General features: G+C 46.3%; 5 protein-coding genes and 1 long non-coding RNA gene across 13 annotated transcripts in view; 4 read left to right on the top strand and 2 right to left on the bottom strand.

Annotated features, from left to right (window-relative positions):
• zbtb25 (zinc finger and BTB domain containing 25) overlaps positions 1-1354 on the bottom strand; it is a 4005-nt gene extending 2651 nt beyond the window's left edge. For 2 of the 5 annotated variants that reach the window (XR_011516478.1, XM_070544526.1), the window contains exon 1: positions 372-1354. Coding sequence is in view for 2 of the 5 variants with exons in the window: in XM_070544526.1 (XP_070400627.1) it covers positions 372-454 (83 nt within the window). In the remaining 3 variants the exon portion in view is untranslated. Of the gene's footprint in view, positions 1-131 lie in introns of all 5 variants that reach the window. The other 3 variants (XM_070544528.1, XM_070544527.1, XM_070544529.1) reach the window with 3 other exon arrangements.
• Positions 1355-1665: 311 nt separating this feature from the next.
• zbtb1 (zinc finger and BTB domain containing 1) lies at positions 1666-8268 on the top strand. 3 transcript variants are annotated; one of them, XM_070544524.1, is made up of 2 exons: positions 1666-1815; positions 4321-8268. In XM_070544524.1, exon 2 carries the CDS (start codon positions 4325-4327, stop codon positions 6365-6367), a length of 2043 nt encoding a protein of 680 aa, XP_070400625.1. In that variant the 5' UTR covers positions 1666-1815; positions 4321-4324; the 3' UTR covers positions 6368-8268. The 3 variants fall into 3 exon arrangements, with proteins under 3 accessions (XP_070400625.1, XP_070400626.1, XP_070400624.1); XM_070544525.1 differs by lacking the exon at positions 1666-1815 and adding an exon at positions 1959-2992; XM_070544523.1 differs by lacking the exon at positions 1666-1815 and adding an exon at positions 3015-3297.
• Positions 8269-18497: 10229 nt separating this feature from the next.
• On the bottom strand, positions 18498-19087 carry LOC129165460 (SRY-related protein AES4-like). Its single transcript, XM_070544530.1, has one exon. It carries the CDS (start codon positions 19085-19087, stop codon positions 18728-18730), a length of 360 nt encoding a protein of 119 aa, XP_070400631.1. The 3' UTR covers positions 18498-18727.
• Positions 19088-21331: 2244 nt separating this feature from the next.
• LOC129165318 (uncharacterized) lies at positions 21332-27518 on the top strand. 2 transcript variants are annotated; one of them, XR_008564693.2, is made up of 3 exons: positions 21332-22434; positions 22527-22725; positions 24194-27518. It is a non-coding gene; the product is annotated as an uncharacterized lncRNA (long non-coding RNA). The 2 variants fall into 2 exon arrangements; XR_011519245.1 differs by having other exon boundaries at positions 21332-22725.
• A 6077-nt stretch (positions 27519-33595) lies between these two features.
• On the top strand, positions 33596-37980 carry LOC139062859 (lysophospholipid acyltransferase 2-like). Its single transcript, XM_070544521.1, has 12 exons — positions 33596-33876; positions 33955-34032; positions 34196-34291; positions 34373-34428; positions 34504-34558; positions 34908-35091; positions 35462-35648; positions 35725-35828; positions 35914-35978; positions 36081-36213; positions 36762-36913; positions 37223-37980. Exons 1-12 carry the CDS (start codon positions 33701-33703, stop codon positions 37392-37394), a joined length of 1458 nt encoding a protein of 485 aa, XP_070400622.1. The 5' UTR covers positions 33596-33700; the 3' UTR covers positions 37395-37980.
• A 2174-nt stretch (positions 37981-40154) lies between these two features.
• On the top strand, positions 40155-62563 carry LOC129165456 (kinase D-interacting substrate of 220 kDa B). The gene is given in 32 exon segments (XM_070544522.1): positions 40155-40346; positions 43886-44044; positions 44344-44442; positions 44626-44724; positions 44801-44899; positions 44988-45086; positions 45533-45631; positions 45717-45914; positions 45994-46026; positions 46029-46094; positions 46276-46374; positions 46469-46567; positions 46655-46832; positions 46899-47063; positions 47188-47367; positions 47448-47613; positions 47675-47826; positions 48003-48292; positions 48372-48512; positions 48619-48653; positions 51865-52070; positions 54486-54574; positions 54713-54854; positions 54937-55102; positions 55176-55354; positions 55539-55774; positions 56083-56202; positions 56583-56612; positions 59499-59636; positions 59714-59812; positions 59883-60113; positions 60189-62563. Coding segments are annotated over 31 exon segments (5223 nt in total). The 5' UTR covers positions 40155-40346; positions 43886-43912; the 3' UTR covers positions 61347-62563.
• The last annotated feature ends 7380 nt before the right edge of the window (positions 62564-69943 follow it).

The following is a 69943-nucleotide window of genomic DNA, read 5'->3' as shown; positions in this document are numbered from 1 at the left end:
CCCTTTCATCCTGACCCTAACCCTAACTCAACAACTCGTTCACTTTTGCTGCTTTTCCTAAACTCCCTGTTTTCACTATTATTTGTTTATTTAGATTGAGCTAACAGGTGAGCGCCACTCCTTCTCCTCACCTGCTGGACGCAACAAAACTGGTTTCTGCAGCATCACTGAGCAGCTGGAGCTCACCTGGACATCTCACACCTGTCCTCAACACTTCACGCGCAGGCTCCGCCCACTTCCAACCTGAGCTCAGGTGGACCAAAACGATCTCTGACCTCTGTGAAGGTCACCTGCATGACCCGGAACTGGGAGGATGGGGGAGGGGGAGATAGGTACTTTCATCACAACAAACCACCGGAACCAGAACGTACCCCCTCCGGAACGCCCGGCGCGAGCCACCGCAGCTTCGCGCGTGCACGTCACGTCGCGCCCGCTGAGCTGCAGCATCCTCCATCCTCCTCTCATCCACAATTACCACACACGTACGTCTTCATCACCAACACCGAACACACCCCGGCACGTATGCACGCGCCTTGCGCCCCGTACACGCCCTCTGTCGGCGCGTGTCGCGCACACGCCCCGTTAATCAGACTCTTACCGCAGAAACGAGCAGACTGTCTTCAGGAGCCGATTTGTTGCTGCAGACACGATCTCGCGTAGAGCCGAGCCACGTCTCGCGAGAGGACAGGTCAAAGGGCTGGTCACGTGATCCGGCGGTGTAAATCTTTTTTCCAGTCATTGGTAATCCCAGAAAATGTTTAATAACGGATCAGAGTCAATACAAAAACTAAATTGCAATTACCCCTTCGGGGGTAAATATGAACCCTGAAACCAGTTTGGATGATTTCAGCCTTTTCTCAAAGGTTATTTTTACTTTTGCTGCAGAATAATCCAGAATAATAAACCCTAACCCCGCTCAAAGTACAATTGAAGATAATGAAATGAGTCAACACCAAACACACGTTACCGTCTTTGTCAGAACGTGATGGAATTTAAACTCTTCTGAGTAAAAAAGATCTGATTAGAATGAATTAGACTTTCTGAGAATCACTGTTACTGTATTCAAAGGAAATAAAAATAGAGTCTATTCTAGAATGTGGTCTGGGATCATCTGTCTCGCCTGCAGAGTCACGCTGAAATTCACCAGAATGACAATCTCGTTAAACTTCTGGAGATTTTTTTTCGTTCCTGAATCCTGCTCAGAGTGAGACCTCCGTTTTCTTTTTTCTCTTTTCTCAGCTTGACATCACTCGACTGTACATACGGCCCCAAATGACCCCGAGTAAAGCTAGACAAACGCATTTGTTTCCGGTTTGGATTTTCAAAGTGAAATACATATATTTGATAGGGACTTATTTAGAAAATATTGGAGCCAACGCTAATTCTATCTATTGTGAACACAACAGATTTGTGCACCACACACAACAGGTCAGGGTATAACTTCCAGTAAAAGACTGGAGCCAATATAATGATCAGAAAATCGTGTGTTTTCAGTGCTACTGGAAGTAAACTAACCAAAAGTAAACTTTTTTTTTCATTAATTTCTACAATGAACTATCAGGAAAGTATTACTAATATTGTAGTTTGACCGCCAAAGTTGTGACCGGACGTCTTTTATTTTGAACTTCCAGGTTTGACGGAGCGGCAGACAGTGCGGAAGTTATTTCATCCTGCAGGAGAGGAGGAAGAAGAGGCAGTTCTTCGTCTCCAACTTTCCGCCTTAACGCAACAACCAGTCCGGGGAAGAAACACCGGCGCCCCGGGAACTACCGCCCTCCGTTAGCAGCAGCTCCTCGCGGCCCACCGGCACCCACGGTGAGTCCGCGCTTCTCTGTCCGACGCTCCGAGCCGCCAGGCCGGGTACGAGGGGAAATCCCCGCGGCCTGCTGGGCTCTGTACAGGCGGAGTGCGGTGGCTGTGCGGGGGTGGCGGGTTGTTTGCGGGAAAGGTTCGTCTCAGTAGAGCTGTTGACACTGGCGTGTTTGTTATCCGGTGTAGATTTTCAAAATAAAACCTGGTTAATGAATTAGTTAATTTCACGTAAATAATTGCTTGTAAACAACTTCATCAAGTTTGGTTGTACACCCTGATATCAATTAAAACTACATTTAGATTTCTAACAACATGAGAAGATAATGAAATTAAAGAGCGGGTCAAGTGTGCCTCAGAGTCCTCCACCCACATACCTTCGTGAAGACTTACCCGTCTTAAAACACTATTAGACACTTATTTATACAGTTCATCAGCAAAAAAAGTTAATTTAGACGTTACTTGCTCTTTAAATGAAAATATTCTATTTGTGGTCTTAGTGCCCTTTAAGCTGAGAGCTACCAACCAAATTTTGTTATGTGTATGCATAATGACAATAAAGAATTCAATTCAGTTCAAATCGTTACTTGGCACACATTTTGTCTGGTTGTTTAGTGTAGAAATAATTGGTGCACTTTGCAAGTGTGTGAAACTTATTCATGGTATGAATTTGAATTTATTGTAATATAAGGATATGAATGGTCCTTTTAAATATGTACCCATACCTGGATAATGTTTTCATTGAAAATAAAATTTGTTTATTTTTGTTTACAAATAATGTTTTCAAGTCCCCTTATTAATTCTGAACCTTATTTGTTAAACCAGTTTATTATAACATAAAAACAAATTATCGCCACTTTTTTGTAATATCACCTTTGCATGTACTTATCTTTTACCAGTAAAATTTAAATGTCTATTTTCTTGCTAACTTTTGCGGTTCTTGGCTTAATCTGAAATTTAAACTCCCTCTAAACCACGTGCCTTATTCGGCTTTTATTTAGGAAGCTCAGCTTTAACTTCCGGTGAGGTCGATGCCAACAGCACCTAGAATTAGCTTAGCTTAGCTAGCCGTGGCTGAGCTGAAATCTCCATTTTAGCTCCGTAGCTCGGCTGGCCTCGCCCCCCCGCTAGCCACCCTGTCACGGCCTGCTCCGTCCTTCCTGCGACCTGTAGCTGACGGCCGGTGAGTGCGTGACCGACACCGCGGTGGTCTTTAGCGGGGTTTGCGGGGAGTAACGGTAATTATAGTTCACGGCTTTTCATTACGGAGTCTGGCTGCACGTAAAAGCCAGACTTCAGCAGATCAGGTGACTGACACATTGCTAGAGTCACAACACCTGAGAGGTTTGACCCCTGCTGACCCCATCACACCTGTGATGATGTCCTAAAGGATCGCAGCTCCTTGTGTCAGAGGAAGTTCCCTGGAGGAGGAGCTGGGTCAGATCAGATGAATCTGCTGCTTTTGCTGCACGAGGCTGAGTTCAGAAGGTAGACTTATTGTTTTGGCCACAGATGGTTCCTTCGTAGCTTCTAAAGCCAGAGTCGCACTTTAGACTCAGGTGGTGATTTCCGGGTTCAGGTTTAAAGTCGAGCTTTTTCCTCGGACTATCTCAACTACAGCAGAAATGAACACAAAGCTGCTAAAGTTTGTTCTGTGCTTCATCACGGAGTTCTGAATCTTGAAAACACGAATCATAACCAAGACTTCTGTGTTTTTATAGATATTATTGTAGATAAGTGGCTATTAGGGCTTTGTAAGTAATCACATTTGTCATCTAAAGTTTAATTATTGGCTCCAAATTATGATAGAAACTATATAATAAACACAAAATGTGATAAGTGTTTTTTCACTTTTAGTTCTGCTTCTGCCCGACAAACACTCAGATCCCTTCTGAAGGTGAAATTCATGCTTTTATGTTCAGTAATCTATTTTTATAACTTAATACATTTCGTTCATTTTTTGAAGCACAAAGAAACACAAACACTGAGATGTTGCTTATTTGACTTGTTTTGCTCGAATAATCGTCACTAAAATGTTTAGTTGTAGCAGAAAAAGTCTCAAAGATTATAAATGAATAAAATCAGAGGGAATGTGAGTTCTGCTGAGTTGAGGTGCTGCAGGAAGACCAGGACTCGCCTCCTGGTCCAGGTCCGTGGCTGTTCTCTGCTGATCAGCGCTAAATGAGTGCATGAAGGCGCTGCACAGCGAGTGCGTGAGCTCCGAGTCGTCGCCACTCTGCGGTTTGTTTCTGCAGCTCGGTTTCATGAGGTGAGACGTGATGGTGGCTCTGGTTGCTCGGAGTGTCGGGTATTTGTATGGAGATAAAATCGTGATAAGTGTTGAGGGCCTCGGCCGGCAGGACCTGACAGGAACGTTTTACCCACCTGTCAGGACCAAGGTGTGATTTCGATGAGTCATTTCAGGACCGAGAGCCACTTCTGCCTGCAGCTGCTGCATTTTCAGGTGACTGCAGCAGCGATGGTTGACCTATGTTCCTCTGTGTTCTGCAGGGCGATGGCGAGGCCGAGCCACAGCGATCATGTCCTCCAGCAGCTCAACAACCAGCGGGAGTGGGGCTTCCTGTGCGACTGTCTCATCGCCATCGGCGACATCTACTTCAGGGCTCACAAGGCCGTCCTGGCAGCCTGCAGCTCCTACTTCAGGATGATGTTTATCCGGGACCAGCAGGGGGCGGGGCACCTGGACCTCAGCAACATGCAGATTAGCGCTGAGTGCTTTGACCTCATCCTGCAGCTGATGTATCTCGGCCGCATCGTTGTGGGGAGCTACGAGTTTGAGGAGCTGAAGGCCTCCATGGCATACCTGCAGATGTACTACATCCCCGACTCGCTCGAGGACCTCAGGGACATTAGGAGCTCCAACCTCACCCCTTCCTCCTCAGCCTCTTCCTCCTCATCCAGTTCCTCCACTGGACTCTCCGGCGGGAAAATGATGTTTGGCGTCCGTATGTACGAGCAGCAGAGGCCTGCGGCGTCAGAGGCAGAGATCCTTACGAAGGCTGTGAACAGCAGCAGCGGCGGTGGTCGTCCGGCTGGTCCAGCTGTTCCAGCTGCTGTCAGCAGGCCAGTGGTGACGGAGGAGGTTGCTGCTGCTTCTCTGATTGTAGTGCCACCCGCTTCAGACAGCGCCACCGAGCAGCCATGTGATCTGAGGAAAAGGTCCGGCGGGAGAGGCTCTGCTCTCAAAGATCGTCCCAGGTTCGGACGCACCTACACCTGCGATGACTGCGGTTTCGTCTTCAGCTGCGAGAAGCTTCTGATCGAACACATCCTGACCTGCACAAACCGGAAGGCGTTCAATCCACCCAGAGGAAACGCAGAGGCCGACAGTAAGGGAGAGAGCTCCGCCTCCGAGAGCACCGAGGAGCACCGAGTCGTCTGTAAAGGAGAAGACGACTGGACCGACGCCAGAGCTGACTTGGACCTTCCCATCAGGTTGGTGGCTGCTGGGGCCGACTGCGAGCTCAGGTCCACTAGGAGCATCAAAACAGAACCGGAGGTAAGCGTGTTCCCTGAGATCGAGATGGTTCGGATCGGCGATCACGTGACCAGAGACTGTGGCACCGGTCATAAAGATGTACTGAGAGAACAGATGGGAGTGAGTCGCGATTCGGAACCCGGAGTGTCGGGTTTGGAGAGCAGCAGCGAGCCAGTTGAAGGCCACCTGTCGAGCAGCAGCGATTCAGGAATCCCGGCGAAGCTCCGTAAGGTCAAAGACGAGAAGCAGGATGCTGACTGCACCCCCTGTGAACTCTGTGGAGCTCTTTTATCTGAGCAGGACAAGTCCACCCACTACCTGTCCAACCACATGGGACACATATGTGCTTGTGGGAGGTGTGGCCAGGTTCTGATCAAAGGCAGGCAGCTGCAGGAGCACGCGGAACGCTGCGGCGAGTCCCACGGCGGTGAGTCGGACTCCCATGGCGAGGACGAGGCCTCGCTGCTGGGGGAGGCTCAGGGGATGGAGGAGGGGCTGCTGGAGGCGTCAGACCTCTCCTGCCCCCACTGTGGTCTGCTGTTCCAGAATGAGAGCCTGGCTCTGGAGCACGCCTTGTCCTGCCACGACCAGGAACTGTTCCGGCCCGTGATGCTGACCGAGGGCGGTGAACCGGATCACAGAAGAAAACACTTCTGCAGCATCTGTGGGAAAGGCTTCTACCAGCGCTGCCACCTGCGGGAGCACTACACCGTCCACACCAAGGAGAAGCAGTTCACCTGTCAGACCTGCGGGAAGCAGTTCCTACGGGAACGCCAGCTCCGGCTGCACACCGACATGCACAAAGGCATGGCGCGCTACGTGTGTCCGGTCTGCGACCAAGGAACTTTCCTAAAGCATGACCACGTCCGACACATGATCTCCCACCTGTCGGCCGGGGAAACCATCTGCCAGGTGTGCTTCCAGATTTTCCCTGGTGGGGAACAGCTGGAGAAGCACATGGATGTCCACCTGTACATCTGTGGCGTCTGTGGCGAGAAGTTCCGGCTCCGCAAAGACATGAGGAGCCACTACAACTCCAAGCACACCAAGAGACTATAGAGCAGCCGGAATTCCTCGGCGTTCCGAGTTTGTTACTTAAAAGCCATAAATGTGAGAACAAATCGTGCACTTGAACACCAAAAAGACGACTTCTCTGCACTTTTAAACATATGCATAAGCAGGCGCTCGCTGGTGGCTGTGGTAATGGTGGGCGGAGCCTCAGGGCAAAGCGCTTCGTTGGCGGTTAAAGGGACTTCCCATGGTGCTGAAACTCGGGTTGTAGGGAGTTTGCATGCATTTACGGCAAATGGCAAAATTTATGTTTCAAGTTATCCTCAATAAAAACAATCTAGGAAAAGTCGTTCCCGTTAAACCAGCAGAAAGAATCCGTGAATGCGTCCCATCGACCAGTAAACCACAGTTGGGCTGTGTTGGGGATCTCAAGAGTTAACTATATTTATTTATGTATAAGCTCCGATGCCGGGATCTCGCTGGGCCGAACGGATTTCCAAAGGGAGTTTCTAGAATTTACAAGTGTTCCCAGTTTCCTCCTGTAAGTCTCAGGGCCTCGTGGGAATTCTGTTTCCCTCCTGGATCTTCTCTCAGGGAGCGAATGATAAGCGTGGGGAGACCTTTGGAGGGATCGACAACTTAACTGGGAATCTGTGAAATCGCCAACACATCAGGAACGTTTAAGACGCGTAACTCAACTCTGATGAATACGTTTGTTTGCAGAACCAATCAGACAGGAAACGTGTCCCAAACGAGTTCCATGTGATTCCTGCGGAACATTAGCACATTTCCTCCGTTTGGCGTGTCCAGCAGCTGCAGCCCGATGAGGTTTGGGGATTGGGAACATAAACTTCCTGTTGCATTGGTGACTTCAACTCCGATGTGACTTGTTCAGAATACTAAAGACCCGGAGGATCGAACGCATCGCCGGTTTCTCCTCCTGTGTAATCGGTGCCTTTACTGTAGCTGTCCTCCGGTTTTCTACTGATGCGTGGTGGGAGGACGGACCGCCCCCCCCCACCCTGAAAACAAAACACTAGAACAGCGGTTTGGTTTATTCTGCCCATCAGACTCGCCGCCGAGGGGCACGCCTCCTCTGAAGCAACTTCCTGTTTTCGCTTTGGCCTGGTGATCGTTTAACCGATCCCTGGAGTCCCTCGCCACCAGGATCAGATTAGCTGATGTTATTAATGGGTCGGTGACCAGAGGGTTGCCGGTTTGATCCCAGCTCATTCTGCCTTTGTGTCCTTGGGCCTTGCTGCATCTCCTCTGTAAGTGGCAGCGTGTTCAGGAGTGACCCGGTTCCAACTGTTCTGGTTCTACTTTGGAGGTTCTGTATGAGTCAAATAGAATCACAATTTGGGCTTTTTCTTAAATGTTAACTTCCTGCAGTCCTTCAAAGTAAGAGACTCAAATATTCCCATCAGAACATTTTTAGCTCCTAAAAGCGTTTGAGTAAAACTCGTCCTGCCGCCCAAACGTTCAGTCGGGTTCTGATCCAAACCCACTTCTGTGTTTCTGCCTTATCAGAACCAGGAACTGGTCGCGGGTCCGACTCTGAGAGGGCGGTACAGGAAGTTCCACTTCCAAATTCAGAACACCAGAAGTTCTGACCCAACCCGAACCGGGTTAACGGGTTCATTCTATTTCCATCTAAATCATTTCAGTTTTTCTTCCTGTCACTTTCACAGTAAAGCTTCTCTGACCTTCAAAGTAAAACTCAAACTTCAAGTAAAATGAAAGGAAGTTCCTTTTATCGGCTGCTGGAAGCTTCACCGCTGATGTAGCGGTGGTGTCGGCCCCAGCCAAACCTCCCAGGTAGGTTCACACCTGTGACTGGATCAGAACCAGCAGGAGGAGGTTTTAGTTTGTTTTCATGCTGTTGGACATTCAGTTTGTCACACGAGCCTCGATAAACTCAATAAACCAAGTGATCTTCTTTTTGTGGACACGCTCGTCTCCAGTGTTTGTTGTTGTGACCCTGTCCAGAGCTGCAAGACCAGGACTCGCCTCATCAAGTGCCTCCGGGATCCTCTCATCAGAACATTTAAAAGCTAAATAGTCTGGTTTTAAAAAGCCAAAGAATCTGAATGAAGTTTAGTCTGTCTGAGCTTTTCTAGTCCATGAATGTCTCAGGTCGTAGTGTTCAGGCATCAAATCTGCACTTCCTTCTCTGTCCACAAGGGGGAGCTGTAATCTTTAGGAGGCTAAGTCTGGCCCAGAACCTTTCATTCACACCTGTAGCTTTATAATCGAGACTTTAACATGCTTTGATCATTAATTCGATATTTATTTAGAAATATGTGATTTATGATTACATCCTCTCATCGGGAGTGGAATTTTATCTGGACAGTTTATTTCCCCTGAAGGTACAGGGTAGTGATCCTTCCCAGCATCCTATGGAACACTGTAGTCATGGTAACCAAGTGGGCCTGAATTGTAAAGGCGGCAGTAGCTCCGGGGGTAGAGCAGGATGACCAGTAATCGGAAGGTTGCAGGTTTGATCCCGGCTTTGGACAGGGAATTCTGCTGTAGTGTCCTTGGGCAAGACACTTAGTCCACGTTGCTGGTGGTCGGAGGGACCGAGCTCTGTGCTCGGCAGCTCACCTCTGTCAGTGCGCCCCAAGGCAGCTGTAGCTACATCGTAGCTCATCACCAGTGTTTATCTGTTTTGTTCATTTGGGGTTTCCTTCTGACCTGCTCTACAGCACTTTGGTCCGCTGTGCTGTTTTTAAACAGGCTTCATAAATAAAGCTGGCATGGTGTGAATGGATGAATGACACTCTAGTGTCTGGGGGTTTGTGTTGAATCTCCTCACAAGTTACTGAAATTTAGACTTAATTTTCTTCTTAAACATCGACCACTTCAGCCTGATTCCTTTTAGGGTTTTTCCAGATGTGACAGATGTGTTACTGCCACGTGTATGTGAGGACTCTGACCCAGTCTCCCTGCCAGGAAGCAGAGTATTCAACGTTGTGGCTCTTGCTTTGTTCCCTCCTGAGTTCTCTGCAGTCGCTGACATTTGATCTCTAATCATGCATCCATCCTTGTTCTCCTGCTGATGCCAGGCTGGGTCCTGAGGGCGGTCCCAGGTCCTGGACGACAAGCTGTGAGGAGCATCCTCCTCACCCAAACTTTTCAGAGAAGATTTTGCATCTCTTTCTTCTGGCTTTGTAAATCTGTTCGCTAGAGCCCACAACAATCTATCTTTTTTTTATCTAACCGATATAAACCTATGACTTCCTCTTCCAGGTCTGGCCAGTTTATGTCAGCTTCACTGGGCATGACAAACGAGTGATTGTCTAGAAGAAGAAGAAAGTATCATTTCTGTAGCGCCTCTCAAGATAAAAATCATGAGACGATTCACAAAAACAAAAATTGTAAAAATATTAAAAAGCATTTAGAAAATGTTTAAAATATATTTTAAATGAGCAACAATAGGCAATTGTTATTTAAAAAATGTAAAGAAAGAGAGTGAACAGGAAAGAGGGAAATCAGTGGATCCTGAGGAAGGGGAAATAGGTGGGGAGAGCAGAATAAAGAGTGGTGAAGAAGGTCATACAAAAGCCAGCTTGAACAAGTGAGTCTTCAGCTGCTTTTTAAAGGAGACTGTTTCATCTTGTTCTCTCTATAAATTCCACAAGATACTCAGTTGACTTTTTCTTGTCTGGGGCAAACCTTTATTGAACTCTCAATAATCAGCCATGTGTCTCTACCTCTCACCTTCCGGTGTTACACTCTAGACTCTGGGCGGAACACACGGTTAAGAGCAATTCCCATTGCTACAGAGACCACTGATCTCAGGCTCAGGGGGAGAGAGTTCCAGAGTCTGGGGGCCACAGCAGCAAATGGTCTGTCACCTTTGACCTTTAGCCTGGTGCTGCACAACCAGTAGGCTTTGGTCACTGGACCTCAGGGACCTGCTGGGGGTGTAGGGACTAAGAAGATCACCAATGTAAGATGGTGCTTGTCCATGTAAGGCCCTATAGACCAGAGCCAGGATCTTGAAATGAACCCTGAAGTTGACTGGCAGCCAGTGAAGCTGGAGGAGAACTGGGGTGATGTGGGTGTGTTTGGAGGACTTGGTCAGAAGCCGAGCACAGGCATTCTGAACCACCTGTAGACGGTTCAGGGAGGTTCTGCTCAGACACGTGAAAAGAGTTACAGTAGTCTAAACGTGAGGAGATGAAGGTGTGAATAACTCAAGTTCAACGCGGGACAGAATGGGACTCAGCTTAGCAACGTTCCTGAGCTGGAAGAAGGAAGAGCGAACAAGAGAACTGACATGAGAATCCAAGGTGAGAGCTGGGTCAAAGGTCACACCAAGATTCCTGACAAGGTTTGGTGTGAGAAGCAAGCTGACCAAGAAAGTCTCTGACTTTGGGAACCAGCTTGTCTGGGGCACAGATGAGGATCTCAGTCGTATCTTCATTCAGCTGAAGAAAGCTCCCAGCCATCCAGGTTTTGATAGAGTCTAAGCAGGTGTGTAACAGCTGCAGCTTAGACATCTCATGAGGCTTAAAGGAGATGTAGTTGGATGTCATCTGCATAAAGATGGTAGGAGATTCCTTTGAAGGAGCTCAGGATGTGCTGAAGAGGAAGCAGATAGAGGAGGAAGAGCAGAGACCCCAGCACAGAACCTTGTGGGACACCATGGGTAAGGGAGGTGGTGGAGGACCTAAACTTGGAGACAGCCACAGAGAAGGAGCGCTCAGAGAGATAAGAGAACCACTCCAGAGCAGTTCCTGATAGGCCTACCCAGTCTCTCAGCCTCTCCAGTAGCAGGTGATGGTCAACGGTGTCAAAAGCTGCAGTCAGGTCCAGCAGGACCAGAACAGAACAGGCCCCTGCATCACTGAGTCAGAAGGTCATTAGAGACCCTGAGAAGAGCTGTTTCAGTAGAATGAGCTCTACGAAAACCTGACTGTAAGCTATCATCGATGTTATGTTCATCAAGAGCAGCTGTGAGTTGTTTAGCTACAACCTTCTCCAAGATCTTGGAGATGAACGGAAGTTTAGAGATGGGTCTGAAGCTGCTATGGAGAGAGGGGTCAAGACTCGGTTCTTTATGAAGCGGGTGGATTACAGCGTTCTTAACCCTTACCCAACGTTTAAATTTTCTAACGTTAAAGTCATTAGAGCACAAAAAAAATGCACTTAGAAAGCTTCCTTTAGAAATATTATATAATATTTCATAATTCCCAATTTTTTTTACATGAATTTCATCCTTGGCTTCAGTCATAACAAAATATAATAAAATATGTGTGTGTTTCTCAGATTTAACCCCTTTATTGCCAGGTTTATTAGCAAAACACGAAGTTTGAAAACTGTACAAAAAATGAAAAAATCAAATCATTTTTTGTGTGTTATGTCCAGATGACCTTTTTTGTGGGTAAGTTGTCACAGCCTTGGAGTGTCACAAATAGGCATAAAAATATTTTTTGCTCACTTTGTAGTTTTTGTGTAATGTCATATTTTCTAAAATACTCACGTTAAAGTCATTAGAGCACAAAAAAATGCACTTACAAAGATAACCAGTTGAACACTTTATTAAAGCACACGAACAAAGAAAAAGTGTGTGTGTGTGTGTGTGTGTGTGTGTGTGTGTGTGAGAGAGAGAGAGAGAGACAGAGAGAGAGAGAGAGAGAAAGAGAGAGAAACACAGAGGGGAGTGAGCTAACAGCTGCAGGCTGAGCACACAACTGTTGAGTGCTCCTTGCACACAGCCTGACCACATGCTTGTCAAAAGCGTGCATGCACGCTCCTCTTCCCTCTGCAAAGGTGGCATTTTTCTTTGTCTGCTCCTGGGCTGGTGCTGCACCTGCAACAAAGCTGCAGCGCTGCTGGACCGCGGCAAGTGAGTGCACCTCGCCTGGGCTGGTCTCACCATGGAGCTCCAGATGCTCCTCTTCTGCTGGTTCCAGGCCAGTTCCAGACAGCCACAGGACCAGGGCATTGTAGGCGCTCACATCTAACATGTTGCAGAAGAGCGACATGGGCCAACGTCTGGTCTTGCGGCGGCAGCTGAGCTGGAATAAAAATAAATGAATAAATAAATTACATATGCAATTAGGTTGGTGAATTATAATAAAACAAAATAAAATAAATAAATTACCTTGTCCAAGTTGTCAACTGCTCCTTTGCAGCGGTTGTAATCGATGATTACGGTCGGCTTCTGCTGCGGTCCCTCCTGGATCTGAACCTGATGGTGTTTGGTGCCGAGGAGCATAACTGTAATATCCTCAAGCAGACACAGTGACATCCAGAGAGTAGGGTCTTGGTTGAACCTCGTTTATTCTCATCACACCGAAGCACCACAGCTTACGTTACACACACATGAATGAAGTGCCCCGGACCTAGCTAAACAGTACTACCAGAATGGAGCACTGGCTCCCCCTAGAGGCGTCATGAAGTAGTTTCCTACCTCAACTACTACACCCCCCCCCCCCCCCCATCCAGACAAAAACAAAGATGAAAAATAACACCATTTCCCATAAGCTAAAACCCACACCCCGAAAAACCACCACAAACCGTAACAACCCTGTAACCATGCGAGTATTATTATGGGTAGCAAATTTTTTTTTTTAAATATATAGTAGACCTTATATAACATACAGCAAGAACAAACAACAGTTTCACATGACACTCCCACTTAACTAACTAGGGAATTCGGGTAGACCACCTCATCCCGGCGAGCTTCCAGGGCGCATTCTTGCCCTTGCCGTGGAGCTCACCACTAACTAAGAATAGTCACTCAAATACGCAGGAGGCCTCCTGCTTCTCTGCGATCTCCTCACTTCCGGTTGTCCCCCTGCCGGCACCGCCTCTACCCTCTCCGGCCACGATGCTGTTGTCAATGGATCGTCCGAGTCCACTTGGCCGGTTGATTCCGTTGCGGCTGTGCTGTTGTCATTCAGGACAGGAGACAACACCGGAACATGTTCTGTTATTTCCGATAGGGGCGACCTGTGACGCACCTGATCGATATGTCTTCTCGCCACATTCCCATTTCCTAGTGTGACTTTGCATGAGACAGGACCCGTCATCGCAGCAACAGCCCCCGGAACCCAGCGTGGACCCGAACCAAAGTTCCGAGTGTAGACCAAATCTCCTTCATCCAGCATCCTGTCCCTGGCATGCATGTCATGATAATACTTTTGCTTCCCTTGTTTACCAATCAGTCTGCCTTTGAAATCGGGGTGTATGAGATCCAAAGTTGATCTTAGTTTCCTTCCGCATAGAAGTTCAGCTGGTGACTTGCCTGTTGTTGACTGAGGAGTAATGCGATAACAAAACAGAGCTCGGGCCATTTTAGTCTCCACTGACCCCCCTGTGCTTTTTTTCATCAATGACTTAAAAGTCTGAACGGCGCGCTCTGCCAACCCATTCGAAGAAGCATGGTATGGGGCTGTGGTGATGTGGCGAATCCCATTTTTTAATGTGAATTCCTGTAACTCCTCACTGGTAAAACAGCGGCCATTGTCGGACACGATTATTTCAGGAATGCCATGGTGACTAAAACTCTGTCTGAGGCATTCAATGGTCACAGCTGATGTAGACCTGTTTACCGCGTGCGCTTCAATCCACTTCGAATACGCATCCACCACAATTAAGAACCACTTGCCCATGAATGGCCCAGCATAATCCACGTGGACCCTCCTCCAGGGGTTTTCAGGCACCTCCCAGGGGTGTAAAGGTGCCACTGCGGGATTATTTCGGTTTTCCTGACACACGGCACACCCCTTCACCATCAACTCCACCTCTTCATCCAAGTTTGGCCACCACATGTAGCTGCGTGCCAACCCTTTCATCCTGGTCATTCCTGGATGGGCGCGATGAAGCTGTTTCAGCAGACGTGCTCGACCCTGTGGAGGAATAACCACAAGCCCTCCCCACAATATGCAGCCTTCCTGTGTGCTGAGCTCCTCCTGACGCCTGACGTAAGGTAAAAATGCCGCGTCCTCTACCTTTCGAGGCCACCCTCTTAATATGTACTCTCACACCCGAGCCAGCACAGGGTCTTTGTCTGTCCAAAGTTTCACCTGCTGTGCAGTCACCAGGGATGTGTCACTGTCCTCAAACAGCAGGACTCTTTCCCCCTCCTCTGAGCCTGCGTCAGCCCCCTCGCTCATTTCAGTCAACGGCAACCTGCTCAGGGCGTCTGCATTGGTATGATTCTTCCCTTCCTTATACACAACGGTGTAATCGTATGCCCCAAGCGTAACTGCCCATCTCTGGATGCGAGGTGACGCCAACTGTGGTACCGCCTTGAGCTCGCTGAAAAGTGAAATTAACGGCTTGTGGTCTGTTGTAATGGTGAAACGTTTCCCATACAAGTACTTGTGGAACTTTTTCACCCCAAACAGTACCGCCAACCCCTCCTTATCTAACTGTGAATAATTTTTTTCCGCCGCATTGAGCGTTCGAGACACAAATCCTATGGGTCTTTCCGAGCCATCGGCCAACTGGTGAGAGAGTACCGCCCCCACTCCATAAGGTGATGCGTCACATGCTAGGAGGAGGGGTTTTTCTGCATCATAGTGTACCAATACCTTGCAAGATTGCAACAGAGACTTGGACTCTTCAAAGGCTTCCTGTTGTTTTGGGCCCCATGACCATTTCACCTCCTTCCTCAGCAGTAGGTGAAGAGGAGCTAGCAGAGTGGATAGGTTTGGAAGGAACCTGTGGTAATAATTTAAGAGTCCCAAGTACGCCTTTAACTCTGTGATATTTTGTGGTGCTGGAGCTTTTGCGATGGCCTCCACCTTTTCTCTCAGAGGATGTAATCCTGCCGCATTTATTCTGTGCCCCAAGAACACCACTTCCCTGGCCATGAACTCACACTTGCTTCTTTTTAATCTTAACCCACTATTTCCCAACCTTAGGAGGACCTCGTCAAGGTTTTTTAAATGTTCTTGTTCACTTGGCCCTGAGATGAGTATGTCATCCAGATACACTGTGACATTCGGAATTCCTCCTAATATGCTCTCCATCGTTCGCTGGAAGATGGCAGGACTGGAGGCCACCCCAAACGGCAGCCTGGTGTATGTGTAAAGGCCCTTGTGTGTGTTAATGGTGACATATTTCCTGGACCCCTCGTCCAACACAATCTGTTGGTAGGCATGACTCATGTCCAGTTTTGTAAAGTACTGTCCCCCTGATAACTGTGCAAAAAGATCCTCCACCCTTGGAATAGGATATTGTTCCAACTTGGAAGCCTGGTTTATTGTGAGTTTGTAATCCCCACAAATTCTAATGGATCCATCTGGTTTCCGGACGGGGACAATAGGAGCAGCCCATTCGGCAAACTGCACAGGCTCAATGATCTTCTCCTCCTCTAGCCGTTGTATTTCTTTCTCCAACAATGGTTTTACTGCAAAGGGTACTGGCCTTGGTTTATAAAAGCGTGGTCGAGCCTCGCTGTCCACATAAATCTGGGCTTGCATGCCCTTCAGAGTTCCCAAGCCTTCTTTAAAAACCCCTGAGTGTTTCTTTAGCACACACTCCAGTTTTTCTGTGGGCGCCAGCCCTACGTTGTTTACCAGCTGCTCTGCCATCGACAGCTCCTGCAACCAGCTGCGCCCCAGCAGGTTTGGTCCAGCCCCATCCACTACAACCACAGGTAGTGTTTTAAGAGCATTCCGGTCCTCTACCTCTACTTGCGCCATTCCCAGGACTCCCAGCTTTTCCCCTGTATACGTTTTCAAGATTAGTGAGCATGGGCTTAGACCCGATTTGGCAGTTTTGTTACAAAGCAGAGAATATTGTTGTTTGCTCAAAATGGTCACCCCACATCCTGTGTCTATCTCAAACTGTACGGCCAAGCCATTTATGTTGACCATGCGTGTGATGGGAGCGACCTTTGGTAGGCCACCCGACACATTGTAAATGGTATTAATGCCATCAGATTCTTCAGAGTCACTCCCCCCCTCTGTTCTCAACAAATGTGTCTGACTGCCTCTATTTGGGTCTCTCTGTCCCTCCTTTTTGCTCAGGGGCCCCTTTTTTTGTTCCTCCTGCGGACCCCACTTGGACCTGCAGGCTCTTCTAATGTGACCCCTCTTGCCACAACCGTGACATCGTTCAGCTGCAAACCTGCACTCAGTGGCCAAGTGTCGTCCGTTGCAACGAAAACAGCTCGGACTTTTCAGCTGAGCCTTGTCCATTGAAATCTTGTGGACTGTCCCCTGACTCCTTGACACACGAGAAGCTGGAGTCACCTCGTCCCCCAACATCTCCTGCAAGTCCCGAACATCCTTAGAGGCAGACTCCATGGCCTGGCACAACGTAAGAGCTTTGTCAAACGTCAGGTCCACTTCAGATAACAGCCGGCGCTGCATCCTGTCATCATTCACTCCACACACCAACCTGTCCCTCAGCATTTGTGGCAAAGCCGCTCCATAGTCACAGTGCTGGGCCAGTTTCCTCAACTCAGCCACATAATCTGCCACCGACTCCTCATGCCGCCGCACCCGTGAATTACACTTAAACTTCTTTACGATCTCACTTGGTTTAGGACTGAAATGCAACCGCAGTGTCTGCGTCAACTGTACATACGTCTTGTCTTTCGGTGCCTCCGGGCTCAACAGGTTTCTTAACAAGCTGTAGGTAGCCGGACCTACACCGCTCAGCAACACTGCTTTCTTCTTATCAGCATCCGTTATCTCATTAGCCTCGAAGAAAAAGTCAAGCATTTCGCTATATTCTTCCCATGATTGTAAGTCGCCGTCAAACGGACTCACCGACCCAATCACCGCCGCCATTTTCCCCCTTTGTGTTGTCCAAAGGCGAGTAGATGTCCCGCTCCAGACACGTCCTCCGGACCAACTGGCCGTCTATTCCCGCCGCAGAGAACCACACCAGACTTTATCCTCGTCGCCAATTGTGTAATATCCTCAAGCAGACACAGTGACATCCAGAGAGTAGGGTCTTGGTTGAACCTCGTTGATTCTCATCACACCGAAGCACCACAGCTTACGTTACACACACATGAATGAAGTGCCCCAGACCTAGCTAAACAGTACTACCAGAATGGAGCACTGGCTCCCCCTAGAGGCGTCATGAAGTAGTTTCCTACCTCAACTACTACAATAACGTTCCGCCGGTGTTCCGGGAATTTCTCCTACCCCGTAAACCGTCCTACCCGTCGTTCCTGCGCATGCGCACAACACAAAAAGGAAAGCAAAACGCATCCGGCTGTGATTTCATGCTACTCCGTTGTCAGATTTGCAGGAAAATAGGTAAGTAGTTAAGTATTAGTACTTTTTATTGATTTATTTAAGCCTTTGTGATTGTTTGTCAATATTAAAGTAAAGTCGCTATCTGCTTTCTGCACAAAACTGTCGAATTTGCAGCTTTGGTTAAGTCTGCTGTGGTTACTGGACATGTGGTATTTGGACAACACTTCTGAATCCGCAGCTTCAGTGTTTTAAGGCTGTTTCGGTAATGTCGCTATTTAATAAGTTAAATTATTTGCATTGTTAACTGCACATATTGAAGCTCAGAAGAAAATGTCTACTTACATTCATAGATATGGAGAAGTGGGAAGAGATGTACACATTCATTTCTGCGGGCTCCTACCCTTCAGGATATGACAAGGCTCAGAGGCAAAACCTCAGAAGATATGCCTCAAAATTCAAACAAAAGGGTCAGTAATTTATTGTTAATCCTAACAATTCATATATGTGGTTACATTAAATTCTAAATATATATTGTTTTACTGCAGATGGAGAACTCTTTGTTGGAACCAGAAGAGTAGTAAAAACCATGGATGATGCCAGGAAGATTTTTCATGAGTTTCATTCATCTCCAATCGGAGGACACACTGACACACACAAAACGCTAAATGCAGTGTGTTCCAGATTTTACTGGTTTGGTATGACAGTTGACATTAAATTTCTTTTTCAGTTCTTTGTCCCTGTGTTCTGTTGGATCTATAAATGTCAAATATATGTATCTGTAAATATATTCAGTAAATATATACTGTAACTATAATGGAGTGAGTTCATTGTCAAAGTTTATATAGTCAGGTGTTCCAATCACTTCAATGGTGACAGCTGTATAACTTAAGCACCTTGGCATGCAGACTGCTTCTACAAACAAGTGCCAAAGCATGCTACCTTTGTTATTATAAACTAGAAGCATAAGAATTATGTGCCAAAACATGCTACCTTTGTGAATATGACCTACAAGCACACTTTAATGGGTAAAAAGAAGTGTCAAACCGTACTGGCTTCATGAAAATCAGCTACAAACATACTCTGATGGGCAAAGTTAAGTGGTAAACTGTCATACCTACTTAAATTTGTGCTGGAATTATTGTTTGGCAGCAGAAATGTGCATAAATTACGTACAGTAGGACGTTTTGTCAAAGTAGGATGTTTTATCAGAGGACACCGTAAAATTATCCTACGGGTAGGACGTTTTGTCAAAGTAGGACGTTTTATCAGAACACCGGAGCCGCTCCGCCTCCCGTATGAACGGGACCTTCTCGGTGTCTTTCAGCATCTTCCAGCGCTTCCCGAGCCGCTTGGAGATCTCCGCGTTGTGCATGTCCGGCGACTGCTCCATGATCTTCCTCCTCTCGATCTTGGACCAGACCATGAAGGCGTTCATGGGCCGTTTGATGTGACCCGAAGCCGTTTTACACCAGTTCGGCTTCAGCGGCACATGGGCGCGCGCCGACACCGCCAGCGGCTCGCGCTCCTTGGGGTCAGCAGCCCCGCGAGACTCGGCGATGACCCCTACGTGCTCCGTTTGCTGAACCATTGCGAGAACCCTCTTTATATCACGGACGACTTGAAAAGACCCTCCGCTGATGCTCCGGTTCCGTCCGCTTCTTCTAACTCGGTTCGAGCAGAGCTGCTCCTCTCAGGCCGTCCGCATCTCGACTCTGCTGCCGAAACTCTCCAACCGGTATCTAATTAACAGGATGACCGTGCGCGCGACGCTTGTCATTTTAGCCAATCACTGCCCACTTTGATTCAAACATCCTTCCCCCTTCACCTGTCTCAGCCAATCAGAGCTCCGAACTCTTCCTGCATACTGTCCGTAATTTACAAAAATGAAATAATTACAGGCTCCGAGCTGATTTTATTGGAGTCTAGTGAACATAATCAAAACAGTTCTTGCATCTTAATCGAACTGAAGTTGTGAGCAGGGATGTTTCAGCACCCTGGATGTTTAAGAGGTCATGAATTAAAAAAATTAGACTCATACTTTTGATGTTAAACAATATTCAACACTAATTAATCTGAATTTGACTCCTTGAGTAAAACACAAACAGAATAAATAGAAAGATAATAAAACAGTTTGTAATGTGACACGTTTACATTAAAGCAGCAATGACCTTCTGGGAAATTTCTGATTGAGGCTGGGGTTTTCCTGGAGGACGAGCACGAGACCTCCAGGGAGTTTAAGGGCTAAGGTGGATTTCAGGGTTCCAGATAAGCCTACATACGTGTTTATTATAGGCCCTGTGGTGTTTCCTGTCTGGAGCCTCCTGAGTCCTGTCGGCCAACAGAGGGCGTCCAGCCAGACCAGAATGTAGAGATAAATTCAGAGATGAGTTCAGTGCTGCTGCATCACAAAACAGCAGTTTTACATCTGAAAAGGGGACTCCACAGCTCTGACCTTCAGCTCTTGCTGGGTAGGTTCGCGGCCGAGTGTGAAGCGGCTGGGATGAGGATCAGCACCTCCAAATCTGAGACCATGGTTCTCGACCAGAAAAAGGTTGGCTTGACAACTCCGGGTCGGGGGAGAGGTCCTACCTCAAGTGGAGGAGTTTAAGTATCTCGGGGTCTTGTTCACGAGTGAGGGTAGGAGGGATCGGGAGATTGACAGGCGGATTGGTTCGGCGTCTGCAGTGATGCGGACGCTGAGCCGATCTGTCGTGGTGAAGGGGGAGCTGAGCCAGAAAGCCAGGCTCTCGATTTACCGGTCGATCTACGTCCCAGTCCTCACCTATGGTCATGAGCTTTGGGTAATGACCGAAAGAACGAGATCGCGGATACAAGCGGCCGAAATGAGTTTCCTCCGTAGGGTGGCCGGGCTCAGCCTTAGAGATAGGGTGAGGAGCTCGGACATTCGGGAGGGACTCGGAGTAGAACCGCTGCTCCTCCGGATCGAAAGGAGCCAGTTGAGGTGGTTTGGGCATCTGGTCAGGATTCCTCCTGGACGCCTCCCCGGGGAGGTGTTTCGGGCATGTCCTGCCGGCAGGAGGCCCCCGGGTCGACCCAGGACACGTTGGAGAGGTTACATCTCAAATCTGGTCAGGGAACGCCTTGGGGTCCTGCCGGAGGAGCTGGTGGAGGTGGTCGAGGAGAGGATGGTCTGGAGCTCCCTAGTTGGGATGCTGCCCCCGCGAACCGGACCTGGATAAGCGGAGGAAGACGACGACAACGACTCCACAGCATCAGACATTGTTTCAACTTCACCCATCAGACATGAAGGGGCAGAATGGGTCAAAGACAAAGCTGTAAGAACTTCTGCAAGAGTCCTGCTGCCACAGAGTCAAGTCTCCAGACGATCAGCTGGAGGTCGGTGCATCTCAGGTCCGGTTTCAGGCCTTAAGCATGATTCATGCTTAAGCAAAGGCACATTTGTGCCCCCGCTGCTGCAGCGTCGTATCTCCTCTGTATTCATACTGGCCCGACACTGTTGCAAAGAACTTCTCCGCCAAAACAACAGAGGGCACTTTCCTATGCAGGTGTGCATTTTCTTGTAGTGACGTGTCTGCCCTACTACTATTTACCATTTACGACGCACATACACTCGCGAAAAGATGGACGACACAGACACAGAGCAAATTATTTTATTGAGCAGGAGCTGCTTGAGCTAGCAGCGGTTCCCAAACTTATTTAGCCACGCACCCCCTTCTATGTCCCGACCATGTTGACGCACCCCCCAGCCCCCACATCAGGGCATGGCTATATATATATATATATATATATATATATATATATATATATATATATATATATATATATATATATATATATATATATATATCTTGCTACTGACAGCGTGCGCAGGCCAGAGTGCTGAAGCTCGGCGCATTATTATTATGAAGCTAGGGCACATGCGGAGGACACACACACACACACACATGCAAAATATACTTGTTTTCAAGTAAATTTATTGGGCCCACTTACTTTTTCTTTGGCCCACCCACAAATGAGTTTCTGGCTACGCTAATGGTGACATATGACAGACTTCTCTGAGCTCCGCAGCCATTACACTTTTCATCTCGCGCACCCCCTAGCGGCAGCTCTCGCACCCCCAGGGGTGCGCGCACCACACTTAGGCAATCCCTGAGCTAGAGGAACAACAACTGTTATTAGAGCACAGCGAGAATGATGAAGGAAGAGGTGTCGGTGGAGTGTCCGTCCATTGCATTGTCAACCATCGCACTGTTTGCATTTTTTAAGGGAAGCTATGTCGTGCCGAAAACGACGTTGGGTTGTTTGGCTGACCAATAACAGACGTCCAGCATACAACGCGGCCATCGGATGTTTAGAAAATATAGCTCGACTTCAACCGACAGTCCAACAGTGTTGGATTGCCCATACGATGTCGCATCATGGCGATCCAACAGATCCGGCATGCTGGAGCAGTGTCAGTATGAATCAGTCTTGATGCCGACGTTAATTCATAGGAATTTGTCCTGCAGAAACTTTTTGTTAGTGAAAACCAGCCAAATTCAGTTGGAAGCTTTTAGCTATCTGCTGCTAAAATATACAAATAAAAACAAACTGCTGCTGCTGAGACAATCACTGCTGCCACAGCAACCATAGGGAGTGTGTGAGTGTGTGTGTCCATTCACATATGTGAACTGAGCCGTTACTCAGGAATGCAGCTGTTGTTGTGAGAGGTCAAAGGTCAGACCGCTGAGGTGAAAACTCTTCAGGTGGAAACAGGAAGCTGCCGGCCAATGGTTACCATGGCAACCGAAGTTTATGAGTGCTGGCTGATAAAACTTCAACCAAACAAAGTAGAAATATTCACGTGAAACTTCACAATAAAAGCATCACGCTGACGAGGGGGTTGAATTCCATATCTGCAGCTACACATTCTTGTTCCTGCTGAGGATTCTTCTCACTGGAATGCTGCATCAGGTAAAGCATATGAGTTTGTGAAAATCACCATGATGACCTTCACATGTTTTGTGTTTAGGCTCCATATTCTGACTTTCCGACTTCCTCATCAGTCTGATTCCAGGATCTGCATCTGGAGCCCTCAGCAGACCTCCAGGTGTGCTCTGATGTTCCCTCAGACGCAGTATTAGAATCCACCCAGCTCCTAAGGAAACTCTGATTCCTCCCAGCTGGAGGGGAAACATCCACCAACGTTTCTCCTCCTGAGTTTACAAAACTCAGCTTGTGGTCGATGCCTTCAGCTGTATTCAGGTGAGTTTGCTACTGATCACCGGTAAACATCTGCAGGTCACAGCTGGAACAAGTCAGGAAGGGTTAAAGCGTTTCTTCTGTACAGATGAAAATCAGAGCTCCAGTGTTTGTCTGAGATCCTCATCTGTGCCCCAGACTGTTCCCAAAGTCAGAGACTCTCTTGGTCAGCTTTGTAGCGTGATGGATTAGCTACAGTTTTGTTAAATGACCAATAAGATGTGATATTCCACATAAACAAGAATTATCAATCTTATTGGTCTTTGAATATTTGATTTAATATTACCTCAGGTTCTTTGGACTATTTAGGGAACACCCACTTCATATTAATTCAGACCGAGTCAGGATATAGTTTATAAAGATGGATTTAACACTGTTTTCTAAACTAATGATCACACATGACAAATTATGATGAGTGGTGGTTGGACAAGATAACAGACAGTGGATGAAATGATGGGATGTAAGCTTAGCTGTTTTGTAGCAAAACCTTATTAAGCATCTGAGAGGTCCAGCAGGACCATGTCCTCTCCTCAGCCACCTCCACCCTCCACTCTGATGGGACGCAGACCAGCGTGTCCCGGGTTGACCCAGAGGTCAAAAACAAATACAAAAATCTGACAGAAGTGGAATGCAGAGCTGCTCAGTGTGATGAGGGCAAAGGTCAAACTCACATGATGGAAAATGTAAATAAAATGTAATAAATGCTAAATTGAACAACAAACTCTTCTAATATTAAACGTATTAATAATTAAAACAACAAAACAAATCAGTGTTTTCATCTCAAAGGTGAAAAGAGACTCGATTCGCCTCCTCCAGCATCACACTGGGAGCTGTGGAGCTGATTAGTGGTAGGGGTCACAGTGCGTGTGTGTGTGTGTGTGTGTGTGTGTGTGTGTGTGTGTGTGTGTGTGTGTGTGTGTGTGTGTGTGTGTGTGTGTGTGTGTGATGGATGTGCCTCCCCCATAAGGAGAATCCAGAGGAAGTCGGTTTCCGTGACAACCAATTATGTCTCAGCACCAGCTGGGGGTTGGGCTGGGTTTTGGTGTAACATTGGATTTATGTTGCCACGGAAACGGGCCCCATCATGCATTATGGATGTTCATTGAAATTCAGTACCAGCTACAAGATGGTGGGGGTGGGGGTGGGGGGCCCATATGTGAATGTTTACTGTTTGTGTACACGTGTGTTACATGTGTGTGTGTGTGTGTGTGTGTGTGTGTGTGTGTGTGTGTGTGTGTGTGTGTGTGTGTGTGTGTGTGTGTGTGTGTGTGTGTGTGTGTGTGTGTGCACTAACACACACACACTAGGAGGAGCCTTGGTGCATTATATCATGTGGAAAGTTCTTATCCTCCACTTTGGTTGATGATGAGTTGTCATGTGACCTCATCAGTCGTTAGGGACGGCTGCTCTGGAACTTGCAGGAATCTCCTTCCTAAAATGTGTTTTTGTTTTTTTATTTAACTCACGGTAGATGGCTTCCTGAACAGCCTCTGTTTGAAGAAGTGGAGTCTACATCCTTCAGATGAGCTAACGACTAGTCTGAGTGCAGCCAAAGTGTGTTACAGCCATGTCCCCGGGGTTCAAGTGACATCATGGCACAGATCTTCACACCTGGATTAGGAGTTACCTCAGCAGCTGCTGGAGACACTGACAGAAGTCCATGTGGATGTGGACTTATGATGGGACTGATGCAGGAAAAAATGTGTGTGTGTGTGTGTGTGTGTGTTTGTTTGTGTGTTTGTGTGTGTGTGTGTGTGTGTGTGTGTGTGTTTGTTTGTGTGTGTGTGTGTGTGTGTGTGTGTGTTTATTTGTGTGTGTGTGTGTGTGTGTTTGTTTGTGTGTGTGTGTGTGTGTGTTTATTTGTGTGTGTGTGTGTGTGTTTGCAGTATGCATTTACACAGGTTGTTAAACACCTATTTTACTTACAGTAGGAAAACCTAAACTCAGCAACTGTTTATTCGCCACAAACCTCCAGCTGATTAATGCAGAAAATATTGAAACACTAAAAATGGAAAATTCCAATAAAAATGTTTATTTATTCTTGTTGATAATGAGAACACCAGCAGGTGGTGATGGACTGACTCCTTTGATCTGATGGTTTAGAATTATGAGTAAGACCAGCCTCAATGAAACTAAGATTGGAGCTGATTTAGGATGACAGAAACATATTTAGCCATTAGTGTATCTGTCCTGAAGAAGCTATTTCTCAGAACAGAGGCTGTTCAGGAAGCTTCCCTAACAGATTTTGTTGCTTTTGTGGGGGTGAGTGATAGGGTTAACCTTCTTCTGCCTTAAAATGGGATTAAACATGTTAGTGTGTTTTTAACCATTCTAATCTAATCTAATCTAATCTAATCTAATCTAATCTAATCTAATCTAATCTAATCTAATCTAATCTAATCTAATCTAATCTAATCTAACACTAATTCCCCCTATGAACCTGAGTTACATTTGTAAGAATAAAGAAACAGATCAAACATCCTTGATGTTTCAATTCAATTCAATAATACTTTATTAATCTCAGAGGGAAATTAGAGTGCTGGGATTCAGCCATGTTGCCTCCTTCCCGTCAGTGGGGGGGAGGGGCATGTCATTCCTGATCCCTGCTGAGTCTGGACCTGAAACTTCCAGCCTCACATGAAGGTCCGATCAGCTCCAGACCCGGTTACTCTAGTTTACTGGTTTAGTTTCACCAGTATGAAACATTGATCTAATCCTAACTAATCCCCTCTGGAGCAAAGAGGATTCCACCAAATCTGAAACACAACTTTTCAGCTTCTGGTTTATTCACTGAACTGCTTCTGTTGTTTTTGTTCAATTTATTTTGTTTAATTTGTTTCTACATCTTTTTTATTGTCAATAATTGACTAAAAACACAAACAACAGGTTCGTTCTTAACCGACTCACAGATTTGCAGTTTAGCATCAAATCAGCTGATGCAGAGATTTCTGGTGATGAGTTAAAAACATCATCAGAACCAAAGACACACACACACACACACACACACACACACACACACACACACACACACACACACACACACACACACACACACACACACACACACACACACACACACACACAGATATTAGCTTAGATGCACACAAACACGCTTTTATATAGTTTCTTATTGCTGATGTTTGACGAAACCCAGAAAATGCGATTAATACGACACAATCAAATACCAGATATCGTATCGTATCGCCCTGACAGCGATACAATATGATTAATACGAAACCTGAGCTGCCTGAGATGCAGGACATCTTTATCCACTTAAAATAGGGGTTCCCAATCCTGGTCCTGGAGCACGTTTTAGTGGTTTCTCTGCTCCAACACACTAGATTCAGTGGTTGAATCACCTGTGCAGCAGCTCATCAGGCTCTGCAGAGCCTTCAGATTGAAGAGAGGTGTGTTGAAGCGGGGTTAAAACTAAAACCTGCTGGATACCGGCCCTCCAGGACCAGGATTGGACCTTCTGACCTAAAACTAAAACAGGTCTAAAGAACTTCTGCTTAAAAAATCCTAACAGAACTTTTTCATCTTTTTGTTTCGGTTTGAGTCTTTAAAAAAATTTGATGCCTCCATCACTTTTCTGAGACGTCTCAGATGGCAGTAATCAGGACAGTGTCCCTTAGAGTGAAGACAAGGACATCAAGCCGGTGTGACTCAGGCCGGGACAATCGGCTGAGACGACGTCCAAACAGGACGCGTCAGAGCTGGGACGGCATCACCGCTTGAGCCTCTGATGAATCGGCCCGTCTCCTTTTGATTCTGCCAACTGGACCGAGGTCCGGTTGAGATTAGGAGCGGCAGCAGCTCCGAGGAGCGAGTGACCGAATCCCAATGAGCAGCCGAGGCGTCAGATTAGACCGTATAGGAATGAAGACAGGAAGATTTCTGAGGAGGATTTACTCAAAGCTGCTCTAAATGAAAACAACAAATCTGGCCTCAGGGAGGAAAATAAGGAATAGATTTGGTGTTTAGTCCAGTTTCACCTGGAAAATCTGAATTTGGGTTTAACATTTTCAGTTCTTAATTCACCAGGATTAAAATCATCAGAACTAACGTTCAGCGATTAAATCAGCATTTTAAACTAAAGATTAATCTGGAACAGACTGAGATTAGCACTCAAAGCAGCAATTGACCCAAAACACAGGATTAAAATCAGAATATTCTGGATCATCTTTCAACCGGTTTTCAGGGTGAAGATCATTTCTGGATTAGCGAAGGCACAGAAACGGGTTTTTAAATAAATTTATTCATTTTGGACACAAAAGTAAACAAAACAAACTCTATTGGTGTGTAGAGTTAATAATTAATGAAAGAGTGTCAAAGAAATCCTGTTTATTTTTATGTATGTATTTATTTATTTATTTATTTATTTATTTATTCAATTAAATTCAATTCAAGTTTATTTATATAGCGCCAAATCACGACAAGAGTCGTCTCAAGGCACTTCACATAATAAACATTCCAATTCAGGTCAGTTCATTAAGCCAATCAGAAATTATGTTTCCTATATAAGGAACCCAGCAAATTGCATCGAGTCACTGACTAGTGACAGTGACTTTACAGCAATCCTCATACTAAGCAAGCATAAAGCGACAGTGGAGAGGAAAACTCCCTTTTAACAGGAAGAAACCTCCAGAGAATCCCGGCTCAGTATAAGCAGCCATCCTCCATGACTCACTGGGGATCGAGAAGACAGAGCACGCGCACGCACACACACACACACACACACACACACACACACACACACACACACACACACACACACACACACACACACACACACACACACACACACACCGCCCGTTAGAATGAATCAATGCAGCCTTTCTGACTTGGAACAGCAAAGTATCCCATAATGCATTGTTTCACAAACCACTATACTCCCAACACCAGAGCAGAACGCTAATAACTTGTTTTGTATCAGAAATACAGATAAAGAAATATAAAGTTGGCTGTTATTGTAAATAATTGTGTGTGTGTATGTGTTTTTTTCAGACTTTTCACCTCCCTCAAAATGCTAATAAGCTAGCCAACTATCAAAATAAGAGCATAGCTCTGTTTTGATGAAAAATAAGTTTTTTTCTTCGTTTAACAGCAGGAAAGGCTGGTACTTCATCAGTTTAGATAAGAAGTGGACAAAATATGTAAATATAGTGTTCATTGTTATGTTGTTATTTAAGGGACAAACTAGACTTTTATTTTTTTATGGTTATTTTTGTAACCATAGCAACAAGCTGCACTTTTTGCCATGACGCCGGTTCTGCTCCTCCCGTATTCGGTGGAACAGGTTTTCTGCTGTACTTGCCAAGAACATTGTAGTGCGTCCTTGGGTACTGAGAAGTGGCCCAAGTCTTTGAACTCACCATCACAGCAACAGGTCATCCATATGGGGTTTTTTACTTCCTGAATAAGAATTCTCAACTTAAAATAAATGTAGTCCTATGAAACTGGTGTTGTTCTAAACCAGAATAATTTAAAAAGTAATGTGAATCCGATTTTCATAACTGACCAGGTCAATCAGGTGGGCGGAGTCAAACAATTACATCATCACTTCTGCCCGTCTGATAAGCCACACCTTTTCTCATTTGACTTTTTTTAAATTATTGTTTTGGATCACTTTTTCGTTAACACAGTATTCAGCATGTTTCAAAACAGTCGTGAAAACCAGTTTGAACCTTGACCTTTGCTCACATGAGCTGAAGGTGTTTAGTCCAACAGGAAGTTGGCCTAAATGGATGATGGATGGATGGCATCTGATGCTACAGTTAGCTTAGCTTAGCTATTTAAAGCCTTTTGCTGCTGTGATTTTAGTTTCTTGTTTTAATGTTTCGACAGTTTGAATAATCGGGTTATTAGTTCAATCAGTTTAATTAAAGGGACACTATGCTGTGCTCTGATTGGCTGGGAGCCAGACTTGTGGCCGTTCAGGTGGATCACGTGGTAGTTTGGCCTGGCAACGTCTGACGACACGTTGCTTTTCCAACCCGCTCATGGAACAGCCAGGGTCCAGAACCAGGACCCGAGACCCTTTAGCAGGTTGTGTTTGTGCTGGTCCCAGACAGCCTGATGCCTGCACACAACTCTGGCTCACCCCTTGAGTTATGCAGCCCATTTCTGCACCAAAACTCTGAGAAAAATCAGCTAAAATCCAAAGAGAAAGTCCTTGAGGAAGTCTGTGGAAGTCCTGATCCAAACGGATTAGAGAAAATCAGAGTCAGATTAAAACTTTTACTCAGGGTTTAGTTCAGTTAAATGCTTCGTTTAATTAGTTTTATTCTGTTTTGTTTTGATGAACATATAAAAACAATAATGTTAAATCAAAATTCTTTAAATGTGTTTGTTATTCCTGTTGTCTGGTGCAGTATAACCAAAGGAGCTTATGGGAAAGAAAATTCTCTCCTCAGAAGATACAGTCCAGCGTTTGTTAAACAGCTCCGTTAAGAAGTCATAAAATGGATTTCTTTAGGAATTAACGAGCTGCTCTCACAGCTCAGATCCTTCTGGGTCCATCAGAAACCTCCTCAGAACCATCAAACCTCGTTAATCCCAGCTCTGTCTGGGTCCGACGTTCTTGCCGAGTGTCAGCTGAGTAATCACTCACTCACACACACACACACACACATGCACACGCACACGCACACGCACACACACACACACACACACACACACACACACACACACACACACACACACACACACACACACACATCGCTTCAGATTACGGACAGATCAGATGCTCCTGAACGCAACATAAGGTTCTTCATCATCATCATCATCATCATCATCATCATCATCATCATCATCATCATCATCATCACCAACAGCAGACATGAATGTTTAATAAAAACAAGCCTTCTGCTAACTCGCTGTCACTAATGTATGGAAACACAATGATGTTAAAATCACAACGCAGGCTGTGGCCTGTGTCACTATGAGGTTAAAAAGCAAGTAGATTCCTAGCCTGAGCTGATCAGAGGCAAGATATTTTTATATCCTGACTATTATTATCGTCTCTCCTGCCTCTCCTACAGCCTCCATCCACTCTGTTGCAGCCTGTGAGAACTTTCTGTCTTTCTTTGTGGACAAAGTCAGTAAGGTTAGATCTAGCATCTCTCCTTTAGCCTTAGCGCTGCCTCTCCCGACTCCAACCAGGCCCATCATCCTAGATAGCTTTGCTCCTGTTTCTTTACTAGAGTTAACCAAACTAGTTAACTCTATGAAGACCTCTGCATGCCCCCTCCACATCTTACCCTCATCTTTGTTTAAAAGTGCTTTTCAGTCCATCGGTCCCAGCGTGCTCTCTATAATTAATGCTTCTCTGGTCTCTGGTCAGGTCCCTGCTTACTTTAAGAACGCTGTAATCCACCCGCTTCTTAAAAAACCGAGTCTTGACCCCTCTCTCCATAGCAGCTTCAGACCCATCTCTAAACTTCCGTTCATCTCGAAGATCTTGGAGAAGGTTGTGGCTAAACAACTCACAGCTGCTCTTGATGAACATAACATCTATGATTGCTTCCAGTCAGGTTTTCGTAGAGCTCATTCTACTGAAACAGCTCTTCTTAGGGTCTCTAATGACCTTCTGACTCACAGTGATGCAGGGGACTGTTCTGCTCTGGTCCTGCTGGACCTGACTGCAGCCTTTGACACTGTTGACCATCACCTGCTACTGGAGAGGCTGAGAGACGGATAGGCCTATCAGGAACTGCTCTGGAGTGGTTATCCTCTGATCTTTCTGAGCGTTTCTTTTCTGTGGCCGTCTCCAAGTTTAGGTCCTCCACCACCTCCCTTACCCATGGTGTCCCACAAGGTTCTGTGCTGGGGCCTCTGCTCTTCCTCCTCTATCTGCTTCCTCTTCAGCACATCCTGAGCTCCTTCAAAGGAATCTCCTACCATCTTTATGCAGATGACATCCAACTGTACATCTCCTTTAAGCCCCATGAGATGTCTATGCTGCAGCTGTTACACACCTGCTTAGACTCTAGCAAAACCTGGATGGCTGGGAGCTTTCTACAGCTGAATGAAGATACGACTGAGATCCTCATCTGTGCCCCAGACAAGCTGGTTCCCAAAGTCAGAGACTGTTGGTCAGCTTGCTTCTCACACCAAACCTTCTGTCTGGAATCTTGGCGTGACCTTTGACCCAGCTCTCACCCTGGATTCTCATGTCAGTTCTCTTGTTCACTCTTCCTTCTTCCATCTCAGGAACATTGCTAAGCTGAGTCCCATTCTGTCTCGCTCTGAACTTGAGACTGTGCTCCACACCTTCATCTCCTCACGCTTAGACTACTGTAACTCTCTTTTCACGTGTCTGAGCAGAACCTCCCTGAACCGTGTAGCGTTATGGATTTATGCTCTTTTATGAAAGAGAAACCATGCTACGTATTAATTCGGAATATTAATTTTAATAAATCAATAACCAAATTTTATATTGTTCAGAAGCCTCAAAGGTTGTTTTCATCCATAAACTGCCGATAATATCTGAGTGTCTGTGTTTCAGTTCAATGAGGAAACAAGTTTGAAGGATTAAAAGTTTTAATTCTTCAAATTAAACTAATGATTTTGAAAATTGACAAACAGGAAATAACAATCACATTGGCAACTTTGTGGGACAATCTTTTAACAGTTTATATGCTGTGCTTGCTCAAATAGACCTTCTGGTGAATTTATGAAGATTGAGAATGTTGTGACATGAATGCGTGTGTGAGTCTGATTTTGCTTCAAGAAGAAACAGGTGTCTGAGTGAAGTGATGGTTTGGATAAACTTAGGTCTTATCAGAGAACTGCATCAAACGCTAAAACCGTGCTCTGTCTCACCGAACTCTTGTGGACCCTCTTTCGGATCCGGGCCGTGGAGGATGTTGTGGTTCATCCAGATGACACCGGCGGCTGACAGGAGACATAGGTGTCGAACGGAACCGGTCCAGAGTTGCCCTCGGTACACGTGGATGGTAGAGCGTTTTATCGATGCGCTTTCTTAAGTTAATTCACTCAGAAATCAAAAGACTCGGTAATGAGTCTTCGTTAGAAGTTGCGGTTCAGCTATTCTGCCTGCGTGGCAGAAACAGCGTGAGAGAAGGGGGGAAGAACGAGCCAACAGGCTCTGCCCCCCCTTTGGTTTTCAGGTCTGTTCTCTCTCGTTGTCCAACACGAACTGCCTCAAAAGACTGAAGCTTACCAAAAACCTTTCTCTTCTCAAAGCAAAACATGTGCGTCATCAAATGTGTCTGGATTTTACTGTGGGAAGGTGTGTGTGAATGTTTGTGTGCTTGAGTGTGAAGGTCAGTACCAAACATTCAACATTATTTAAGAATGGATTCATTAAACCATTATAATTACCCCAAAGCTAAATAGTCATTCATTTGATTAATCACATTTATAATGAGCAAAATGATAATGGTTACTTTAACATTAAAATCAAGAAAAAGAAGTTTAAACTTTATGTTTTGACTTGGTCTGGGTACAACTCATGTAAACACATCTTCTGGTAGACTGCAGGTGGCAGATGTTATGGTTTCCTCCCAGACTCGCTGGCGTTCAGGTCTTAATCTGTGGGTGAAAGTTCTCAGCGGCCCAGCTTTGACACAGCTGAGTCCAACACCACCATTGTGACAGAAAACCCATATTTCCTCACGTTACAACCGTCTACAGGTGGTTCAGAATGCCTGTGCTCGGCTTCTGACCAAGTCCTCCAAACACACCCACATCACCCCACTTCTCCTCCAGCTTCACTGGCTGCCAGTCAACTTCAGGGTTCATTTCAAGATCCTGGTTCTGGTCTATAGGGCCTTACATGGACAAGCACCATCTTATACTGGTGATCTTCTTAGTCCCTACACCCCCAGCAGGTCCCTGAGGTCAAGTGATCAAAGCCTACTGGTTGTGCAGCACCAGGCTAAAGGTCAAAGGTGACAGACCATTTGCTGCTGTGGCCCCCAGACTCTGGAATTCTCTCCCCCTGAGCCTGAGATCAGTGGACTCAGTGGACTCCTTTAAACTCACCGACTCATTAAAACCGACTCATCTACTCATGGGACAGCGGCAGCTCAGGAGGTAGAGCAGGTTGTCCAGTAACCAGAAGGTTGCAGGTTTGATCCCGGGTCTAATCGGTGAATGCTGCTGTTGTTTCCTTGGGCAAAACATTTAGAGAGTGGCACCAGTACTCAGCATCCTCACCCCCGTCAGTGCCCCAGGGCAGCTGTGGCTACATTGTAGCTCATCTCCACCAGCGTGTGAATGGGTGAATGACTAATTGGGTTTGTAAAGTGTCTTGGGGGGTTCCAGGACTCCAGAAGGCGCTATAATTCAGGCCATTCAGCATTAATTAACAGCCTTGTGTTTGCGGGTGCTAGCCGGCGGCCATCTCTAATCTAGACAAACTCGTCTCTGAGTTCAGTTAAATTTTTAACTTTTTGTTTATTATTGTGACTTTTTGAGGATTTCAGAGATGAAGAGCTTTTTAATCCTTGTCAAACTATTTTCCGTTTTCAGTTTTGTACTTTTCTTATTAAAAAAACCCAAACAGACATGTTTTTGGTACCAGTTCTCCAGGTGTTGTCTCACAAAACAGCTGGATCCAGCTGCGGACCTAAATCAGCCACCCAGCTGGACAAACCTCCTCCAACCGGTTTGGGTCTCTGACCTGCTGCGTCTGGGATGTCCGGAATGTCGTTAATGGAACACAAACATCAGAAAACCGACTCATAAAGCAGATTTTAGCTCAGTTCTGTCCAAAGGTCCAGATCTGACCGTGGATTGTGTCTGATTTTCTCCCCTGCAGCCAGACAGTCCAGAAATCTTTAAAGTGTTTTTGCATCGATACGTTCTTCTGGCTTTCTGGAGGAGTTTAAATCAAATTCATTCAGCTTTTGTATCAAAGACAAGGTTAAAGCAGCTGTTGGATGAAACCGGAGATGACTGGACAGTCTTCCTCATCCTCCTCCCTCTGAGACGAACCCATCCCGCCCTGATGTCTCTGTTCCCTCTACGTTGTCTGCAGGTGAACTTTGTGGTGTGTCAGCTCTGCGCTCTGATCTCAGCCTTCTGGTTCCGTCTCTTCCTCCATCCCAGTAAATCCAGTCCCTTCATCCGACACGTGGTGGCCACCGTACTGGGACTCTACTTTGCCATGTTCTGCTTTGGCTGGTAAACCTGAATGTGATACTTCCGTCTCACCAGGGTTAAAAAGCTCCTGGTTTGACTCTGCTCCTTCCTGATTTCCAGGTACTCGCTTCACTTCCTGTTTCAGAGTGGACTCACCTACGGAATCATGATCGTGACCGGAGTCGAGCACATGCACAAGTGAGATTCCTTATTCGGTAGAACTCCAGAAACCTTCTGACCAATGTGGACTTGGTGTGAATCCTTAGAGCTTCCTGCTAGACTTCAGGAGATGCAGCCAGGTGCACAGGCTGACGTTGACTCATGATGGTCAGGAACTCAGTCTGACCTCCTGTTCCTGCAGGTACTGCCTGGTGGTGGCCCTCAGTTACCTGAGTCTGTGCCAGATCACTCGGGTTTACGTCTTCGACTATGGCATGTACTCAGCCGACTTCACCGGGTAAAACCCACATCACTCACTTTAGATCATCTGTAGTGAAAGTTGGTGAAGGTGAAAGGTGAAAGTGGTGTTTCCTTTCAGACCCATGATGGTGATAACTCAGAAGATCACCAGCCTGGCGTTTGAGATCCATGATGGTAGGCCAGAGCTGGAGCGGGTTGATGGTCGACGCGCAGAGCTGTGGAATGTAAATGTGTCTGTTTTCCTCACAGGGATGGCTCGGAAAGAGGAACATCTGACAGCCGGACAGAAGATTTTAGCCGTAAGGTTTGTTCCATCGTGTTTGAAGCTGAGATTGAAGCAGTTTTGTTCCCAAAGGATTTTATCTCTGTTCTGCAGCGTTTCAGACACTTCACCTTGATCTAGATGTGTGTGTGTGTGTGTGCGCGCGTGTGTGTGTGCGTGTGTGTGTGTGCGTGTGTGTGTGTGTCTGTGTGCACGCATGTGCGTGCGTGCGTGTGTGTTTGTGTGTGCGTATGTGTGCGCGTGGGTGCGTGTGTGTCTGTGTCTGTGTGTGTGTGTGTGTGTGTGTGTGTGCATGTGTGCGTACGTGGGTGCATGTGTGTTTGTGTGTGCGTACGTGTGTGTGTGCATGCGTGTGTGTGTGTGTGTTCAGGCGAATGCCGAGCCTGCTGGAGTATTTTAGCTACAACTGTAACTTCATGGGAATTCTGGCCGGACCCACGTGCTCCTATAACGACTACATCGCCTTCATCGAGGGAGACCCTCGTCGCCACCGAGACCAGGAGGCCGACAGGAAGTCCAAGAGCCAGCTGAGGCTGGACGAGCCTTCGCCAAACGTAGGTTGCTGCTTTGGTCCCTAAACGATAACAGCAGGGATGTTCCTTGTTCTGTTGGGTTAAGTTCATGTCCTTGAAAGCCAAGACCAAGTCAAACCGTCTTTGATGGGAAAGTCAAGTCTTACACGTCTGAAAAACAAGTCTTCAAGGGCCAAGACAAAGAAAACCCATAGAACAAGCACCACTTCCTGTTTGTGCGGCAGCCATGTTGGATTTTAAGGTTCAGCTTTATAAGAAGTTAAAGAGGACAACTGATTAAAATAAAAGCTTTAGCGATGCCGCAGGTCTTTTATTTTGTAAAAATACAGATAAAAAGTTTGATTTCGGCTACAATGGAAACTTAAACAAGACTAAATGTGTGTCTCCTCAGATGGAGGTTGTCCGTAAAGTGGCCACCTCCTTCTTCTGCCTCCTGGTTTTTCTGTCGGTGTGTAAAGTTTTCCCCGTAGAACGTAACATTGACGACGACTTCATTGCCAACACACCGTTCTACGCTCAGGTGTGCTACCTGTCCATGGTGACCACCAGACCAAAGTACTATTTTGTGTGGACGCTCGGTGGGTAGTCACCTTTACCTGGTTACCTGGTGACTTGTTTGATTTTAGTCTAACCTGAGTTTGTCCCACTGAACAGCTGACGCCATCAACAACGCGGCTGGTTTTGGTTTTAATGGTTACGACAGTAACGGCGTTCCCCGCTGGGACCTCATCTCCAACCTGAGGATCCTGAACATTGAGGTAGGGCTTTGGGTGAATGAGGGACACTTCTCCTTAACACATTTAAAGTTTCAGTCTGACTGATTAGACTCTGGCTTTGTTCCAGTTTGCCACCAGTTTCAAAGTTTTCCTGGATAATTGGAACATTCAGACAGTACACTGGCTCAAACGGTTCGTCCAAAGGCTTTAAAACACAAACAAACATGTCTGTCTTTTCCTGATGAACTATGAATGAATTTTGCTTTAGGCTGACCTTTAACCTTTGGTAAACAGGGTGTGTTATGAGCGATGTCCCTACCACCCAACAGCAGCTACCTTCATCCTGTCGGCCATGTGGCACGGCGCCTATCCAGGATACTACCTCACCTTCATCACCGGCATCGTGGTCACACTGGCTGCCAGAGCGGTGAGCTGGAATACTGGATGGATGGATGGATGGATGGATGGATGGATGGATGGATGGAAAGATGTGATTGGATGGATGGATGTCATTAGATGGATGGATGGATGGATGGAAAGATGTGATTGGATGGATGGATGAATGTGGCTGGTGGGATGGATGGAAAGATGTGATTGGATGGATGGATGGATGGATGGATGTAATTAGATGGATGGATTGATGGATGGATGTGATTGGATGGGTGGATGGATGGATGATGGATGGATGGAAGGATGGATGGATGAAAAGATGTGATTGGATGGATGGATGGATGTGATTAGATGGATGGATGTGACTAGATGGATGGATGGATGTGATTAGATGGATGGATGGATGGATGTGATTAGATGGATGGATGTGACTAGATGGATGGATGGATGTGATTAGATGGATGGATGTGATTAGATGGATGGATGGATGTGATTAGATGGATGGATGTGATTAGATGAGTGGATGGATGGATGGATGAAGTACGTTTATTGTTGCCAATTGAAACTACGTGTTTTTCCCCGTAGGTCCGTCACAAAGTCCGGCCGTACTTCCTTCAGTCTGCCACCCATAAATTGGTGTATGATGTCATCACTTGGGCGGCCACTCAGATCGCCATCTGCTACACTGTGGTTCCTTTTGTCCTGTTGTCTGTGTGTCCATCTTTAAAGTTTTACAGGTCAGTGCAGCAGTGCAGGTAAATCACCTGTCATTAGGCTCAGACTTGGTGGGTTTCAGGTTGAGTCCAACTCATTCCTGTCAGGTGTTGCTCATGTGTCCTTTGGTCAGTCGTCATCTGATTCCTTTAAATTATGATTGAGATCAGATTCATGGGATCTGCTGACATTTGCCTCGGGTTTATGTGTGTTTCACTGAGATTGAGCCAGTCTGAACTCAGATATGAACCCATCAGCTTTTATTTTATTCTGACTTCTGTAACCCGGTCTAACTGGGTTTATGAACTCTAACCAAGCTGCTTGCTCTGCAGGTCGTGGTACTTCAGCCTCCACATCCTCTGCATCCTCCTGGCAGTGGCGATGCCCGTCAAACCCAAACACCTGCGCCTCAAAGTGCAGCAGGAAAGCAGTCCTCAGGATGCGGTCCAGAAGACACTGGAGGCTGCAGACGGCACCTACGCACAGAAAGAAAAAGCATCATGAGACGGAGGTCAAAAGTCAGCCGTTACTTCATTTTTCATGGACTTGTGTGGAAGGACGAGGAGCCAAACAGGCCCAGTGACCTTCCTGCTGAATTAGGTACAGAAACACAACGGCCAAAACGGTTTTATTTGGATTCAGAGGAGGTGAGGATGAAGCAGGTCCTGGGTCGTTTTTTTTTTTCAGAGGAAGCTTGACTGCCAGAACTGACAGATTCAGGAAAAATCTGCCATTGGAGAAAATAAATAACGTGAGTTTACACGGAGCAGCTGTGTGTGATCGGTAAGAGCTACACTGCCATGGTGTTGAACTGACTCCATCTTCCTCCGGTCAGAAACCTGCTGATCAACGCAGTTAAAACGAAACCACATGTGTATAAAACAGCTGGATCATTAAATAAAAGTCTGACTCGTTTAAACTTCAGAGTATTTAAAAAAGTTCCTTTTAAAGAAAAGTGCCAATTATTGTTCCACTCAGTCACCTTAGTTCTTATGAGTTGCACCAGAAAAGCGAAATGCTGCTTGTTAGAAGTCGCCTCGGTGAGTTTACAGTTCAGGTTTGTGTGATTTTATCTTGGCAGAATTTTGCCTGAAACCCAGATCTAACTTTCTAATGTGAACTGTGATGCTGCACAGATCACGTTTCTTCTCCATGAGAACAATCATCAAGTATTGGCTGCTTTTATTTTGAAATTTATTCTGAAGGCAGTGATCATGGCTTTGATGGGGGTGTGGGGTTTGGTGGTTAGGCTCTACAGATTAAAGCATTTAAATAACTCCATAAAACTTCAAACCCCACCTAATCCTCTGATATTATTACAAACATCTGGATAATACTCTCAGCATTCCAGCTGGATGTGTGTCAGAAGACCTTCTTACTGGATTTGATGAAACTTAGCTCAAAAATATAACTTGTGTTAAACACTTTTTTCCATGGTCACTAAAATCCAACACAGGAAAACAGTCGGAGGTGTTTATTCTAGTGTGAAAAAGGAGCGACTAACAAAAACATCTGGAAGCATTTAAAGATTAAAATATAAAACACCTCATGTTTCATTTCTATGGAGTTAATTTTGTTTCTTTATTAATTACAAAAAAGTACCAAAACTGAAAAAAAAAAAAAAAAAGGAAACCAAATTCTAAAAAACTGCAAACAAGGTTGTGGGCGAGGCCTTTTTGTGGAAGATGAAAGGCCTGTCTTCATTGGCTGATGTCACCAGTCTGTTATTACCAGCTAAGGGCTGGTCCGCCAGCACAAAGGTTAAAGACGTAACATTACGAACGGTAGAGGAACATTTACGTTTGTACAACGTGACAACAACTAAAAGGTTTTGAGAGCAAAGAATGGAGATGCACAAGCAAAATGTTCAGGTTTTGAAAATATATTTTTTCCTTTTGAAAATAAAACTTTCTGACTCTGATAGAAAATGGTTTGATTTCTAATTCAGCTTTAAATAGACATAAAAGTTTAAAGGTAAACTTAATTCTTTTTTTTTTTTGCATTCCATTTTTCATTATTTTGTTTTAACTTTATCTTTTGTTGAAATTACTTTTTTGAATGATTAATAAAAAACTAAATTAACTCCATAATTCTTGGCTGCTTTACATGTTACCACAGAAAACTGTTTAGGAATATAAATCTGTTTATTTTTACTAACAAGAGAAATGTGTCTCTTCTTCAGCAGTTCAACCGTGATAACCAGTAGTTTCGTTTAGCTGCAGACGTTTGTTTTAGGCTGATTAGCTAACAGCTGATCCAGCTAATCCAGTTGAGATCTGCGGTGGACAGTTTGCTCTCTAGCACCTGTAAATGCTATTTTCAGACAAACTTCAGATTTGAGTTATTTAATTTAGCTTTTCTCTTGACAACTGTTAGTATTACGTGGCTCTGGTGTTGTACTTCCCATCAGTGTTTTTGAGTCTTTTTCTTCTTATCTTTACTAAACCAAACGATCTAGATATAGCTGTATGTTTTACATTAGTACTTCTACTGTTGGCTTCCCTCCATGACTCCAGGTTGAAGATGTGAGGATGAATCTGTGGATAAATGTGACATTGGGATGGGAAACCGTCCACCCATCTGTAGGGTTGATAATTGTTTGTTTGGACTTCATGTTTGATTTTTGTAAATGTGAATAAATGTTGTTTTTTTAAATACTTTAAGTGAATGTTTATTGTGTTTTAATACAAACATGTTGCAAAAGAAGAAAAGGTACACACACACACACACACACACACACACACACACACACAGCTCAACAATAATAATAATGCAGAAAATTAAAATTCACAAAACACTTTCAGGATATTCTTGTTTTAAATCAGGAACAAAGGAATGAGATTAAATATCTTTTGAGTGTCTTGAACAGAAGAGAGAGGTGTGTAAACAGCAGAACTGATTAGAGTTTCTGACTGGTTTACCAAAGGTAAACTAGAGGCTCTGACTCATGACCTTCAGATTATGAGATTGAGCTGTGGACTGTTCCAACAAAGCACGTAAAGAGTGAATTTGACAATTATTTTAAACTAGAAGCCACGTTTTACAGTATTTACTAGCCTACTAACTTAGTTTTGTTCTAATTTTTTATTTTTTTAATCATGACTTGATTGAAAATAAGTTTAGTTCCCAGACACTACAATTTACAAAAACGAACATCGAAATAAACATCATTGGTGAGAGTTATCGTTTTACCGGAAATGGTCGTTTAAACTTTTATTTTGACAGGGTTAGGCAGAAGTGCTGGCCGTAGATTGGCTAACCTGATGCGGGGGCGGGCTATGATTGGCTGCGCTGTTGTTCTCGGCTCTCGGCTTTTATTCTTTCTGATCAAGATGGCTGCAGCGGTTGTCCGGGATGGAGAATGACCGAATGCTTTCATTTTAACACAGGCCAAGGAGAAGCTCTGAAACCCGCCCGAACCCGGACCGTTAAACCGAATCTAGCTCTTATTTAAAGGTAAAGCCGCTTCTGTTCCCTCGCCTCTCCGCTAGCATCTTTTCCTGTCATCGATTAATTATCGATCCGTCGGAGTGAATCAGGTCCCCTTCATGTGTTGCTATGTGACGCGTTCATGGCTGAAGTCTTCAGATTCAGATGCTTTGTTGGGTTTTTGTTTGAGCTGCAGGCGGTGAAAGAGTGAATGGGTGAATGAGTGGATCTGTCCGACAGCATGAAGGTTATTGCTGCTGTTATCTGACGCAGGTTTAATATTTACACTTTATGAACCATAAACGCGCCTGTTTATGCTCCGGGTTAATACTGAGATTAAAGGACTTTAATATTAAATTGCTGCGAATTTATTTCATGTTTAAATGTTAAATATTTAAGCTGGTGTTTTTCTGCTTTCGAACATTTATTTTCTCATTCATTTATTATTTGCAGTCTTTACTCAGGTGTTTCTAAAATCATGTCATTTCTAAAATGAATGAAATTAAAATCTCTAGATTTGATGTCAACAGTAAAATGTGTTTATCGACATGTTTTTTATTTAAGAGACACAATAATTTATTTCTGTTAACAGAATAAAGAAACAAATTACAATCAAATTAATCCTAAAACAGCTAAAATTAGTTCAGAAGATTGTTTTTCTAGCAGACTGCTTTGTGCTGTTTATTTTGATTATTTATAACGTTAGCTCAAACAAAAGGTTTTAATTCTAACGTAGAAAATCAACCCACGTTCTAAAAAAGGGAAAAGAAACCCATTTCTGTGCTGGGAGGACCTAAAACACCTCCTCAGCTACAAAAAAAAAAAAAAAAAAAACCCAGATGCATTAAAATGGACACTTCTTGTGTTTCCAGGAGTTCTAACCTTCTTGAGACCGAGTGGAGAACAGATGTAGAAGGTTCCACAGGGTTCTGCAGGGAAATCCTTGCATGCTAGATTTCGATCAGGTTGAAAGAACAGTTCTACTCAGACATGATCAGGTCTGGTTTTACCCCAGAACCGGTCCGGACCCGTCTGTGGTCTCCTCCAGGTCTTAGTCGGACCTGATGTTCAGCCATCAAGGACTTGCTTAGAGGGGGTGGGGGTCATGTGCTCAGCATCAGCATCACTTTAGGGAGGTGTCGGGTGGTTTGTATTTCTGGTCTGGATCAGAACCGTTCTGTGGATAGTGCTCGTGTTGTTTGGATAAAGCCGGAGCAGACCTGATCCTGTCATCTACGTTCACCCATATGGAGGCTGTTGCCATGGTGACGGCTGCACATCTTTATGAAGTGGAGGGTAAAGCCTGTTGAAGTCCATATCAGCGGGTGGGCAGAACCCACAGGCTGGTCCAGGGTCAGTTCAGGTTAGACTTCAGTCAGAGTTGAGTCTGCAGCAGCAGGTTTATCTCAGCAGCACAGACCCCAACAGGCTCCGCCCACCACTCGGAGTGGAGCCCCCTACAGGCTTCAGAGGTTGTTACAGATATCGGGTCAGACCCGTGCCACAACCCGTGCACGCGCATTGGGTCCACAGCGCGCGTGTTAACGGGACTCGCGAGCGAAAATATACATGGCAGCGCGCGCGTGAACGGGAATCGCGAGCGAAAATATACATGGCGAGAGGTCATTTGTGCACTGAGAGGGAGCAAACTGTGTCTGTGAGCGCACAAGGATGTGCACAAGTGACAAACCTGCGTGCGCGCGTTGCCAACGAGCACACGGCAGAGGAAAACGTGCGCGCGCGGCAGCCTCTCTGCGCGCTCGGCAGCCTCTGCGCGCTGGGTTTCTAATTCCGCTCGCTCGGCTGTGAGGAGTTTTGGCACTCTGGAGGCGTGGCCTGTGGCAGATCTTCCCTGTCCTCTGATTGGTTAGTTTACCCCGCACTTTACTCTCTACCTATCTATATAAAAAAATCTGAGATTCAGCAGTTGCTGTCATAGCTCAGCTGAGAGAGCGGGTGACTCTCACTCTGGAGGATCCAGGTTCGAGTCCGGCCAAGAAACATAGAGTTGATGTCATATTATTCTTTCCTAATTCCTGTGATATTATTTTACAGTTGTGACCGTTCAACTGTCATTAAACGTCCGAATGTTTGCTGGGCAGTGTTTTAAAAAGTGCACATAAGCTAGATGCTTGCTTTAGTAAATCCTTACTTTGGTTAAATAAATCAGTTGTTGAACCCCCCACTCCTCTGTTTGGTCTCCTTTCTTATTACAGCCCACCACTTCCAGTCTGGGTTGTAACAATGTGCAGACAGATTTCTGAGTATCTCCTCCTTTGGTATACAGATCCTCACTGAGCCATGTACTGTGAACAAATAGTTTCTCCGTGATATTATCCAGCAAGGTCCCGTTTTTGTCAAAACAAGGGTGAGGTAATGAAAAAATAGAAATATTTCATTAAATTAACATTTAAATTATTTATATGCATCATTAAAATAAAAAAACATGTTTTGAAATATATAAAGTGCACCAAACTTGACTCAGTCCATTCAACAATTCTAAATGGACAATTATGTAACTCATCAATTAATTATTTGAAAGGATAATTTGGCAATTAAATACTGAAAAAAATAAACAATTCATTAATGAACCTCTCTCTCTCTCTCTCTCTCTCTCTCTCTCTCTCTCTCTCTCTCTCTCTCTCTCTCTCTCTCTCTCTCTCTCTCTCTCTCTCTCTCTCTCTCTCTCTCTCTCTCTCTCTCTCTCTCTCTCTCTCTCTCTCTCTCTCTCTCTCTCTCTCTCTCTCTCTCTCTCTCTCTCTCTCTCTCTCTCTCTCTCTCTCTCTCTCTCTCTCTCTCTCTCTCTCTCTCTCTCTCTCTCTCTGTATTAGTGAGTCATATATTGTACAACCACAGTCATAAAGTTTTCAATCAGTAGTTTTATTTCAGTATGTATTTTTCCAGTATCACAAAAAATGTAATTTTATATGGTTAAAACCATCTAGCTTATGTGCACTTTTTAAAACACTGCCCAGCAAACATTCGGACATCTACTGCATTTTCCTTGCCCGGACTCGAACCTGGATCCTCCGGGGCGAGAGTCACCCGCTCTCCCAGCTGAGCTATGCCAACAACTACTGAATATCAGACTTTTTTATATAGATAGGTAGAGGGTAAAGTGCGGCGTAAACTAACCAATCAGAGGACAGAGAAGATCTGCCACAGGCCACGCCTCCAGAGTGCCAAAAGCCCTTACAGCCGAGCGAGCAGGAGTCAGAAACCGAGCGCGCAGAGAGGCTGCTGAGTGCGCACAGAGGCTGCCGCGCGCACGTTTTCCTCTGCCGTGTGCTCGTTGACAACGCGCGCACGCAGGTTTGTCACTTGTGCACATCCTTGTGCACTCACAGACACAGTTTGCTCCCTCTCAGTGCACAAATGACCTCTCGCCATGTATATTTTCGCTCGCGAGTCCCGTTCACACGCGCGCTGCCATGTATATTTTCGCTCGCGATTCCCGTTCACACGCGCGCTGTGGACCCAATCCGCGTGCACGGGTTGTGGCACGCTTCAAACGCCATATACAGATGAACAGCTTCCCTAAAAGCCTCCTGTCCCCCGTCCTCCAGCAGGGGGCGCATCAACGGACCGCAGACATGGACACCACTACGTCCATCAAGATGACCACGCTGGCCATCCAGAACCTGTTCAGCTACGTGGAGGAGGAGAACCTGGCCGCTCTGAAGGCTCATCTGGACCGCTTCAAGGAGGTGGACGGGCGCAGCGACGTACGTCCAGATAAATACGGCAACATCAGAGAGACCGCAGGAAAATAAACAACAACCTGCTTGTCAGGATGCTAAATTATTATTTTTATCATAGTTCTTCTTCATCTGCCCCTTTAGATGAATATAACTGTAATGATTTATTTATATTTTGTCATGTTTATGTATGTTTTACTAGGTTGCTTGTGTTGTTTCCAGTATTTTATTATTATTTCTCATCTTTCTGTTTTTGCTGAGCTGGACGTTAATGCTGCTACATTTTTAAAATTAGGTTTTTATTTATTAGTTTATTTTGTTTCCAGAATGGTCAGACGACTCTGATGCTGGCGGCGGAGCAGGGCAGCCTGGAGATCGTCCAGGAGCTCATTAGGAGGGGAGCCAACGTCAACCTGGATGATGTGGTGAGTAAAATAAGCGCACCCACACCTCCATCCCTCAGAAGTCATTTTGTCTGACTTCCATTAAACAAACAGACTCGTTCCCATTCACCCCACCCCCTTCCTTTCTGGGACTCTGTGGTTGCTAGGAGACAGGTGGGATAATGGCTGCTGTTTCCGTGGTAACGTGGCCTCTGTGTGTTACAGGATTGCTGGTCAGCACTGATCTCTGCAGCTAAAGAGGGTCACTTGGAGGTGGTAAAGGAGCTGCTGGAGAACAGCGCCTACATCGAGCACAGAGACATGGTGGGTGCAAAGCTTCATGGGAAATGTAGTCTAAGCTATAGAAAAACATCTGTGGTGTTTTCTGGTTGTGTGACAGGGCGGCTGGACGGCTCTGATGTAGGCAGCTTATAAAGGACGTCTGGAGGTACTCAAGCTGTTGCTGGAGCACGGCGCTAACCCCAACACCACCGGACAGGTGACACACTCAGTCAGGATGCGTGTGCAGATGCAGGAACACACTTGGATGTCTGATTCTGATCTCCTCCTCTCGTCTCTCTGAGCAGTACAGTGTCTATCCCATAATCTGGGCCGCAGGTCGAGGACACTCGGAAATCGTCAAGCTGCTGCTGCAGAATGGAGCCAAAGTCAACTGTTCAGATAAGGTGACACAAAACAAAACAGGCTGACTGTGTGAGGTTACAACATAATCAATTCCTTGTATACACCTCTCTGTCATAAGTGGCTGCCATCCACCTGGAGCAGCAGAAGAGTCATAATCAGTAGGAATCCTCTAGAGTCAGATAGAAAAACCAACCAAAACACCTCAGAGTGAGAGGAAAATGACTCAATAAATCCTCATTATTATTACTATCATCATTGTTATTATCATTATTATCATCATTGTTATTATCATTATTATATTATTATTATTATTATTATTATTATTAATATTATCATTATTATATTATTATTATTATTATTATAAAATACAAAACACCTAAGAGCTTTCAGAAGAGGCACACACTATCTAATCAAATAAAACAGTGTGTGTGTGTGTGTGTGTGTGTGTGTGTGTTTGTGTGTGTGTGTGTGTGTGTGTGTGTAACAGTATGGTACCACGTCTTTGATATGGGCAGCCAGGAAGGGACACTATGATTGTGTGATGCACCTGCTGGAGAACGGCGCTGACGTGGACCAGGAGGGGGCGGTACGTACTCTCTCATGGTCCAGAACTCAGAACCGGTTGGACCAACCATCTCATCAGCTGATAACTTCTGTTTCCCGGTCTCTAGAACTCTATGACGGCTCTGATCGTGGCCGTGAAGGGCGGATACTCGGAGGTGGTGAAGGAGCTCCTGAAGAGAAACCCGAATGTCAACATGACCGATAAAGATGGGAACACGGCGCTGATGATCGCCGCCAAGGAGGGACACACTGAGATCGTCCAGGACCTACTGGACGCAGGAACGTACGTCAACATTCCTGACCGGGTGAGACGGACACCAGAATGACACGTCCACTAGAGGGCGCTGCTGCAGGCGGGACTTAACGGTGTCCTGTGTGTTACAGAGCGGCGACACGGTGCTGATCGGTGCGGTGAGGGGGGGGGGCACGTGGAGATCGTCAGAGCGCTGCTGCACAAATATGCCGACATTGACATCCGAGGACAGGTGAGCTCATGGAGCGGGCGTCGATCCATACCAGGAATCTTTTAACCTGATGATCGACCACGTTTTAATCTGACCTGCTGCTGAGATTGTCGCCCTAATCCTAATCCTAACCTCTACTTCCTGGCGACATTTAGATGTTCAAGAGACGAGGGGTTTCTCACGATGCGTCTGTCTCTTTCAGGAGAATAAAACGGCTCTTTACTGGGCCGTGGAGAAAGGGAACGCCACCATGGTGAGGGACATCCTGCAGTGCAACCCCGACACCGAAACCTGCACCAAGGTGACACCTGAACACACCCTCACCTATTCGCTCTCCTCTTATAAGTGCCGCCCACTGGCAGAGAACAATCGGGAGTTTTTTTATTCCACTTCAGGACGGCGAGACGCCGCTGATCAAAGCAACAAAGATGAGGAACATCGATATCGTGGAGCTGCTGCTGGATAAAGGAGCCAAAGTGTCGTCTGTCGATAAGGTAAGAGCCTCGCCGGAAGCAGAACCAGAACCAGTTCAGACCTCCTCCGGGTTTAGAAGGTTCATCTTGCTGGTTCTGTTTGTCCAGAAAGGAGACACGCCGCTCCACATTGCCATCCGCGGCCGGAGTCGCCGTCTGGCTGAGCTCCTGCTCCGAAACCCTAAAGATGGCCGCCTGCTGTACCAACCCAACAAGGCTGGAGAAACGCCGTACAACATCGACTGCAGCCACCAGAAGAGCATCCTCACACAGATCTTCGGAGCGCGTACGTTCGTCTCTGTTAGTCTATGTGGTGTTACGCCTGTGATGTGATATGCCCCGCCCCCTGCAGGTCACCTGTCCCCCACAGAGACAGACGGGGACATGCTAGGCTACGACCTGTACAGCTCGGCCTTGGCCGACATCCTGAGCGAGCCCACCATGCAGCCGCCCATCTGTGTGGGTCTGTAAGCTCAGTGGGGGAGTGGCAAGTCCTTCCTGCTCAAGAAGCTGGAGGGTGAGTCTGCACGCGCACACACACACACACACACACACACACTCACACACACACACACACACACACACACACACACACACACACACACACACACACGCAGGAGTTAACTACTGCTCCTCCTCAGATGAGATGAAGACTTTCGCCGGGCAGCAGATTGAGCCGTTGTTCCGTTTCTCCTAGGTCATCGTCTTCCTGTCTCTGCTCTTCTGCGGCTCTGCGGCCGTCGTCCTCGGCTTTAGTGTTGACCCGCTGTTCGCCTTCGCCGTCTCCATCAGCATGCTCACCCTCATCTACCTTTTCTTTGGTGAGATGTGAACCCCCCCACCCCCTCCCCACCCCCACCCCCCAGCCCGCTACAGGCGAACTAATCTGAGTCTTCTGCAGTTCTCGTGTACTTCGGCGGGCACATGGAGGGTGATAACTGGGCATGGGCGCGGCAGCTCAGCACCCGTCTGGCTCGGCAAACCAGATATTTGCAGCTGCTGCTGAAGCTGATGTTCATCAACCCGCCGGAGCTGCCGGTGCAGAGCACCAAGGCTCTACCTGTCAGGTAACACAGAGATGCTCATGGGGAACACGTAGAAACAACGCTCAACTGGTTTCTCCGACAGGTTCCTGTTCACAGACTACAACCGTCTTGTCAGCGTCGGAGGAGAGACGTCCATGGCTGAGATGATAGCGACTCTCTCAGACGCCTGCGAGAGAGAGTTTGGGTTCCTCGCCACGCGCCTGCTCAGAGTTTTCAGCACCGAGGAGACCAAAGGTAACAGATGTGGGGCGTGGACCTCTGGAGATCCTCACGGCTCCGCCCTGGGCCTGGTTGTGGTTGTGTAGAAGTTTGTCACCCAGCAGGGGACGTTCTAGTCCCGCTCGTGTTTCTAGCTGTGTTTGACGAACGCTCTGAGCCCTGCAGCTTTTCTTCTGTTCTTTTTCCTGCAGGTAAGAGCGAGTGGAAGAAGATCTGCTGCGTGCCGTCCTTCTTCCTCTTCATCTTTGTGCTGGTCTGCCTCATCAGCGGCATGGTGCTGCTGGCCATCTTTAAAGTGGACAGCGAGAACCAGAAGGTGAACGCCGTGCTGATCGCCATCGGCAGCGTGGTCGGCCTCGCCTTGCTGCTGAACTGTAAGACGTGGTGGCAGGTCACGGACTCGGTGCTGAACTCGCAGAGGAAGCGGCTCCACGGCGCTGCCAACAGGATGCACAAACTGAAGAGCGAGGGCTTCATGAAGGTGAGCATGGCTGCAGGCTGTGTTTGACCGTGACCTTCTGACTGGCTTCAGCTGCCCTTCTGCTTCTTTTGTCCTGCAGGTGCTGAAGCATGAGGTGGAGCTGATGGCGAGGATGGCGAAGACCATCGACAGCTTCACACAGCATCAGACAAGGTTGGTGGTCGTCATCGATGGTCTGGACTCGTGCGAGCAGGACAAAGTCCTGCAGATGCTCGACACGGTGAGGAGACTTCTCCAGCAGGAAGTCCTCTAATCTGAGTTCATGTGGAGATAAAAAGCGCCAATGTTCTTCAGCAGTGACCCATTTGGTTCCTTCTGCCCCGCAGGTTCGGGTTTTATTCTCCAAAGGTCCCTTCATCTCCATCTTGACCAAGATGGCGCCGAGGATGGTCGCCCTGGTGCTAACGTGCGTCGTGTTTTGTTTGTTTTTGTCTGTTAATTGTGTGTCAGCGTGCTCTTACACCCGTGAACAGCTTCTAAGCGTCAGATCATCAACACCGACGGACCTACTTCCAGTTTTTTTAGTGAGTGTGGCGGATTTGGTCCACTTTTTTATTAAGAAAGTGAGACGCCGTAGAAGAGGTAAACGTGCGGGAGTGCTCGTGCGTCTACGGAGACGCGGCTCACGTACGCCCTTACCTGGGATCTTCCTCTCAAATGTCCGCTCACTCAGTAACAAGACGGATGAACTGGCGTTGCTGATGAGACGGAACAGAGACTTTTCTTCCTCTTCTGTCTTGTGCTTTACGGAAACATGGCTCAGCGAGCAGATCCCGGACTGCGCGCTCCATTTGGAGGGATTCCAGCTCATCCGCGCCGACAGACAGCGGGTCTTATCCGGAGGAAAGACAAAAGGTGGAGGTGTCTGCTTCTACATCAACAATGCCTGGTGTTCGGATGTGACTGTGATTTCCCAGCACTGTTCTCCTGCCCTGGAATTCCTCTTCATAAACTGTAAGCCATTCTACTCCCCACGTGAGTTCGCTTCATTCATTCTGGCCGCTGTTTACATCCCGCCGTGCGCGGACGTGCGCGAGGCACAACGTGCGCTCGCGGAGCAGATCCTAAGTGTGGAACAGACCTTTCCGGACTCTCTAGTTATTATCCTCGGGGACTTTAACAAGGCAAATCTGAGCTAGGAATTGCCTAAGTACAGACAGTTTGTTAAATGCCCGACAAGAGAGCAGAACACGCTGGACCACTGCTACACTACAGTCAGTGGAGCTTATCAAGCCGTGCAGCGTGCTGCTCTCGGCTTCTCAGACCACGCCATGATTCACCTCATCCCCTCATATAGGCAGAGGCTGAAGCTCTCCAAGCCTGCAGTGAGGACTACTAAAAAGTGGACCTGCGAGGCTGTGGAGGAGCTTCGCGTGTGTCTGGACACAACAGACTGGAACGTGTTTGGATCTGCCACAGACAACTTGGATGAATATACAGACACTGTGACATCATACATAAAATTCTGTGAGGACAGCATTATTCCAACTAAAACCAGGGCCACTTTTAACAACGATAAGCCCTGGTTCACACCCAAACTGAGGGAGCTGAGGAGGGAGAAAGAAGCAGCTCACAGAGCTAAGGACAGAGAGAGCTACAAGGGCGCTAAGTACAGGTTCTCAAAAGAGTTGAAGAAGGCGAGATCTCTGTACAACAAGCGACTAAAGGAGCAGTTCTCTAACAATGACTCCGCCTCTGTCTGGAGAGGGCTCAGGCAAATCACAAACTACAAGCCCAGAGCCCAACATGCTGCTGACGACCTACAACTGGCTGAACGACTCAACTCCTTTTATGCAAGGTTTGAAGTGCAACACCCATCCCCCACACCCCCTACTGCACAGGTTTCTTCAGCCACTCTGGTGTCACATGCCTCCCCCACCACCTTCACCACTGTGAATAGTACAGTCCCCGCTGACCACCCCTCCCCCTCCATTGCCATCTCAGTGAAAGAAAAGGATGTGCTCAGGGTTTTCCGTAAGCAAAACCCTCGGAAATCCCCGGGCCCGGACGGTGTCTCCCCCGCAACCCTGAGACACTGCGCAGAGGTACTGTCTCCAATCTTCACGGACATCTTTACCATCTCCTTGGAGTCCTGCCATGTTCCAGCCTGCTTTAAGCTGTCCACCATTGTTCCTGTGCCTAAGAAACCCCATGTCACTGGACTGAATGATTACAGGCCTGTGGCGCTGACGTCTGTAGTCATGAAGTCTTTTGAGCGCCTGGTCCTCCCTCATCTCAAGTCCTTCACCTCCCCCCTCCTGGACCCTCTGCAGTTTGCATACAGAGCCAATAGGTCTGTAGACGACACCATCAACCTGGCCCTCCACTTCATCCTGCAGCACCTGGACTCCCCGGGAACCTACGCTAGGATCCTGTTTGTGGACTTCAGCTCTGCGTTCAATACCATCCTCCCTGCTCTGCTCCAGGACAAGCTCTCCATGCTTAACGTACCCAATTCCACCTGCAGGTGGATCACTGACTTCCTGACGGACCGAAGGCAGTGCGTGCGGCTGGGGAAGAATGTCTCCACCACTCAGACAATTAGCACAGGATCCCCACAGGGCTGTGTACTGTCTCCTCTGCTCTTCTCCCTGTACACAAACTGCTGCACCTCGAGCCATGACTCCGTTAAACTGATCAAGTTTGCGGACGACACCACCCTCATCGGGCTCATCTCTGACGGTGATGAGTCCGCCTACAGGAGGGAGGTGGAACGGCTGGCGTACTGGTGCAGCAGCAACAACCTGGAGCTCAGTGCTCAGAAGACAGCGGAGATGATTGTGGACTTCAGGAAAGTCACAGCCCCATCTCTCCCCCTCGTCCTGACGGACACCCCCGTCACCACTGTGGACTCCTTCCGCTTCCTCGGAACCACCATCACACATGACCTTAGGTGAGAGCCATCCATCAGCTCCCTGATCAAAAAGGCCCAGCAGAGGATGTACTTTCTGCGGCAGTTGAAAAAGGCCAAGCTGCCGACCCAGATGATGGTGCAGTTTTACACGGCCATCATTGAGTCCATCCTCACTTCCTCCATCGCTGTGTGGTACGCTGGAGCCACGGTGAGGGACAAACACAGACTGCAGCGCATTGTGCGCTCTGCTGAGAAGGTGATTGGCTGCAGCCTTCCATCTCTCCAGGACCTGTACGTCTCCAGAACTCGGAGGCGTGCAGGCCGGATTGCAGCTGACCCTTCTCACCCGGGACACAGACTTTTCGAGCCGCTTCCCTCAGGCAGGAGGTTACGGTCCATCCAGACCAGAACCTCCCGCCATAAGAACAGCTTCTTTCCATCTGCCGTTAGACTTGTAAATAGCTTATAAACACACAACCATGCTCGTCTTCTGTACTCGACACTACGTCACGTTATCGGCCATGTTACCACTATCTGCCTTTTTTATAGCTGAATGTTTTATGCTAGTTTATTATATTTTATTCTACTTATTCTATTTCTGAAATGTATTATTCATGTTATATGTGGCACATTAGTACCGAAACAAGTTCCTAGTTTGTGAACTGCTTGTTCACTGACAATGGCAATAAACCTTTTCTGATTCTGATTTTCTGATTCTGATCTTCGCCAGCGACCCTCACATCATCATCAAAGCCATCAACCAGAACCTGAACAGTGTCCTTAGAGACTCCAACATCAACGGACACGACTATATGAGGAACATCGTCCAGCTGCCGGTCTTCCTCAACAGCCGTGGACTCTCCACCGCCAAGAAGATGTGCACCGCCGCTGCGCCTGCCAACGGGGACGCCGCCAACGCTGAAGGTTACGACTACAGACCCCCCCACCCACCCACCCACCCCCCACCCCCCCGTTCCCTCCCATCACTCTAGGTCCAACTCACCCCAAAATTCCACTATCTCCACTCCGGCAAGAACTCCGCAGCAAAAACGGTCCCGTTGTAGTCAATCAGAGCTGTTCCACCACTGCGGCCGTGTGGCGCACTGCGCCGCCCGCCGTTCCGCCATCTGGCAAAAATAGGATCGATTCTATTTTTGCCGGACGCCGGAGCACCTCCGCAGTCAATGGACAGAAATCACAACCGCCCAACAGGAAAGGGAGCAAGCACAACTTCCGTTATTTCACAATAAATCGATAAACAAAATGCGTTTTTTGTTTCATATGCACAGGTTTAACAACTTTTAACAACTATCAATGGCGGCTGAAGTTTAAATGCACAAAAATAAGCCATAAATACAGTTTCCACTGTCAAAGTAGTCGCCCTTTGTTGATCCAAACTCTGCTGATCTCTCAACACAAATGATGGGCAGATTAAACGGTTCATTTCGATGCTTCTCCCACACAACGGGTGTTTGGATCTAACTTCCGCGTTTATTGCTTGGACTGTATCGCAAGATCTCGAAAATCCTGCGCATGCCTGTTTGCGCACCTCAGGTCTCCGCACCGGAGCGGAGCCGTTGTAGAGCGGGTACCAGTAAAAATTGAGTTCGGAAGCGAGCGGCAGCAGAAAGCGGGGGCGGAGCGGAGATAGTGGAATTTTGGGGTCAGTTCAGTTTTTTATAATCAGGACCAGAGTCGCCTCAAGGACCTTCATCCCAACACAGGTATGTTCATGAAGCCAATCAGTAAAAGGTTTCCTATATAAGGAACCCAGCAGGTTGCATCGAGTCACTGACTAGTGTCAGAGACTTTACAGCAATCCTCATACTAAGCAAGCATGCAGCGACAGTGGAGAGGAAATCTCCCATTTAACAGGAAGAAACCTCCAGAGGATCCTGGCTCAGTATAAGCAGCCAGCCACCACAACTCACTGGTGATGGAGAAGACAGAGCTCACGCACGCACACACACACGCTCGTGCACGTGTGAGAGCCGGGGGGGGGGGGGGGGGGGGGGTTGCACACTTTCTGCTGCTGTTTCTCACCAGAATCAGCTGATGGAGGGCTCTAGTTTGGTTGCGCCGTTCGTGTCAGCGGACACGGTCGGGGATGGGGGAGGGGCGGGCCAAGGAAAGCTTTGCAGGCCGCCAGGCTTATAAAGCCCTGGGGGGAAACCCTGCTATTCGGTTGGGTCCATTTGCGTAATTTAAGTGCAGCAGATAAAAGTTCCTAGGCGAGTTTCCGCACAGACGCTGTATTGAGTGACGCATGATGGCTGCACGTGCCTGATTGTCGTTTAAAAAATGTGATCTGCAAATTCTGATCAAGGCCTTTCAGAGCGGATCGAATCAGCTGGCTGTCACTGCTGCTGGAGCTACTGCTGGACCCCGTAGATGAAGGGAGCGTCTCTTAGCCCCTCCCTCCCTTCTCTCACACTGTCGGCACGCAGTGGCTAAAATGTAAACAGACACGTCTGCTGAACTTCCCGCTGGGACAATTGATGTAAAGTTTTCATCCTACAACAAAAACACGGCGCGGAGGAAGTTCGTTATTTAATACGAGTTATAAAGGAGAACCTCTGGGCGGTGTGAGGGGAGTTTTTTAGGCTCACTGCAGAAATAAAAACAGGAGCATCAACAGTCAAACACGTGTCTGTATGATCGTGACGCTCATAGCTGCACTAATAACCTGTGAAATAATTAAAGATGCTAGATCAGCACCTGTGATGACACCTGCTTCTGCTCGCTATAGGAGCCGCTTCAGACATGAAATAAATATTATATACCAGCAATTCATCAAACCCAGCTCTTAAAAGCACCAAACTGAATATGATGTTAGCGTACCGTTACACCCCTAATATATGTAGTAAAAAGAATTGGTCCAAGCACTGAACCCTGTGGTACTCCACAAGTAACCCTGGAGTATGAAGATTTGTCGTGTACGTTTACAAAATGAAATCTGTCTGACAGGTAGGATTTAAACCAGCCTAGCGCTGTTCCTTTGATCCCTACAGCATGTTCAAGTCTTTCTAAAAGAACCTTGTGATCAACTGTGTCAAAGGCAGCACTGAGATCTAACAAGACTAGAACAGACACAAGATTCTTATCTGAGGCCATGAGAATATCATTGTAACTTTCACTAATGCAGTTTCAGTGCACGAAATCCTTAAGTTTTCAGAAATCTGAAGACAAAATAAGTTTTTCATGGCTCTGTTCTTCTGTAGATGTTTATTAAAATGATCAAAAGCTTGTGGAAAAGCTGGAAACGTCTGTTTGGACCGCAGAGGCAGCAGATTCCTGCTGGAGACAAGTCATGACCTACTTCCTGTTTGTGTCCTGTAGGCTGGCACGAGGAGCTGGACAGGAAGTTGTCTCAGCACAGCCTGGGAGAGATCACCAAGTTTGGCAGCAAAACCACGCTGAACCGCCGGGTAGGGTGTGTGTGTGTGTGTGCGTGTGTGTGTGTAATAATTACAGTTTTGTCTGATGATTGGTCTCATTTCGTGTCACTGCCGTCCTGCTGTGGCTCAGCTGATTGAGGTCATGTGACCTGTGTTGTGTGGATGCAGGACACGTACCGGCGCCGTCAGGTGCAGCGTTCCGTGACCCGTCAGATGTCCTTCGACCTGACGAAGCTGATGGTGACGGAGGACTGGTTCAGCGACATCAGCCCGCAGTCCATGAGGAGGCTGCTGAACATCGTCTCCGTCAAAAGGTGATACGGGACTTCCCATCAGCCTCCAGTCCATCTGGATCCGTGACGGTCGATAAACCCGCCTCTTCCTGTTTTGTCCAGGTCGTCTGCTACGAGCCAATCAGATCAGCTTTAACTGGGACCGCCTGGCGTCCTGGATCAACCTGACGGAGCAGTGGCCCTACAGGACATCCTGGCTCATCCTGTACCTGGAGGAGACGGACGGGGTCTCGGACCAGACCACGCTCAAGTCCATCTACGACAGGTCAGAGGTCTCCTTCAGCTCCGGTCCCGGAACCTCCAGTTCTGTTCAGCATCTGATGTGTCTCGTTCGTCAGAGTGTCCAAAAACATCCCCACCACCAAAGATGTAGAGCCGCTGCTGGAGATCGACGGAGACGTCCGCAGCTTCGAGGTCTTCCTGTCCTCGCGGACTCCTGTCCTGGCAGCCCGAGACATTCACACCTTCTTGCCGTGCACCGTCAACCTGGACCCAAAGCTCCGTGAGATCATCTCAGGTGAGACTGGCAGGCGATTCTTCTGCAGAGGAATTAGAAGGATTAGAAGTTCGTGTCCTCCTACCTGTTTAACTGGGACAGATGTCTTTGGACTCTGGTTTTACTGATCCAGATGTTTTCTCTCCATTTCAGTTCCACTGTTTGGTTTTTTTCATCTAACCCAGATGTTCTCTTCCTGATCCAGATGTTTGTGCCGCTCGAGAGCAGATGAATATGGGTGGAGTCACATACCCAGCCATCCCACTGCAGGAGGCCCAGCCCCGCCCCATCTCCGTCTACAGCCAGGTGTCGTCCACCTGTTCGCCGTCCGCCTCCTTCAGCGGACCCTTCAACCAGCCACCAGGGGGCGTCATCTCCCCGCAGCCTCACAGCAGCTACTACAGCGGGATGGCCGGCCCACAGCATCCCTTCTACAACAGGGTTAGTACAGGCCCCGCCCACTGCCTCCTCACCTGGTAGAGCTGTGACATCATCACATCATGTGATTGCATGCTCCTGGTTCAGTTCACTCCTCGTTTCTTTCTGCTTTGATTTGATTTGATTGTTTTGAGGGAAATTTCTGCTGACAGGCAGCCGACCAATCACCATCGAGCTCGGCTCTCAGGGCCAATCAGCTGATCCAGATGGAGCTGCAGCAGAGATTTCCTCCTTCATTTGAGTTGTTTACTTTTTCCATGTTGACATCTCCATGAACGTTGTTTTGATTTTCTTCCCCCCCCACCCCTCAGCCATATTTTCCACACCACCTTTACCAGCTGCCACGCCCAGTCACGGCCTCCTTCCCACCACACCTCCATCATCTCCGCCCGCTTCCTAAAAGCACCTTCAGCAGAGACAGCGCCGCGCCCGTAAGTACGACGACCCGGAGCCGATTAATTGGGTCAGAACCTAAAAGGTTCTGGTTCATCAGCAACAGAATCACTGGAGGCCAATTTAATTTGGCTCATTTAGAAAATTAATTTAATTTTTTCATAATTATTTTCTCCAGAAACTTTATTTGTGTTTTTCATTATTTGTAGTTTATTTAATCTGGAGTCATCATCACTGCCTGATGGTTTCTTCTGCTGCTGCTCCACTCGTTTGCTCCTCTTCTTCTGTGGTTTTTTTGGAGTAACGCTCCAGGAAACAGCTGCTGATGTTTGTTTATAGATCAGACTCATTTCCTGTTTGTGTCTCGTGGCTCATCCTGCTGTTTTCATCCCTCGTCTGTCTGTCCTTCTGTCTGCAGTCTAAGAATTCATCTTTGAAATGGAAGCAGGTACTGAACCCTCCCTAACAAGTACTACATCTCCCAGCATGCACCCTGCTTGCACATCCTGTAGCCTTTGATCTTTTGCTGTGACGGTTTTCCTCAAACCCCCTAGAGCAGGAAAAGGGTGCAGACTCCTGAGACTAGTGGGATCAGAAACTGGGAAAACTGGGAGCTTCTTCCCACCAGCTTTTTCAGAAGTCGTTTTTTTTTTTTGCCCCTCTCCACCCCACCCCCACCTCCAGGAAACAAAAGACCTGAGTCTTCGTCTGCATGTCGGAGCACAAACGGGATCACGGCTAAATAACAGGAATTGTCCCTCTGACTAGGGCTGCAACAAACGATTATTTGGATAATCGATGAATCAGATGGGGTCTCGACACGATTAATCGATTAATCGGATTACATGGGGACATTTTTAAAAACTGCTAGGGAAACGTTATTTTGTCTCCTTCCTTCACTTTATTAAACACAACATTATTAGAAAACTGTTCAATAGCAGAAAAACAACATGCCATCACCTAAATTGTCTTATAAGGTGTATAGACAGAGACCCTAAGCTACACCTATCTGTGACCTAAAATGCTTGGTCCAAGTTAAACAGCTTAAAGAGCAAGTCAACCCCTACCAGAGTCTAACTCCACTCCCACTTCATGTTTGAAAAATGCAACACATGCTGTTGCCTGGCAGACCGAGAGGGCGGAGCCGCTAACAAATACACACACACTCAGGCTCACGACAGCATTGTGACATCATAATGTACCAGTTTACATCATAGCATACTTCTCAGCCAATAGCGGTGGCAGATTTAAATTAATATACAGTGCAGAGTTTTTACCTGACAACGGCACAACACTGCCAGTTTTAGGCAGAATATTTAAATTTTAACTAAGATGCACTTAAGTGCCAAATTATTGACGACACGTGTCTGCAGCACGATTAGACACTCGTTTATTTAGTTTATCAGCAAAAAAAGTTTATTTGGCGGTGACTTGCTCTTTAAAGGCAATTCTCATCTGTTTTGTTTGATCTCATCTGTAGACATTTATTATAATTGGGGATGTCAAACAATTTTTAAATGTAATTAAACATTGGCTGTGAATTAATCAAAATTAATCACCATTTCCAAAAATGACTGAAAAAATACCAAATAAAACAAAAGTAAATGAATGCCACCCTCCTTGCGATGATGCCCTGGGCAACTGCCATAAAGTCACATCAAGAAATGCTGCTGATCATTCCAATGATCCCAAATAGACTCACATTAGGCCACATGAAAGCAACTGAACCCCAAAATATATTAACCAGTACATAACTGCACTCTCACACAACACGCCTGCAGCAACAGTTAGGACTCCTCCCTCCCTTTTAAAAGCGTTTTCGCTTCTGAGGACATTGTGGTTGTAAAGCCACATGCTAGTGGTCTGGCCCCGGTGTGATCAACCAGTTTCTGCGGGAATGTGACGGCGGAACCGGTTGGCAGCTGCGCGAGTCCCCCCCCCCCCCCCCCCCCCCCCGCCTATCTAATAGCGTTGCGCTTACGATTTTATAGACTTGTTTTTACGAGCTTAGGGCATGTCTAGCCTGTGTAATAATCCGGGGCTTGGGTGAATCACTTTTGAAGTTTTTAACTTACCCGGACACCGAGCTCTCTCCTTCCTCGCTGATGATTCTGACATGCTTGCGTTTAAGATGCTGCATCATCACCGTAGTACTCCCGTGCCATGCTAAGTCTGACCTACAAACGTTGCAGGTAACGAATGTCTTCACCTGATTTAACTGAAAATGCTCCCAAGTTTTTACTTTTTTTGGGTCTCGCTGCTTCTGCCATGTTCCTCTTCCAAACACCTGCCGGCTCTCCGGCCTGCGCGCAACGGCGGGCGGGAGGGGAGGGGGCTTTTGGAAGAGTTGTGCAACACAACGAATCTATGACGCAATTCGTTGCCAACGCTTTTAGTAATCGATTTTCATCGAATTTATCGATTCGTTGTTGCAGCCCTTCCTCTGACGAGCTTTTATTTTGGAGGAAACAAACTACCTGTAATTTAACAGCTAATGATGATGATTATTATTATTGTTTCTTTGTTCGGTTTCAGTAATAAATAAGTAATTAAACCCAATTTTAGTTTCAGCTTCGTTGTTTCCTATCAGAGTTTTTCATTCTGTTACTATCTGGGTCCAGACTGGTTACGGTAACTAACTAGTTGTGATAACTAACTGGTTACTGTAACTAACTGGTTACGGTAACTAACTGGTTGTGGTAACCAATTGCTTAAGGTAACTAACTGGTTACGGTAACTAACTGGTTATGTTAACTAGCTGGTTGCGGTAACTAACTGGTTATGTAACTAGCTGGTTACGGTAACTTAACTGGTTGCGGTAACTAGCTGGTTGCGGTAACTAGCTGGTTGCTGTAACTAACTGGTTATGGTAACTAATTGGTTGCTGTATCTAATTGGTTACGGTAACTAACTGGTTGCTGTAACTAATTGGTTACGGTAACTAACTGGTTGCAGTAACTAACTGGTTGCGTAACTAACTGGTTATGGTAACTAACTGTTTGCGGTAACTAACTGGTTATGGTAAGTGTCAGTTTGAACATTTTCCGAAATTTCCACCATTTAAGAATTAATTCAGGTGATTCTGGAAATCCGTCAGAGGAAAACTAGTTGGAGAATAAAACCCGATGTTAGGATGGTAAAGGATTTCAGAATAAAGTTTCAATATCTTTTTTGTTGTTTTATGATGTCACAGCCTGGTTAACTAACTGAGTAACCAACCACTAACTATTACCAAGCAGATTAAAGCAGAATGAAAGAGTCACATCTGACCTGCTCTAAGTGTTGTAAGCTAATATCCATAAGCGTGTGTGCACGCGTGTGTGTGTGTGTTCAGGGTTCAGCCTCCATTGTGTCGGGTGCTCCCTCCATCCTCCTCAGCGCCATGACGACGGACTCCATCTGTGAACGCGTGCGTCACACCGAGGGTTTGGACCCGACCATGATTGGACAGTACACCGCCACCATCAGGAAGGTCGGCGAGACACGGGATGCGTGGAGGAGACCCGCTGGAACAGATGTTTAACGGGTTTGTTCTGTTCTGGTTTTCAGGCCAACGTGAAAGGCCGGGTTCTGTCTCAGTGTAACATCGATGAGCTGAAGAAGGAGATGAACATGAACTTTGGAGACTGGCAGCTCTTCAGAGCCATGGTCAGCACCAAACAACCCTCAGCACCACATTTACTGCCAGAACCGGGTCTGACCCCATCTTCTGCTACAGGTTCTGGAGATGCGCCACATCGAGAGCCAGGTCCTACACGAGGAAACTGCCAGCGAGCAAGGCTGCATTGTGGGTGGCCCCGTGGAGGTGGGAAGGAGAGCTTTAGCCCCGCCCCACGCTGGCGCCGCCAACACTGATGGTTCGGCGATGTACAGCTTCAACCTGAGCTTTGAGGAGCTGAGTGGTGTCGGACTGGATGAGGCGCCGCGGAACGGAAACACACCCTGGATGGTAAGTGGCGTTCTGACCTCCCAGAACCAGGTGGGTCTGAGAGGACGGTTGTTAAGGTGCTCCGTGTGTCCTCAGGGCATCGCACACCGGACCGCCAGCATGACCAGTCTGAACTCCCAGGAGTCGTCCAACGACATCGCCAAGCTGACGGACAAACAGCAGGCGGAATACCGCAATGCCTACCAGGAGTACATTGCTCAGATGGCCCAGTTGGAACTGGGAAGCATCACAGAGAAACCCGTCCAACCACAGCCAGGACAGTTCATGACATCATCATCATCTGAAGACAAGAGCAAAGACGGCACTGAGCAGGATGGATGAAAATCCTTCAACAAGAGAAACGGCGCCAAGCCATTGGCAGACAACACCGACTTCCCCTCCAACGGCGACGGTCTTGACCCGATCACAGAGGAGGACGAGAAAGGAGACCACGGCTCGTCCAAGTCCCTGCTGACCCGTAAGCTGTCTGCTGAGAGGGGAGGGCTGTTCCAGGGCGCCGCCGACCTGAAGGTGAAGGCCACCAGCGGACTTCGCTACCAGAAGCTGACCAGTGACGACGAGGAGTCTGAGGAGTCTGATAACCCATCCCAGCTGAAAGATGGCAAGAGGGCGATCGACCCCAAGCTGCCAGGAGGCTCGCTCGCCCTGAAGGGGAAGGACTACCTGTCGGACGCCATGCTGGACAAGAAGGACTCCTCCGACTCGGGTGTGCGCTCCAACGAGAGCTCGCCTAACCACTCGCTGCAGGATGAGGAGGCGGATCTGTCTCAGCTGGAGAGAGCCAACCTCATTGAGCTGGACGAGGAGAACGTGGCCAGGAAGCGCGGCCTACCCAGCAGCCTGAGCGGCCTGCAGGACCCGACCGTAACCCGAATGTCCATCTGCTCCGAGGACCAGTGCAGCCTGCTGGCCAGCAGCCCCGAAGAGAGCTGGCCATCTTCCAAGTCCTACAACCTGAACCGCACGCCCAGCAACGTCACCCTGAACAACTACACCAATGCCCAGCAGGGCACCAGGCCCCGCCCACCAACAGAAAGCTCCACCTCCTCCCACCAGACCTCCACTGGCAACATCATCATGTCCCCAAGCTCCACCGCCAGACCTGGTCCCAACAACGAGAACGTCCGTGTGGTCCACCTGAAGAGGGGCCTGAAGCCTGGAGACCCGCCGGAGATCTGCACCGTGTCCTCCGACACTGTGACCTTCAGCGAGGAGCGCGAGAGCATTCTGTGAGGAGGAAGTCCTCGCCAGGAAATCCAGTTCGGTTTTGATCTTATGGAGGCAAAGAGTGGCCGGTGGGCGTGGCCGAGTCCTTCTTGTTAGTCGTCGTAGTCGCATGCTGTCTGCTGTAGTGAGTAGATGAACGTGAAGCTTTGTGGTGACGTGGTGGACAACCTGCTGCATGTCGGTGTGGTTCGCTCTCATGAAGAAGAAACTAACATCAGATCTGATCTAGCTGAGACGTCCCGTGTGGTGTCGATGTCATTAGATGTTGTGTAAACCTAAAAATGGCGTTTTGTTGTAGAAGTCGACAGATGCTGTTTGATCCAGAGGTCCATCGATTCGCCTCTGCAGCGGCAAAGAGACAAAACCTGCGCAGCTTAACTAACTTAGCTAGTTTCTATCGGAAAAGTAGAAAAATCTCTGCCCGTGTTAGGGACGTGGTTAGGCCTTCACAGTAAGAGCCCTAGCGCCGTACTTTACTGATGACTCAGCAGATTCGATGCTAGGAGCATCGTGTCCTCCTCCTGCAAACCATACGATATTTACTGAGCTTAAGTCAGTTGAATTATATACATGATGAATGGATATTAGTAATAAACACTAAATAGTTACTAACAACACAGCTGCTGCTGCGTCCTTTTAGTTTCTAGAACGACTTTTTGCACATTTTCAATAATCACGTCTCAATAAATATGAAAAGCTCCAGATTTCAGCCGATTAATCTTTCTACCTCTGGCTCCATCAGCTTATTGATCATCAGTATTTATAATAGATGTTAAATCTGTGTTTGAATCTGTCCAGACAGGAAGTTGTTTTAATCCCAGTCGGGTTGTATTCTGACGTGCAGCAGAATAAAGTTTATGGCTTTTTATTTATTTATTTATTTTTCTTTTGTTGTTTCAAAACAAATTGAGATGGCCACAGATAATAAATGAAAAAAATCTGATTTATCGAGAATGAAGTGAAAACTGAAACCAGTCTGAGATTATTTTAGATGTTCAAATTAAAACAGAATCCCACAAACATGAAAACATTTCATTTGAATAAAATTTCAGCTCTTATTACATTAAAGGTTTTCTTCAGAATAAAAGCCAGACTGCTGCTGAATAAACAGGCTGTTAACTAGATGGTGGTATTTGTGTAAAGGTGTTGAAGTCGTGTGTCCAGTAACCTGTGATCATGTGACTCTTGTGCTCTAAGATGAATAAAACTGGATGTTAAATGTTGCTCTTGCTTCCAGACTGGTTTTTATTTTACTACGGTTCAGCAAAAAACTCCTAATGTGAAAATAAAGGATTGCAGCTTTCATTGAGGCAAATCCCTTCATTTATTACCGTAGAATATATATATATAAGCAGTATAGCCAGGCAGACCAGATGACATGGATACATCAGTACAGCTCACTTGTGGATGTGTGGAAGTAACAGGCTGGCCTAGTGTATTGTAGGTGAATAGTGAAGCTGGCCGCCGTTCTCTTGTAGAACGTCTCAGCATTGTTTCATTTGCAGCAGATGTTGGGTTGGATACAGGGAGAGTCTCCTCTGAGTGAGTCGGTTCACTGTCATCTACATATGGCATCACTGTAACTTCAGTCTCCTCTCCTCTGTCCTGTCTTTCCTCTTCATGGTCGGTGTCTGGTCCCCTGTTTGGGTGATCATCTGGTCCTCTTTCACTTTCTCTTGTGGCCTCCTCTTGCCTTTCCCTGAACAACTGTCCCCACTCCCTCCGGTGTGACCCCTGGCTCACTGACTGGTTTGATTCTGTGGAAGCTAGGTTCCTTACGAGAACACGGCTAGGTTCATGGGCTGGCTGGGCAGTGTCTGCACTATAACTCATTAAGTTATATCTCTGCTCATAATAAGAACTCTCTTCATCAGAGCCAGATTCACTGTTGGGTTGGAAAACTGCATCTCTTGGAGTTAAACACATGCTCTTCCTTCTCGCAGCTGATGGCTTGGCATCCTTGGCTGCTGCAGGCAAGTCCACAGGAAGCTCATTAACAAGATGCAGTAGGTTACGGTGCAGAACCCTTGACTTGTTTCCATTTGTCTCGGCAATGACTCGGTAAACTGGGCTGTCACTGACCTGTTCTTTTACCACATAAATGGTATTTTCCCAGTATGACCTCAACTTCCCAGGGTCACCCCTTTCAGTCAGGTTACGCACCAGCACTCGATCTCCAGGCTGTAATATCACTCCCTTCAGGTGTCGGTCATAATACTTTTTGCCACAATCACTCGATTTTTTGCTGTTCTCTGAGGCAATTCTGTAGGCCTCGCTCATCCGTTCTGCCCATTTCTCTGCATAGCCTCTTGCTGTTTGAGGCTCATCACTAGAACCCATCCTGAATAAAACCTCCACAGCCAATCTTGGTTGTCTGCTCAAGAGAAGAAAAAGGGAGAGTACCCCGTTGCTTCATGCCGGGTACAGTTGTACGCATGGATGATCTGTGGGAGGAACTCTTTCCATCTTTCCTTTTTCTCTTGTCCAAGAGTTCTCATCATCTGCAACACCGTGCAATTGAATCGCTCCGCCGGGTTACCCTGAGGGTGGTATGGGGTTGTGCGTGAGCGTCCAACTCCAGTCAGCTTTTGTAAATTCCAGAAGAGCTCATTTTCGAATTCACGCCCGATCATGGTGTAGCTTCATGGGATACCCGAACCTGGGAATAAAATCATTAAAGATCGCTCTGCTGCCGTTTTACCACTTTTGTTACAGGTTGGATAGGCCTGGGCATACCTAGTGAAGTGGTCGACCACCACCAGAATGTACTGGTATCCTCCTTGGCTTGACTCTAAATGCAGAAAATCGATGGACGCAAGCTCCAAGGGTGAGCTAGATGTTATGCTTGATGTGGCAAGGTGGATAAACGAGGGCCCGGGCGGGATTCGATCCCCAGGGTGAGAGTCATACGCTCTAACCAGTCAGCCAAAGGGACATCCCCTTGGCCAAGTAGCCAGAGCGCATGATCTATCGGGACACTGTGACAGGACACTCACACTGCCACATCTTCCCCGCTCTTTCCACAAGCACGTCCTCGTGCTCCCGCGCAGGGTGCCACAAACTTCACATCCATGGACCTACTTGACAGTACTACATGGATCCTGCCAACAACGCCAAATGTGGCAAGGTGGATAAACGAGGGCCCAGGCGGGATTAGATCTCCAGACTCCCAGGTGAGAGTCATACGCTCTTACCAGTCAGCCAAAGGGACATCCCCTTGGCCAAGTAGCCAGGGCGCATGATCTATCGGGACACTGTGACAGGACACTCACACTGCCACATTGACATAGGGGCTCTGATATGTGTAACCGGCTTCTTTTGTTTGATGCATGGGCACTGCCGTGTGACGTAAGCTTCAATGTCTCGCCACATATAAGGCCAGTAAAATGTTTGTCTGGTCAGATTGAGAACTCTTTCAGTCCCAACATGGCCCATGTCATTGTGTAAGTGCTTCAGAACTAGTGACTTGAAGCTGCTTGGCAAGACTAGCTGGCGGCTTTCTGCTCTTGTGCGATATAGAATCCCATTTTCAACATGTAGCTTTGTCCACTCATGCATCACTTTCTTTGCAGTGCCTTTCATCTCCCTTTTCACATTCTCTGTGAGTTGTAGCCCCGATTCTTTCATTCACAGGATGTCACCAATCACTGGATCTTCTCGTTGAGCCTTTTGTAGTTCTTTGAGATCAATGGATTGGATGATGTTCCTGCAGCTTGGTTCAAGCTGAGAACCTTGTGCTAGTGTTAACACAGCGACCCAGGCAACATCATCACGCTGACCTGCTCAACAGCCTTCCCATACAGCCGCAACAGCTTCTCTGGAGAGCTCTTTTGTACAGACAGCCACAAATCCGTCAATATCCAGGGGCCGTCGGGACAAAGTGTCTGCATCAACATTCACCTTACCCGGTCTGTAACGGATCTCAAAACTGAAATCTGACAATCCTCCCACCCATCTGTAGCCAACTGCATTCAGTTTGGCAGTAGTCATGACATAAGTTAAGGGATTATTGTCCGTGTAGATGGTAAAATATGGGGCATAAAACAATCCCAAAATTTCTCGCAGACAGCCTACTTGAGTGCGAGAAACTCTAACTTGCCTGAGTGCAGCTGATAGTTCTTTTCAGCAGGGGTGAGCGTCCTTGAGCCATAGCCTATTACCCTGAGTTTCCCATTTTGTCTTTGGTAGAGGATTGCACCCAGTCCTTTATCGGAGGCATCAGTATGAAGCACAAAAGGGAGCTCAAAGTCGGGGTAGGCAAGAATGGGCGGTTTCACCAGCATGTCAAGGAGCCTACACAAGACTCCTGATGCTCATCAGCCCATACCACTGGTGTTTTAGATGACAACTGTGCTCCTCTCTTTTTCTGTTGGCCAGGCTGTTCTTGGGACTGCTCCTCTTTGCTTTTCTTTGGCTGCAGGAGCTCATAGATAGGTTTGCCTATCCTTGAAAAATCTTGGATATAGGAGCGATAGTAACTCAAAAAACCAGCTATTCTCCTCACGTCAACATCTGTAGCAGGTGTTTCTTTTTTAAGCGTAAACGCCACTCCAAGATCCTTTGGGTCAATGCGGACTTCCTCTGCAGAGACCAAATGACCTACATATCGCACCTCTTGCTTGAACAAGTCACACTTGGTGGGACGGAGCTCAACTCCGTGGCTCTGCAAGGTTCTTAGCACTTTTCTCAGTCCTTCAACATGATCCTCAAATGCCTTAGCGTAACATAAAATGTCGTCTAAATAAGGGATGCAGCACTCATCCCGCAGAGGTGACATCTCTTCCATGCTACGCTGAAATGAGGCTGGGGCATTGGTCAATCCAAAGGGGATTCGCACCCACTCATAAAGGCAGGGGGTGATGAATGCAGTGTGATGACGAGTTCCTTCACCGATGAACCCCTGGTTGTAAGCTTTCCCCTGATCAAGTATGGAGAACCAGCTATACCCTCCCAAAGTATCAATGAGGTCCTGTATTCTGGGCAAGGGGTGACAGTCTGGGACTGTGCGTTGATTAAGCAGGCGATAATCAATACAAAGTTGAAGGGATCCGTTCTTCTTCCTGACACACCACGGGGGCAGAGTACGAAGAATGCGACTTTACAATCCATCCTCTAGCCAGAAGGTCCTCAATGTACTCCTTTACTTCTTTATAGAGGGGTTTGGGGATAGAGGTATGTGATTTTTGGAATGGGGTGCTATCTTCAAAGTCAAAAGTCAAAGTCAGTTTTATTGTCAATTCTACCACATGTGCAAGACATACAGAGAAATGAAATTGAGTTTCAGTACACACAAAAAACGCCTCAAACATATAAGCACGAATATCGACAGGGTCTGTTGCCACAAACAAGTCTGATTGATTCCAAGTAAATAAATTAAGTTTATATTACATTAAATCAAAACGCATTCATTCTTTTCTGTTTTACACAAAATGTGTACCTTTTAAAAAAAGGTATTGTCATGTTTTATTCGGTGAGTTATGTCAGAAACTGTTTTTTTGCTACTTGTGAATATTATTGTTACTATTATTTCATTCATTATTTTGTATTATTGCTTTTGAATAATTAGTTACAACACTTAATTTCCCTCTGGGATTATTAAGGTATAATGTAAGTCGCTTTGGATAAAAGCGTCTGCCAAATAAATAAACATAAACATAAGGTATTTTTATTGAATTGAATTATTTCCCAAGCAAAACGCCATGACATTTCAGCATTAGCATTACTGAAAAGTGACGGGGAAACTCGCTCTAACATTTTTTTCTCTTAATTTAGCTGAAAGCACCAATTTAACATGTAACAGAGCTCAAAACGATGTGTGGAGACAAAATACTGCTAAACCCAGCCAGTACAGTACTACAAACTCAGTTTTTACTGAAACAAGGACGGTAATTGTCTCCCTCCAGTGGCCATAAGCGGTCACTACATTGTAATGCTTTTGTTTGCTGTTTTCTGAAGTCATTGATCTTTTTCATGATTCATTATATTATTTTGTTTTACTCACTGATGTTTCAAAGAAAATGCACAAATAATAACAAATAACCATTAAAGTCTTCTTAATCTGCTACAAGATGTCTATTTAGGCTTACTGCATTTATGTACACAATCTTTAAAAAATGAATTTATACATTTAAATGTAAAATGGTAATTTGTTTTTTATGCATAAAAAATATTTGCCATCTCCCAGACTATCCTGAGACATGCATTCCCTATCTGTTGATGTAACATACAAACAGCATCAATTAATTTTTAATGATTATTTTTATGAAAACATACTTCATCAGTAAATTGTACATTTGTTAAGCACCATTTCATCCATGTCTCTCTGAAGTCCAAGGGTCAAGAGGTCACTTCTGAAATTTACCTAATTTTACTTTCTGTATTATCTCTTGATGTTATTAGTTCCATCACAGGATGCTGCTCTTGTCTCAAACAGATTGGATGCGATGTGTGCCCAAGATGGTACCACCAAAAGTGCCTGAGTAATCCACCAAAAGGAAAGAAAGAGGAATATGTCTGTGAAGCATGTCTGCAAAAACACTGTATATGGTTTGTATAGCCTAAAAAGATATTTGTACCTATTTCTGTGGTTAATTGAAAAAGGTTTCTTGAAATGTTTCTCCTATTTTAACTATAAATCCTTCTAGCTGTTATATTTATAACAAGAAACAGATATTCGGACAGAATATTTTCATGTTTATTTGAATATGATTGTGGAAGACACCCAGTATCATAATAAATAAAGTAATATTTAGGTAAATTTAACCCTTTATAGGTGACCAGGACACTGTGATCAATTTTTGGCAAGGGAAATTATCATTTTTTGCCATTTTTGGGGTGTTTATGAATGTGGAAGAGACCCAGCATCCTGTGATGAGACTAATAACATCAAGAGATAATAAATTAATAGTTAGGTCAATTTAAACCTTTACACGTGACCAGGACACTGTGATCAATTTTTGACAAGGGAAATTATCTTTTTTTGTTGCCATTTTTGGGGTGTTTATGATGATACAGTAGACAGTATGAGTACAATAAAATCAACAGATAATACATAAAACCCTTATTTGGTCAATTTTAGCCTCCATGAAAAACTGAGCGATTCAATCACTTTTTGGCAAGTAAAATGCCATTTTATTTGTCTACAATTAAATCATCAATAAAGAATTTAAAGATATTTTGAGGCGTTTCTTATAGGTAAACAGGAGGGTGTAGTCACTATTTGGCAAGTGCCAATCTTAATTTTATGTGCTGAAGTGCTTTTATCTTGTTACTTTTAAATAGAGCAAAGTAATGTATACAGTGTCATTGTAAAGCTAAAGCTTGATCAGTTTAAATACTATTTTTCAAGTAAAAATGTGCCCCAAACTAGTTAACTGTGGCTCCATGTCAAGTGGACTAAAGAATCGCTGGAGAATTGTTTATTTCCATTTATACAGCGTTTACATTCAATACAGGGTGCCATTTTACAGTGTTTATTTTTTAGTATCAAGGCTGTAACATAAAGATAGCCAGTTCTTACCACAAACCATCTTTCAATCGCAAATATTGCAAAAAGGATTAATATATCCTCATTGTGAATGTTTAAGACAAATTAACACTTAAAACAACTTCCGAACTGGAAAAACTAATATCCGCGATAAACATCTGTTTAAGTATCAGAAGAGGTTACCTCTGCTTTCTGAATGTCCATATTGCTAGATATGCTGAGTTTTAAGGCGAAATCCTGGGGAATTTTGTCTAGAAATGCAATTACCCTAACTGTGCGCGATCCCACGGTGGCTAATCATTTTTTGGCAGCCAGTTGATTTATGGCACAACACCTGTTTCAGCTGCTGCTCTCACACCGGAATGAGATCTCTGAACGCCGACGCTCATATAAATAAATAGTGTAATTTTTACACACGTAATCATATATCGGAGCTTTAATATAGTTAATAATTATCTCGCTTTACACTACAGTGGACGGAGCGCAGCCTCCGTGGTGAAATACCCATCTATCAGGATTATCAATAACTTGTATAAACACATCACATTTATCCCTGTCCCCGTCTTCCTCGTGAAATAAATTAACATTAATCTTACCCGGTAAAAACACGTTCGCTGCAAATCTGCTATAGCAGTCCGCTTGATTTTTTTTTTTGTTATTCAAGTTTTTTTATTAAGTTTTCCAAATTTTTACATAAAATCAAAAACAAAATACCCCACCCCCACAAAATAACCCACCCCCCTTACAGCACAGGCTAACTCAAAACCACTCACAACCACCATTCATAATCATTTCAAAACATGCTATCCAACAACTTTTTACCAATAAAAAACAAAAATTCATTGCAGGTTTCAAAATTTGAGTCTTTTTTTCCCTTCATTTTAGCAATTAATAGTTCATAAGATGCAATCTCCGTCATCGTTATTATCCAGTCTCTGTAAACAGGTGCCTCAAAACTTTTCCATTTACGCAGTATAACTCTAGCTGCCGAAATAAAACCTGTAAGAGCCAGGGCCCCTGCCGTTGTAGATATATTCAGTACACACGATAAGTCTCCTAATAAACTAAGTCGAGCAGTTTCCAGGAGCGGTATACCCAACCACTCTTGCATTGTAAT

The sequence above is a fragment of the Nothobranchius furzeri genome, chromosome 2, assembly GCF_043380555.1.
Source record: "Nothobranchius furzeri strain GRZ-AD chromosome 2, NfurGRZ-RIMD1, whole genome shotgun sequence".
Lineage (NCBI taxonomy): Eukaryota > Metazoa > Chordata > Actinopteri > Cyprinodontiformes > Nothobranchiidae > Nothobranchius > Nothobranchius furzeri.
The sequence above is the reverse complement of the archived record's forward strand: the minus strand, read 5'-3'. Positions and strand labels throughout refer to the sequence as shown.

What these genes read in the sequence shown, in the direction of transcription:
- LOC139062859 (XM_070544521.1), top strand. Translation starts at nt 33,701, where the DNA reads ATGTCTCTGTTCCCTCTACGTTGTCTGCAGGTGAACTTTGTGGTGTGT. An exon ending in GGAGTCGAGCACATGCACAA is followed by an intron (nt 34,033 to 34,195) that starts GTGAGATTCCTT and finishes CTGTTCCTGCAG; the next exon opens with GTACTGCCTGGTGGTGGCCC. An exon ending in GGCGTTTGAGATCCATGATG is followed by an intron (nt 34,429 to 34,503) that starts GTAGGCCAGAGC and finishes TTTTCCTCACAG; the next exon opens with GGATGGCTCGGAAAGAGGAA.
- zbtb1 (XM_070544523.1), top strand. Translation starts at nt 3,257, where the DNA reads ATGAATCTGCTGCTTTTGCTGCACGAGGCTGAGTTCAGAAG. An exon ending in CACGAGGCTGAGTTCAGAAG is followed by an intron (nt 3,298 to 4,320) that starts GTAGACTTATTG and finishes TGTGTTCTGCAG; the next exon opens with GGCGATGGCGAGGCCGAGCC.
- LOC129165460 (XM_070544530.1), bottom strand. Translation starts at nt 19,087, where the DNA reads ATGGTTCAGCAAACGGAGCACGTAGGGGTCATCGCCGAGTCTCGCGGG.